At 45.2% G+C, this 70,955-nt stretch overlaps 3 protein-coding genes across 7 annotated transcripts in view; 2 read left to right on the top strand and 1 right to left on the bottom strand.

Moving 5' to 3' along the window:
• The window catches only part of LOC146554832 (chloride anion exchanger-like), a 16,906-nt gene extending 16,424 nt beyond the window's left edge, over positions 1-482 (top strand). The window contains exon 21 of the mRNA XM_085252074.1: positions 146-482. Within this exon, the coding sequence (XP_085108200.1) occupies positions 146-172 (27 nt within the window). The 3' untranslated portion in view covers positions 173-482. The remainder of the gene's footprint in view (positions 1-145) is intronic.
• A 28,852-nt stretch (positions 483-29,334) lies between these two features.
• LOC146554833 (E3 ubiquitin-protein ligase Hakai-like) lies at positions 29,335-41,715 on the bottom strand. Of its 3 annotated transcripts, none has more exons than XM_085252599.1 (7): positions 41,563-41,715; positions 36,439-36,603; positions 34,407-34,439; positions 34,102-34,208; positions 33,847-33,930; positions 33,693-33,766; positions 29,335-30,791 (listed from the first exon to the last, which is right to left on the bottom strand). In XM_085252599.1, exons 3-7 carry the CDS (start codon positions 34,432-34,434, stop codon positions 29,783-29,785), a joined length of 1,302 nt encoding a protein of 433 aa, XP_085108725.1. In that variant the 5' UTR covers positions 34,435-34,439; positions 36,439-36,603; positions 41,563-41,715; the 3' UTR covers positions 29,335-29,782. The 3 variants fall into 3 exon arrangements, with proteins under 3 accessions (XP_085108725.1, XP_085108724.1, XP_085108723.1); XM_085252598.1 differs by lacking the exon at positions 41,563-41,715 and adding an exon at positions 38,002-38,309; XM_085252597.1 differs by lacking the exon at positions 41,563-41,715 and adding an exon at positions 36,980-37,509.
• Positions 40,938-59,908, top strand: ppp6r2a (protein phosphatase 6, regulatory subunit 2a). 3 transcript variants are annotated; one of them, XM_085252594.1, is made up of 24 exons: positions 40,939-41,381; positions 44,675-44,844; positions 45,401-45,655; positions 46,224-46,410; positions 46,728-46,865; positions 46,953-47,018; positions 47,125-47,237; positions 47,595-47,708; positions 47,891-48,017; positions 48,481-48,633; positions 48,928-49,152; positions 49,246-49,310; positions 49,399-49,514; positions 49,594-49,679; positions 51,304-51,384; positions 51,490-51,587; positions 51,858-51,915; positions 52,090-52,217; positions 52,318-52,442; positions 52,523-52,667; positions 52,748-52,836; positions 52,971-53,145; positions 53,874-53,981; positions 58,540-59,908. In XM_085252594.1, exons 3-24 carry the CDS (start codon positions 45,429-45,431, stop codon positions 58,586-58,588), a joined length of 2,673 nt encoding a protein of 890 aa, XP_085108720.1. In that variant the 5' UTR covers positions 40,939-41,381; positions 44,675-44,844; positions 45,401-45,428; the 3' UTR covers positions 58,589-59,908. The 3 variants fall into 3 exon arrangements, with proteins under 3 accessions (XP_085108721.1, XP_085108720.1, XP_085108722.1); XM_085252596.1 differs by having other exon boundaries at positions 40,940-41,381; positions 52,974-53,145; XM_085252595.1 differs by lacking the exon at positions 44,675-44,844 and having other exon boundaries at positions 40,938-41,381.
• The last annotated feature ends 11,047 nt before the right edge of the window (positions 59,909-70,955 follow it).

Consider the following 70,955-nt stretch of genomic DNA (forward strand, 5'->3'; position numbering starts at 1 on the left):
AACTTCGAAAAATTAAAGGACTTAAACATAAAAATAAACTCAAAACACTGGGTCACAATGGCCCAGGACTGTGACAGGAAGTCGCTTTGATGACAGATGAGATTGACTGAACGTGACTGAACGTCAGCTCCTTCTTCTCCCACAGGCTTCACCCACACAAACAAAGTTATAACTTCAGAGTGACGATGATGAGGACGACCAAAGACGAGGAAGATGAACCTATCAACCGTGTGTGTGTGTGTGTGTGTGTGTGTGTGTGGCTTTTAATGCAATGCATGAAACTGCATTGATTGTATTGCTTTTTTATCGTATACATCATATAGATTTGTAGACAATTACTGTATAATTTATTTGACATGTTTATTTTCATTTTCATGATGGTGAGGATGAATGTCTTTGCAATGGTAACATTACTTTCAAGAGTTAAAACTGACTGAAATGCTGGAATAAATTTTTTACTCTCTAAATAATGCTGTTTGTTGCCTTTTTTAATCCATTAACTTTGTTACATGTTAACATCAAAAGATAACATGCATTAAAAGTGCAGTGGGCATGGTTATAAGTATCTTAACTGTTACTGTTAGCTTTACTGTTATCCAGAAATGATTAAAGCCACAGTATTGCTCTGGACAACATGCTACTTTTGTTACCATGACTACTGCATACTTTGCCTCAATAAACAAACTCTATAATTTAGCTGTAAATTCTTCATATTGTAACAAAACACATCACAGAAAATTCAATTATTTATATATATTGTCTCCAATTATTTCTATACTTTATCCTCTAAGGACTATCAAAGGTTCACGTTGGTCCTTTTAGCTGTTTCACGTTGTTGATGTTAAATTGAGTTCTAAAATAGGAAATGTAAGAAATATTTCTCTCATTCATCGTTTCTAGAATAACTGTGAAAAGTGAATTTCAGCACATGCAGCAAAGGTTTGTATGGGTGTGTCGCTGAATGAGCAAACATGTGAGAAATCCTCGTGCCTGTCATCCTGCAATAACTGCAGGTGAATAAAAATCTGTTTGTGTTAATGATTGATTTGAACAAAGATAAAACCAACAGAGTGATGAGACTGATCTCAGATTAGATACAGCAGACAAAGGTTGTTTGAAGAATCTGTTTTGTTTTTCATTTTGTGACTTTGAGTCTCACATCAAAGGTTCTTTTACATTATTTATTTTACAGTATTATGTAATGAAATCATAGCCGCCGTTTTCAATCTGATTATAATTTATGTATGCTCAAAATATTTTAATTATTCCGTTGTTTGACATTTCGAATGCATTTGTCCCAAATTAAAGATTCTGATGGCAAAAAAGACCAATAAAAATATCAGTTTTAAGTATTTGATATATAAAACTAAAATTTCATGGCAGTTATAAATGTTGAAATTTTGCACCATAAAACTTATGCAAACTATTGACAGTCAAGCAGTAATTGTTGTACGAACTGGCTGATTTGAGATGGAATAACCCATGAGAAAAATGTTCAACAAATCAAACAAAAAACAATTAAAATACCTTCCCACATTGAGACAAATCAGCACAGCTAATATCAGATGACATTAAAGTCGTGTAGTATAACAGAGTGTTAAGCTGAGTTGACAGGGGAGCACCTGGGAGTCTCTGTGACACAGACGCACTGAGGTATTGTAAAAAGGTATGAATCTTGTTTTTACTCAACATAATGGAAAGTGTTGTCAATCATAAAAAATGATAATGATAATAATGATGACTCATAAAAGATAATACAGACCGACTCGCTGACCTTCACCTCGCCGGTCTTTTCACAGTTTAACCAGAAAATCCTGGAATGGCTTCTTGCCACATCAAATAAAATCTCTAATTGTCCTGTTGTAATCTGGCACTAGATAAGACTTTTTAAAGTTATTGATCATACATAAGAGTCATAACAACAAGCAACAAGAAAATGTGCGTCAGCATAATAGAACTTACTTTGATAAAGGATGACATAAGCATCTACTAAACAATGTATGGACAATGAGACAGATGTAGGAGAAACCTACACATGCCTCTCAGCTATAGTCTAACCTCTGAGCAGATGCTAGCATGCTAATAGGCTAACATGGCAGTCTTAAAGTTTGGCTCACATTAGCAAGTTCTGGCTAACTTACACACAGCATTCATATCTAAATTAAACTTAGCACTTCACTAGTGCAGTGTGTTTTTCATAATCTCATTCTGAAACCTGCGTCCTTATTTAGGACGTGCCTTCGCTCAGCTGGCAGAGCTTCCTCCAACCTATGAAGCGCCTTGAGGCGATTTTTGTTGTGATTTGGCGCTATATAAATAAAATTGAATTGAATTGAATTGAATGACCTCTACACAGCTTTTCCCCCCATGCTAACGTACCGCTTTCTGGGTGCATGAAGACATATCAGTGTAGGTATGTGGATCTTATCATTTTCACAAGCAGAGATAAGATTGAATGTTATATAGCTTAACAGTTTCTTTCCACCCACTCTCTGCAGGTTTCTTCCTGTCTTGAGCCTGATGGCTGTGGCGATGGGCCTGGTCACAGATCCTGAGGGTCTTAGTGATGACCACAAAAGAGTCCCAGTGGCCTCCTCTGTGACATTCCTCATGGGGACTTTTTTAATAGATTATGAGCTATGTAAGTAATGTTGCAGGTTTATGGAGGTGTCTTCATAGCAAGTTATTTAACTTTAGGTCTATCGGTTTGCATAGAGGTCTGCCCGCCCCTCATTGAGCCTGGTTCTGCTGGAGGTTTCTTCCTGTTTAAAGGGAGTTTTTCCTTCCTGCTGTCGCCAAGGCACTTGTTCATGGGGTGGGGGTCATAAGATTATTGGGCTTTCTCTGTTTCCTTTGTATTATTGTACGGCAATTGTGATTTGCAAGCAAGCAGGCAATTTATTTATATAGCACTTTCAGAACAACTCTCAGCTGAACACAAAGTGCTGGACACTGGACACGCCAGAAATGATACATTAAATAAGTTAAAATAAATAAATAAATAAAATAAAGATAAAGATAAAAATAAATAAGATGCTAATTAAAATGACATTTAAAATAATAAATTAGCACAAATAGCAAAAAATAAAATAGTATAAAATGATAATTAGAATTACATTTAAAACAATAAAATCAGCACATGACATTAAAACAATAAAATGAGGGTCATACTGTGTCAGCTGAGATGGTCTGGACAGGTTCAGAGGGGGAAAGGGGATGTACTGGGGAAAGAGTGTTGAACGTGGAGCTGCCAGGAAGGAGGAAACAGTGCTTAACAAGTTTATTAGAGTACCACCTAATGCAGTGTCTTTACTTCTGCTCCTCTAGTGTTGGACAGACTGGTGGTGGCTACGCTGACTTGCTACCCCATCTTGTGGTACAACATTGTGGCCCAGCCCTCATTTAACTAACTTCATCTCGTCATCACACTTTTCTACAGTTTATTTTAAAGATTTAGTTAAGAGTCGGATTAATAATGCAAACTGTAATTTATTAAATAACATTCAAAAGTTACCCAACAGCACATAGAACATAGTTCAGTAAAGTTCAGTATTCTTGGAAAAGTGGTTGCAGGAGGTGAGCTGGCTTCAAACAAATGACGAACGCACAGAGATGTGGTGCAGAATGTGCCGTTTGCCATTTGTTTGAAGCCAGCTCACCTCCTGCAACCACGTTTCTGAGAACACGTGCTTCTTTTGTGGTTCGGACTCCTCCTGACATTTCTTTGGAGGTGGAGGAACACCAAAGTAAAGGAGCTTCTTCGACATCTTTAAGAGTTCTGAACAAACGTCTGTCCTCCTCCAGAAAATCTTATGTACGCAAACACGCGTTGCAACTTCTTATCTGGTGCGTCTTTTATTTTGACAGCGAATGCGCACCTGCGGACCACTTATGTGCAGCCCTGGCTCTCACACATAAACAACAACAGGGATGAGACCGACTACAGAAGTGAGGTGAGACGCCTGGCCACGTGGTGTGCTGACAACAATCTCTCTCTGAATGTGGAGAAGACGAAGGAGATTGTTGTGGACTTCAGGAGAATGCACACCCAACATGCTCCTCTGACCATTGACGGAGCGTCTGTGGAGAGAGTGAGCAGCACCAAGTTCTTGGGTGTGCACATCACAGAGGATCTCTCCTGGACGTACAACACCACAGCACTGGCCAAGAAATCACAGCAGCGTCTCTTCTTTCTCCGCAAACTAAGAAGAGCAGGAGCACCAGCCCCCATCATGTACACTTTCTACAGAGGCACCATCGAGAGCATCCTGTCGAGCTGCATCACTGTGTGGTTTGGAGCCTGCAATGCGTCCTGTCATAGAACCCTCCAACGCATAGTGAGAGCTGCAGAGAGGATCATTGGTGTCTCTCTCCCCTCCCTCCAGGACATTTACAGCACCCGTCTCACTAAAAAAGCCCTTTGCATAGCGGCTGGTCCCACGCACCCAATGCAAAGCTTCTTCAAGCTGCTGCCGTCAGGGAGGAGACTGCGGAGTCTCCAGGCCAGGACCAGCAGGCTGAAGGACAGCTTCATCCATCAGGCTGTCAGGAAGCTAAACTCCCTCCCGATTCTGCCCCCTCTCCCCTCTCTCCTCCACGGTCTCACTGAACTCTGTCACACACACACAAACACACACACTCTCTGACTCACTCACTGGCCTGCACCAGTTACCAGTCACTTTGTGGAGCATTGGACTGCCATTACCTCATACGACTTTGTTGTTACACTTTCTCTTACCGTACACTACTAAATCTCCATTTGCACTATTTGCTTATTTGCACTACTCTGCCTGGTTTACACTCAATGTCACTTACCCATTATATTGTATATTGTATAGCTTTCTTGTTATATGTAAAATTGTATTTATTTAAATTTTTACTTTTTAATTATTTTACTTGCATTTTTAATCACTTTTATATTTAATTATATTTAAATGTTCATTTGCTATTTATCTAGGGATTGAGAGTAACGCAATTTCTATTCTCTGTATGTCCTGTACATGTGGCAGAATCGACAAATAAAGTTGACTTTGACTTTTAAAGCAGTATAAAGCAGCTGTTGTCTTTCTACACGTCTCCATCTACACATCTCCGTGATTCGGAAAACTCTCATCTTATATCCTGATGGGCAGGGCAGCATTTTCATTCCACTTTTCAGGCTAAGGCCAGAGGTGTTTCTATTCTAATTGACCAAAATGTTCCCTTTGAGAAACATAATGTAATTTCTGATACGAGTGGCTGGTATGTTTTTGTTTCGGGTAAACTTTATCATTTAAAAGTAGTGTTGGCCAACATATATGCCCCAATATTGATAATGTAGATTTCTTTCAGCGTGCTTTCTCATTGCTGCCTGATCTGAGCTCATACTCTCTCATACTTGGTGGTGACCTCAACTGCTGGCTGGACCCTGTGTTCGACCGATCCTCCCTGAATCCCTGCACTGTCAGTAAATCTGCTCGTTTCACTCGATCCTTTTTATCTAACTGTGGTGTCTCTGATGTTTGGCGCTGTTTACGCCCCCACAGAAGAGAGCACTCTTTTTTTCCACAGGTACACCACACTTATTCTAGGATTGATTATTTTCTCGTTGATAATCAGCTGACTCCATGGGTCCAATCCTGTGAATATCAGACCATAGTAATATCAGACCAAAGCCCTGTTGTGCTATCAATGAGTTTCCCAGACGTCCCTCAATCCAGACGACACGGGTGTTTTAATTCGACTCTCCTGGCAGATGTAAACTTCCTGGAATTCATGAAAGAACAAATAACCTTGTTTGTTAAAACAAATACCACAGGAGAAACTTCTAGCTTAATAATTTGGGTTTATACTGAAATTCTATACACTGTATTTATATGTTCTATTTCTATTGTATATATTAATCGGCATCTGTGGGTGGACAGCAAAGAAAGATTTCATTGCACAGAGAAATGCCTTTTCCCTTGTGACACATGACAATAAACACTTCTTGAATCTTGAAAGCCTTTCTCAGGGGGCAAGTTATTTCCTACACTGCTAATATGAAGAAAAAGGCCCGTATAGAACGACTCGATTTAGTCAACCGAATCAAAGAAGTAGACCTGCTCTATGCTAAGGTAAAAAGCCCAGATTTATACAATAAGCGCGTGGAGCTTCAGACTAAATTCGATCTCCTCTCAACGCACTCAACTGAACGTCAGCTCCTGAAGAGTAAGAGTTTGTTTTATATTCATAGTGACAAAGCGGGTAGGATGCTTGCCAGCCAGTTAAGGGGCTTCCAGGCAAAACAACACATCACAAAGGTTAGAATGGCTAATGGTAATATCACTTCGGATCCTTCCAAAATTAATGATACGTTTAGGACTTTTTTACTCTCAACTTTACACCTCTGAATCACCGCAGGAAAGCACCTTAATGGATAACTTTTTAAAGCCTTTGAATGTACCTATGCTTTCCTCTGATAGTAAAAACAGATTAGACAAACCCATCACGCCAGAGGAGCTGGGTGCAGCCATTTCTTCACTGCAGCCTGGAAAATCCCCTGGTCCTGACGGCTTTCCTGTAGAATTTTTCAAAGCATTTTCCCCCTTGCTTTTATCTCAATTACATTTAACCCTCTCCTACTCATGGAAGCGTGGTAAACTTCCGCCATCCTTTTACGGGGCAAGTATCGCTCTTGTCCGAAAGAAAGGTAAGGATCCAGTGGAATGCTCATCCTACAGGCCAATCTCTCTATTAACCTCCTAGGACCTGGCATCCACATATGTGGACATCACATTTTGGGATGTCTAGACCAAAATAGTTAATTTTTCTCTACAAGTGCCTGATATCCACTTACAAGGACATCATGCTGCCACTGTTCTATCAAAATTTAAAACGAATGTCCTCATATGTGGATCTCATTTTTCTCAGAAACAAAAATTAGGTAAAAACAAAACAAATTCATCAGGTCCCAATCAGCCCAAATAGCAAAGAAAATTTCAAAATGCGTGCCATGAAAGAGTTCGGGTCTAAGGAGGGTAAATGTCAATGCTCAAATTTTGGCTCGATGTTTTGGCAATGCAGACTGGAAAATATTTTGCCCTCAATTATATCCGAAGATCAAACAGGCTTCATTAAGAAACGTTACTCTTATTCCAATATCCGCCGACTATTGGATACATTATACACCCCTTCCGGCCAGAGTCCTGAGTGCATTCTCTCCTTAGACGCGGAGAGGGCGTTCGATCGGGTCGAGTGGAAATACTTATTCACAATTCTAGATACATTCAATTTTGGATCGAAATTTATTTCATGGATAAGGTTATTATATACGTGTATATAGCTGTGCAGCTCGGCTGCTATGTGTGTTAACACAGAGGGGATACGGCTTCAGCGTCCCAGGCGTTCGCTGTTGGCCTGCTTAACACTATGGGGAATAAACAGCGGGGAATTATGCTACGGTTCGTGCCAGCTAATCGTTAGCCGGCCTGCGAGTAGCATTCCAGCTGGTTGGCCTGTCTGGCGTGTCGCCCGCAGCTTGCGGGTTAACGCGACCAGCAGGGCGCCGCTCGTAGCTCGGCTACATTGGGGAAATGTGTTCCAAGCATATACTTTTACCTGTCAGAATAAAATGTGAAGGGGAATTCAAGTTGCGGCTAGCGCCGGCTACCTGTTAGCACTTCCTGGTTAGCGTGTGCCCCCGCCCCCTTGCTTGGTAGCAGAAGTATGGCAGCCCACATGTCCCAAACATCTGTGTGTATGGCATTTTTGCCTTTTTATGATAGGCACGAGCAGTGTGGCTGTGCCTGGGTGAAAAAGGAAAGATATATGACTACATAAAAGCAGCCTAGAGCATGCTGTGCTGGCTAAAGTAGCTGATGCTTGCATCCACTGCTTTGTTGCCGGCGTGGACTAGGCAGACCGTGCTTGGTTTCTGAAAGCATTAAATGTAGTGATGTGCGGATCGATCCTGAAATATCGATTCCTCCGATACCAATCATTTATGTTCTAGAATCGATTCTCACATTAAAATATCGATATTTTAGTAATTTAGGGTAAATTTGTAGTTTATCATTAAAAGGGACACAGTGGAAAGAAACTATAACATTCGGATTTTCTACATTCAAAGGAACTACTTCCCCTTCCGCCTTTCATAGTTATGGGCGAAATACGGCTGTATAAATGTCTTGCAGCCGCTGGCGTGCGCACTCACAACAATGGCTGAGCGTAATTGGAGTCATGTGCGAACGTATTTTACCTCCACACACAGCTGAGACATGGTTTGCGATACATGTGGCAAAAAAGTGCTCCAAGAGTGAGGTGTTGTGGCCATACTTGCCAACCTTGAGACCTCAGAATTAGGGAGATATTCAAAAGGGCTGTTAGGGGGGGTGATAAATACATTTTACAGGGTTTATTTATCGGATAAAATATATTAAATGTCACCGTTATTATTGACCGGCCTGGAAACAGTGGGAGTGTCCAAATTCAGAGGCTGCTTCCACCTGAGGACCCGGCCTTCGTGGTCTAAAGAAAGCCGGGGTACGTCATGCGCTTCCTCGGTGGAGTGAAACTCTGCCGTCTGCTCCTTGCTCTCTAAAATATAACCGGGCGCTGACGTAAACTCTCCACCGTCTCTCACTTCTGTTTAATCATTTTCTGTTTGACGTTTATTCAGCTGTGTGGAATAATAAAGTTACATTTAATTTAATCTAAACTTTAATCTCAGCCAAACCGATTTACTCACGAACAAATAAAACACTGAAAAAGCCAAACAAGAAAATTTTTAAGTTATCAAAGTGACTTATATACAGTGTTGGGAAGGTTACTTTTAAAATGTATTCCATTACAGAGTACAGATTACATGCCCCAAAATGTATTCTGTAACGTATTCCGTTACGTTACTCAATGACAGTAACGTATTCTGAATACTTTGGATTACTTAATATATTATCGTGCTTTTTACAACAACGTGAATGTACTATTGCTGTGTGATTTATTACTATTACTGAAGGTCCGCGACTCCGAACTGTAGTAAAGGGACCTCTGACTAATACGGCGGGGTCCCTGTCGGCTCGTAGCCGAAAAATAGCTTTACTTTGTTGTGTGGGTCAACTTTTCTTGCGAGAGACAGAGAGAGGCGTTGAAAGACTGCTCCAACAGAACTTATTGTTTTCGGAGGAAAACAGGAACACGGTGTACAGTCGAGTCTTAATAGCTTACTTACAACTGGGCTCGTCAGGCACTCTTCTTGGCTGCAGTGGTTATTATTATATTTACATGCTTCCAGCTCCCGTTTTTCCTCGATGACAACTCGTACCTTTCCACTCCCCTTTTTCTCCCTCCTCGCGCTCACAGACCCATAACGTGTATGGCAGTCCATTCTCCCTGCAGCACGGACTACACTGCCCATGATGCTACATTCTTTAGAGCTATGCTTGTAGCATTCTGCCTGTTAGCTTAGCACAACAACAACAACAACGAAAAGGCGCTCTCTCACCCAGGAAACACACAGTCGCAGAGAGAGAGAGAGAGCGTCGCCCTGTAACCATGGCAACCGTAACGCTGCCGCCTGGAACAACAGAACGTAGCTGTCAAACAAAACCCAAACAGTCCTGACCCGCGACAAAATGAAACAGGAAAGTACCGCAGTGTAATCCATTTATTTCAACAAAGTAACTGTATTCTGAATACCACCTTTTTAAACGGTAACTGTAACGGAATACAGTTACTCATATTTTGTATTTTAAATACGTAACGGCGGTACATGTATTCCGTTACTCCCCAACACTGCTTATGTTACAGGTACCGGGTGGCAGCACCTGTAGACAGCTATATATGTGTCCTGTAAACAGGAGAGAAATGATCAGACAGGGAGACGTGGCTTGCCGTTTCCTGAATACTCCGCCATTATGAGAAAACAGCGCGGAGCATGCGCTTCAGGCTGCTAACAACAGGCCAAACCATGGTCTCACACTGCCACCTATTGGTATAAAAATGAAGCGTCTGCTACAAATATCCCAGGGTAGTTACCAAGTTTCCTGTTACAATTACTGTAGTTATTTAGGGCATTTCCAAATGGAAATATCACTTACATTGAAAGTGAAATTACTTAAATTAATTCACATAAATGTGATCACACATTAGTGGGTATCACACACTCCCTGACAAAAATAAAATGGCTCCCAACATTCACAAAATCATGACATTTTTAACTTTTGATTCTCAAATTCTTATTAACTCTTATCAGTCCAAGAACTAGTTATGAAACAAGCAGTGGGGGTGGTGTGTATGCAGATGGGGTCAGTGATGCGTGATACTGGTATGGTGAGTATGGTATTGGGGTGCAGTACATTGGTGACTGTGACATACACACGGGCGGCACAATTGCCAATGGTGGGTATGGAAATACAGTGTATGATGGTATGGTTGTGGCAGGTAACTGTGGTGCTGTGCGTTCCCCAACTAGATTAACTGCCGCATGTGACTGCACTGAGGGTTTACCCAGTGATTCATAAGTCAGAAACTGTCGTGGCTTCCTGTGACGGGTAGATCTTCTAATGTCCGTACAAGTATGTCCCGGTGGTTGAACCTGTACGTTAGACTGCAAATGAGTTTCACACTCCTCACCAGACCCTCTGGGTTCAGATAGGTTGTCACTACCCACTTCCATTTCTTCCATCTCCTCTCTCAGAGAACATGGCAGGTGTGAGCATTCTCTCCCAGTTTCCTCTTCGAATTGTTCAATGCTGACGGATGGTGAATGCTCAGGCATAGTCAGTATGTCTTCCATCGTCTGCACAGGTGAATGTCCATTTGTTGTGTTTGTCGTCACTCTAATAGGTTCTTTGGTCTGGTATGACTGAGATGCAGGGTGTTGCTCATGGTCCAGGTTCCTTCTCACAGTCCTTTCAACAGGTGCTCTTAGCCAGTACCCCGAGCAATCACTCTCAGAACCGCTGTCAGAGTTATCCCACATGTCTGTTTGTCTTTGTGCATCTGTAGATCTTTCCATCCTTCGTCTGTTGCATGTTGTCTTTCCAATCGCAGGCTTTGCCAGGGGGGGAGTGACTTGAACAGGTAAGTCATTTACAAGTAACAGCAGATTGCGATGCAATGTTCGGGTTCTTTTTGGGTCTCCAGCTTCAGGATGGACTACGTAAACTGGGCTATCTGCTAACTGCTCTTTTACTATATAAATAGTCCTCTCCCAATATGATCTCAACTTGCCAGGTCCTCCCCGCTCACTGAGGTTTCTGACCAGAACTCTGTCTCCTGGCTGAAGCATGACTCCTTTTGCCTTTTTATCATATGTTATTTTGCCTCTTGCACTAGACTTCTTGCTATTTTCACTAGCAATCCGATAAGCTTCCGACATTCGTTCGGCCCATTTCTTGGCATATCCTGTAGGTGAGTATGTTTCATTCTCCCCCTTCAATCCAAACAGCAGATCAACTGGTAGATGCGGGTGTCGTCCATAGAGGAGATAGAATGGTGAGTAGCCGGTGGACTCATGTCGAGTACAGTTGTACGCATGTACAAGATGTGGGAGGTGGTCTTTCCACTGTACTTTTTCCTTTTCGGTTAATGTTCTCAACATCTGGAGTATTGTCCTGTTGAGACGTTCTGAAGGGTTACTTTGAGGATGGTAAGGTGATGTTCTAGAATGTCCGACACCAGATAATTTCTGTAGTGTTCTGAACAGTTCATTCTCAAATTCACGACCCTGGTCGTGATGTAGTTTGGATGGGTATCCAAATCTGGGTATGAAATCCTGGAAAATCCGTTCAGCAGCTGTTTTCCCACTCTTGTTCCTTGTGGGGTATGCTTGAGCAAATCTAGTGAAATGGTCAATTACCACGAGAATATACTCATACCCTCCACGGCTGGCTTCCAAATGCAAAAAGTCAATACACACCAGTTCTAAAGGGTAGTCCGATCTTATACTACCCATGGGAGCCCTGACGTGTGTTACTGGTTTCTTGGACATGATACAGGGACACTTCTGGGTCACATAGGCTTCAATGTCCTTAGCCATAAAGGGCCAATAGAATCTGTCCCTTGCGAGATGTAGCACTCGGTCTGTCCCAACATGACCCATCGTGTCATGTAAATGTCTTAATGCTAACGTCCTGTACTTGGCAGGAAGCACCAATTGTCTTCTGTCACTGGTACATCTATACAAGAGGTCATTTTCAAGATGTAACTTACCCCACTCGTGGAGGAGTTTATGGGCAGTTCCTCTTACCATCTTGCGTATTTCATCTGTCAGTTTTGCTCCATCTAGTTTCAGCTTGAGGATTTGGCCAATGGCTGGATCCTCTCTTTGAGCTTTAACCAGATCATCATGGCTGATGCTCAGCGAGTTGATATGAGGCTGCTGATGGGGGTCCAGAGAAGAGATATTGAGCATGGCTACCCAAGCAACATCTTTCTGTCTGGCCACCTGGCTTCCATCCCAGACTGCCTGCACTGCCTCATCTGGAAATCCCTCTGTACAAGCAGTTTCATATTTCTCTATATCCAAGGGGAGACGAGAAAGAGTATCTGCATCTACATTTGACTTTCCTGGCCTGTATCTGATGTCGAACCGGAAGTCTGAGAGCTCTCCAACCCACCTATGTCCCACTGCGTTTAACTTTGCGGTACTCATTACATAGGTTAGGGGGTTGTTATCTGTATAAACTGTGAAGTGTGGGGCATAGTACAGGTAGTCACGGAATTTTTCACATACAGCCCATTTCAACGCAAGGAACTCTAATTTTCCACTATGCAGGTGGTAGTTGCGTTCTGCTTGTGTCAGAGTCCTAGATCCATAGCCAATTACTCTCAATGTCCCATGTTGACGCTGATACAGGACAGCTCCTAAGCCCTGGTCAGATGCATCTGTATGCAATGTGAAAGGCAGGCTAAAAACGGGATATGTCAGAACAGGGGGGTTGGTGAGGAGGGTCACCAACTGTTCTAACGCTCTCTGGTGTTTCAGGGTCCACTCAACGTGCTCTCGAGAGGACAGCTGTGGGTGTTTGCTGTTTCTCACAGATTTTGGACACTGAGTTTTGCCTGGCTTGGTCTGAAGGAGTTCATAGATTGGTTTAGCTATCCGGGAAAAATCCTGGATATACGAGCGGTAGTAGCTTAGAAAGCCTGCCAGCTTCCTCACATCACCGACTGTTTGAGGTGTCTTAGATGTCAGGGTTTTGACAGCCTCCAGGTCTGCCGGGTCTATTTTGACTCCTTCAGCGGACACAAGCCGACCCACATATCTGACTTCTTGTTTGAAGAGGTCACATTTCTCCGGCCTCAATTTTACTCCATGTTCTTGGAGTGCCTGGAGAACCTTGCGGAGGGTCTCAACATGGTCGTCAAATGTTTTTGCATAGCAAAGTACATCGTCGAGGTATGGGATGCAACATTCATCTCTAAGAGAGCCAAGCATCTCTTCCATGCTCCGCTGAAAAGCAGCTGGGGCATTTGTGAGACCAAATGGGATGCGAACCCATTCATAAAGACCCCATGGTGTTATGAAGGCAGTGAGGTGGCGAGAGCCCTCAGCTACAAAACCCTGGTGGTAAGCTTTTCCTTGGTCTAAGATGCTAAACCACGAGTACCCACCCAGAGTATCAATCAGATCCTGTATCCTGGGCAGTGGGTGTCGATCAGGAACAGTCTTTTTGTTCAGAAGGCGATAGTCTATGCATAAGCGTAAACTGCCATCTTTCTTTCTGACACAGACGACTGGGGCGGCGTACGGGGACTGAGACTTTACTATCCAGCCTTTTACCAAAAGTTCTTGTATGTACTCTTTAACCTCTTTAAAAAGTGGCTTAGGGATGGATGAGTAGGTTTTCTGAACAGGGATATCATCTTTCAAGTTGATTGCCATTTGCAAACTGGGTATGCAGCCTATATCATTACTGTCACGAGCAAAAGCCCCAGCTTCCTCACAAAGCATTTTGTTAACTTTTGCCTGTTGTTCCTCGACAGGAATTCAATTCAATTCAATTCAATTTTATTTATATAGCGCCAAATCACAACAAAAGTCGCCTCAAGGCGCTTCATAGATACAGAGAAAAACCCAACAATCATATGACCCCCTATGAGCAAGCACTTTGGCGACAGTGGGAAGGAAAAACTCCCTTTTAACAGGAAGAAACCTCCGGCAGAACCAGGCTCAGGGAGGGGCGGCCATCTGCTGCGACCGGTTGGGGTGAGAGAAGGAAGACAGGATAAAGACATGCTGTGGAAGAGAGACAGAGGTTAATAACAGATATGATTCAATGCAGAGAGGTCTATTAATACATAGTGAGTGAGAAAGGTGACTGGAAAGGAAAAACTCAATGCATCATGGGAATCCCCCGGCAGCCTACATCTATTGCAGCATAACAAAGGGAGGATTCAGGGTCACCTGGTCCAGCCCTAACTATATGCTTTAGAAAAAAGGAAAGTTTTAAGCCTAATCTTAAAAGTAGAGATAGTGTCTGTCTCCCGAATCCAAACTGGAAGCTGGTTCCACAGAAGAGGGGCCTGAAAACTGAAGGCTCTCCCTCCCATTCTACTTTTAAATACTCTAGGAACAACAAGTAGGCCTGCAGAGCGAGAGCGGAGCGCTCTAATAGGGTGATATGGTACTACAAGGTCATTAAGATAAGATGGGGCCTGATTATTTAAGACCTTGTATGTGAGGAGCAGGATTTTGAATTCAATTCTGGATTTAACAGGAAGCCAATGAAGGGAAGCCAAAACAGGAGAAATATGCTCTCTCTTTCTAGTCCCTGTCAGGACTCTTGCTGCAGCATTTTGGATTAGCTGAAGGCTTTTCAGTGAGTTTTTTGGACATCCTGATAATAATGAATTACAGTAGTCCAGCCTGGAAGTAATAAATGCATGAACTAGTTTTTCAGCGTCACTCTGAGACAGGATATTTCTAATTTTAGAGATGTTGCGCAAATGGAAGAAAGCAGTCTTACATATTTGTTTAATATGTGCGTTGAAGGACATGTCCTGGTCAAAAATGACTCCAAGGTTCCTCACCGCGTTACTGGAGGCCAAGGTAATGCCATCCAGAGTAAGAATCTGATTAGATACCATATTTCTAAGATTTTCAGGGCCGAGTACAATAACCTCAGTTTTATCTGAATTAAGAAGCAGAAAGTTAGCGGCCATCCAGGTCTTTATGTCTTTAAGACATTCCTGCAGTTTAACTAATTGGTGTGTGTTATCTGGCTTCATGGACAGATAGAGCTGGGTGTCATCTGCATAGCAGTGAAAATGTATGCTATGTCTTCTAATGATACTGCCTAAGGGAAGCATGTATAATGTAAACAGAATTGGTCCTAGCACTGAACCCTGTGGAACTCCATAATTAACCTCAGTGTGTGAAGAGGACTCTCCATTTACATGCACGAATTGGAGTCTATTAGATAGATATGATACAAACCACTGCAGCGCAGTACTTGTAATACCTACAGCATGTTCTAATCGCTCTAATAGGATATTATGATCAACAGTATCGAACGCTGCACTGAGGTCTAGCAGGACAAGCACAGAGATGAGTCCACTGTCAGAGGCCATAAGAAGATCATTTGTAACCTTCACTAAAGCTGTTTCTGTGCTGTGCTGAGCTCTGAAACCTGACTGAAACTCTTCAAATAAACCATTCCTCTGCAGATGATCTGTTAGCTGTTTGACAACTACTCTTTCAAGGATTTTTGATATGAAAGGAAGGTTGGAGATTGGCCTATAATTAGCTAAGACTGCTGGGTCTAGAGATGGCTTTTTGAGTAAAGGTTTAACTACAGCCAGCTTGAAGGCCTGTGGTACATAGCCGATTATTAGAGATAGGTTGATCATATTTAAGATCGAAGAATTAATTAATGGCAGGACTTCTTTGAGCAGTTTTGTAGGAATGGGGTCTAAAAGACACGTTGATGGTTTGGAGGAAGTAATTATTGAAGTTAACTCAGAAAGATCAATTGGAGAAAAAGAGTCTAACTTAATATCAATTAGGAAGCTGCCATAGGGGTAAGTTGGTATGAGTAGATGTAGAGGTGGCACTATTGGCTGTCACTGTGGGCTTAGATTCTCCTAGTGAGTCCATTGTAATCACCTTCTCAACAGAATGAATACTGCCAAGGGCTGTTTTCCTTGGTAGTGTGATGTTATGTTTTGTGTTGTTGCCCACAGGTACCTCTACAAAGTAGGGCTGCCACAAACGATTATTTTGATAGTCGACTAGTCACTGATTATTATTGCGATTAGTCGACTAATCAGATCATCATCCATTGGACGTAAAACGTACAGCTTATTGCACCAGCAGCATCTGGTCTTATATAACTATCATTAGCTTACAGCTTTAAGTGTTTAAGGTCTGTGCTAACTAAAAATAAAGACAAGATGATAGTTTATTACATTTTAATGAAATTTGCAGATTGTTTCGGTGAAGCTTAATAAACTCCTTGCTATCTAAAATATAACAGGACACCGGAGTAAATTCTCCAGCATCTCACACTTCTGATAATCAGCTGTCTGCTTGACGTTTATTCAGCTGTGTAAAAACTATAACTTTAATCTCAGCCAAACCGATTTACTCAGGAACAAATAAAATACTAAAAAAAGCCAAACAATAACATTGTTAAGTTATCTAAGTGACTTATATATCATGTTTAACCTGAGTAGCGAAAGACGGCGGTGGGTTTGAAAACGATTTGCCGGGAGTCCGGTGTTCTCCCGGCTCGCTAATGAGCTAGTGGGTAACAGATGTCTCCGAAAACGTCGGAGCGCTTTTGAAAATATGCGGTGTCCTGATAAACTGAGCAGATATTTGAGGTTTACACAGCTACATTCTCGCCTGAAAATATGTTAAACGTTTATTTTGTGACCCAGAAAGAATAATAAGAGTAATATAAAACTAACTAGCTGCCGCCATTGTTGGAAACTGAGCTGGGCTGCGCTATGAATTCTGGGATACAGTTTCTTCTTCTTCGGGGTTTAACGGCAGCTGGCATCCTTGAACATGCAGTGCTGCCATCTTCTGTTTCAGTCCGTTATTACACTCTTAAATCCTGCTACTTATTCCTGCGTCTTTTGTGATCTTACAAAGCTTCAAACGATGCGTCGACTATTAAATCAGTCGTCGACGATTTTGATAGTCGACGTAATCGTGACTAGTCGACTAATCGTGGCAGCCCTACTACAAAGGGCCTCTTGGTGCTTTGCACTTCAAGCAGTCCTTCACAGACATCTAGCTCAGCAAGCTGTGTGTTGTTATCATCAGGCTCAAAGAGGAAAACAGATTCGGACAGGTTCATGGCAGGTGAGACTGGACACTTAACCCAAATCACCTGACCCGCTGGAATGAGGGTGTCATACCTGCCAGTCCGCAGACGTCCACATTGTGCAGGGGCTTCATCAGCCTTGATGAGGTTTACCAGGAGCTCTGCCTTTTCTGTTGGTATTGACATGGCATTGCAAAGCAGGGTGACGAGAGTTGGCATGAACCGTCCTGGTTGTTCCTGCACAAGTTCCTCCATCACATTGAAACCCAGCAGCGGTCTCTCCAAAACGAAACTGCTTACAAGAAAAGGCACAGTTATTGACAAATTAGGGTCTTCATTCCCTCTCAAATTAACTGTGATTGGCACTCAGCCATCAAATGGGAGAGTGTCACCATTCACAGCACGGACTTTTAACTCTTCTTCATTATCAATGACTTCATCAAGTGACCTTACAGGTGTATCTGGTAGATATTTATTTTTCCACTCTCTGTCAATCATGCTCACTTGAGCTCCCGTGTCCAACAAAGCACTAACTGCTAAACCATTTAGATGGCACTGGGTGAGAGCTTTTTTTCCAATTAGTTTGGCTAATTTTTCACTTTTACTGTTGGGTGAACTGCCAAGAAGTATAGCAGATTTATTTTCTTGGTTATTCTGTCTCTGGGTTGGCACTACATTATGTTTGGTGTCAGCGTCACATTTTGCCAAACTTACAGCAACAGTCTCACTAGTACTACATAGGTCAGATTGGGACGGAGAGTGGGGCACGGTCACTGTTTGTCCCGTGACAGGGACCGGCTCCCGTTTCCCTGACGTATTGTTTTCTTCATGCAGCCAACTGCGCGGTGGCCTTCCTCACCACAGTGAAAACAGTGGGGACAGTCGGGGCGGTCTTGTTCTATGCACTTTTCACAGCCATACTTTCTTTCTCTGTGGTGATCGGTTTTGATTTTCTTGTACTGGCTGCTCTGTTCAGCTGTTATTTGTAGTGACTGTGTCATTTGTTCAACAATGCTTGCAAGTTTTTCGACTTTCTCTGACAGCTGCTGGATCATATCCACCTTAGGTCTTTTTCCTGCATTTTCCTCTTTCAATACAGGACACTGCATACCGTTAATCTCAACTTGTGTGCTGTGCACATTGGTGTTTCTCTGACGGGTGACTGATCCTAGACGACGCTGTCTTTCACTTTCATCACTCATTACTTTCTTCATTTGTTTAAGGATAGTCTCATCTGTGACATTGGCATCTGCAAGGAGTGGCTTTAACTCTCTACGAATGTCACTATGTTTGTGGCCCAGTCCTTGATACACAGTATGAAGAAATACATCCTGAACTGTACTGGCTGAGTACTTTACATCTGAGTTGGTATGCTTCGAGGTGAGCAAAATCTTTTGTTTGAGACCTATGACTCGATACAGAAACTGTTGTGGTGTCTCACTGTCACTTTGTTTGGTGCACATGAGTTCCTGGAAGAGTTCTGTGTTGTTTTGCTCACCAAGGTGAGAATGGAGGAAGTCTTTAAGCTCCTCTACTGTCAGTTCATCCTTGTTCATTAGCATGTCTTTGAAATTACCAGGTTTGATAACTCTCATGACAGCCCTCACAATTTCGGCATCATTAAACTGTTCTTTGAGACCCTCTTCAATCTGGCGGCAGATGCTATTATAACTGATGTCTGATCCCTGGTCTCCAATCTGGCCCCCGTGAATCTTAAACTCCCTGCGATGGAGGTAAGACAAGTCTCTTAGGGACACCACCTTGTCATGTCTCATGGGTGCTTGAGTTTCAACTAAGCTGTCATTGTGTGGTGTGCTTCTACAATGAGCCTGTGATGGTGTCTGAGAGGTGAGTTGAGAACCTGATGTGGGCATGTACTGCTTAATTTTCTTAGAGAGCTCTTCGTAACTGAAGAGTATTTTTTGTAGTTCTATATCACGTTGGGAAACAGCAGTAGAGCTGGTATTCTGGGTCACACTGTCAGTTACTTCTGTACCACTATTATGACCATCTTCTAAAAACATTGCATTAGTTGGACTCATTTCAACACTGACATCATGAGGCTGAGCATTTGGACATAGATCACATGAATCATTACCAGTGGCAGCCTGAATCTCCAAATCAGAAACATGACCCTGGGTAACAGCATCAACAACATCTTTCAGTGACAATAAGTGTGACATGCCCTGATCTTCTGACTCTAATAAAGCCTTACTGCACATGAAACCACTGATGTACTCGAAGCAGCTGTCTTCATCCCCTGACTTAAGGCAAGACTGATCCACTCCTGGCACTGGACCCAGAGACTTGGCAATCTGGAACAGTTCATCAGCAGAGAGGGTGAGAAGGTCTTTCTTGATGGCCCACACCAAGTTCCTCCTCTCACCTTCCGCCATGGTTGCTTCCCTATCCCTTGCAGTGGGTCACACAATGTCAGCTTTCGTACAGTTTTTGCCTTGATGGGCGATGGTCCGAGCACCAAGCAGCACCAAGCAGCACCAAGCAGTCCTTATTTGTCTTTTTTTCCTTACTTCTTGTCCATTGCGCTAGTTGTGACACATGGCCAATGCATTTCCTGCACAATCAGTAGCATCTATTCTCCATCAGGCAGCAGCAGGAGGTGTAGGTAACAACCAGCAGACTGGAGTTGTTGGTGTTTTCTTGCCACTCTTGGCCCAAAGTACCGGTATTACTGGATCAGCTCCCAGCCTCAAAGGCAGGACTGATCCCGGACGAGCCCCCAGAAAACTGTTACAGGTACTGGGTGGCAGCACCTGTAGACAGCTATATATGTGTCCTGTAAACAGGAGAGAAATGATCAGACAGGGAGACGTGGCTTGCCGTTTCCTGAATACTCCGCCATTATGAGAAAACAGCGCGGAGCATGCGCTTCAGGCTGCTAACAACAGGCCAAACCATGGTCTCACACTGCCACCTATTGGTATAAAAATGAAGCGTCTGCTACAAATATCCCAGGGTAGTTACCAAGTTTCCTGTTACAATTACTGTAGTTATTTAGGGCATTTCCAAATGGAAATATCACTTACATTGAAAGTGAAATTACTTAAATTAATTCACATAAATGTGATCACACATTAGTGGGTATCACACTTATATATCATGTTTAACCCGAGTAGTGAAAGACCGCGGGGGTTTGAAGACGATGTGTCGGCTCAGATGTTTGAAGTTCACACAGCTACATTCTCACCTGAAAATATGTTAAAAGTTTTTTTGCGACCCAGGAAGAGAAATAAGAGTAATATTAAAACTAAGTCGCTGCCGCCGTTGTTGGAAACTGGAATTGGCTGGGCCGCGCTATGAATTCTGCAACATGGTTTTTCAATTTTGTTGTCTGGCTGGAAAATCAACAGAAATTCGGGAGAATGGTGGCTCCGGGAGATTTTCAGGAGGGGCACTGAAATTCGGGATTCTCCCGGAAAAATCGGGAGGGTTGGCATGTATGGTTGTGGCAACATCACTAACCTTGTCAAACACCTCAGAGTAAATCATATCACAGAATATGACGAACGTATGTTGAGGCGAACTGAAGAGGAGGAGAGGGACAGGTGCTGCTAGGGCGAGACAGACGTCTCTCACGGAGTCCTTTAGTGCTGCAGGCAGGCAACGTGTTCAAATAGCCACAACTTCAGTTTTTTTATTTCTATATGATGAACTCTGCATTATTAAGTGATAAGAACAAGTAATCTGATGTCCTGTAATCATTATGACGCTATAATTTGAAATACAATAAATAAAATAAGTTTTTGTGCAAAGTATTGGTATCGGATCAGTATCGTCGATACCACCCTGAATATTACTTGGTATTGGATCGGAAAGGAAATCAGTGGTATCGCACATCACTAATTAAATGGCCCGCCCCTCCACCTTCTCCTGCCTCCAAAAATAGGAGAGCAGGCTACTATGAGGTACATGGCTGCCACTGCTGTGACTCCAGTTGGGCAGGCCATGGGCTGGGTCCCCTCCCACACCTGTTGCTGATTTACTGCTGGCCCCTCCCACAGTATCCCTCCCATGGCTCCACCTCTGTGAGGCCTGGGCTTGTGGAGGTTGACTGTCAGGTGGCAGATGTTGAAGAAGCTTCCATCCTCTCCTCCAGTGTTGCCCACCTGTCCCTGGACTGCCCCCTGCTGGTCCCCGGGCACAGTGTCGGGCGAGATGGGTCCCTTCAGCTCTTGATTGGAGCATTCCGGGTGTGGGAATTAGCCCTTCCTGAGGTCCCATCTAGCAGAGTGGACCTCAAGGTTGTTGCTATCACGCAGCCTCAGCACCTACTGCCTAAGGTGCCGTTGCTGCCTGGTTGGACTGGTTGCAGGCAGTGAGTGCCCTGCCTCCCAGCATTTATGGTCCCCTGCCCGCAGTTGGTTGCTGCCGTGCATGGCGGGAGTAGTTGCCTTTGGCCCCTCCCCCGTTAGCCCCCCGGTCCCTAGTTGCCTCTTCAGGCCTTCCCTTTGCAGGGCGGCATGCCCTGACAGGGGCGTGAGGGTTACTTATGCCCTGCTGGTGGCCATTTTGTCACTCCCTCTATGGATGGAGCTTGACACGACAGCTGCAGGCGGGCTGGGCATGGAGAGCCTACCCAATCCTGTGCCTCTCAGGCTAAATGAGGATGATGGCTGCAGCGTTCCCTCCCAGGGCCCCGCCTCTGCAAGGCCTGGGCCGGTGGAGGTTGATTATCGTGAGGTGGATGTTGAAGAAGCTTCCATCCCCTCTGGCTGTCACTGGGGTAGGGTCCGAACGGGTGAACCCATGTCTGGGTTCCCTGGTTCTGGGACCCTCCCACAGCATTCCCTCCCATGGCCCTGCCTCTGTGAGGCCCGGGCCGGTGGATGTTGCTTATCGTGCGGTGGATGTTGAAGAACTTCCATCCCCTCTGGCTACCACTGGAGTGGGGCCCGGACGGGTGAACCCATGTCTGGTTCACCTGATTCCGGGCCCCTCCCACAGCATTCCCTCCCATGGCCCCGCCTCCTTGAGGCCTGGGCTGGTGGAGGTTTGATTGTCAGGAGGTTGATATTTATGATGCTTGGCTCCGGACAGACGACCAGGGTTGCCTGATGGAACTGCCTGTCTACCCTGAGAAGAACTGAGGGATCTATGCCGGCGTGCGGAGACGGCCGTGTTCAGTTGAGGTTGGGAGGACTCGGAGCCTAGGCTCAGCTGTCCTCCAGCCGCCCTCCTCCCTCCTGACACTCTTGAGTTGGGCCTGGTGGCCAGCTCTGCTGCAGGCTGTGTTCCCCTGGCCTGTTGCCCGCGCTTCGCCTGTTTCATACGCCAGTCGGACCTCGCTGCATCTGACCGCTCGGTCAGCGGTTGACAGTTCTCCGGTCTGCGGCGCTGGCTCTCTGTCTGGCACATTGCCCAAATGTTGCGGGTGGCCGGCTGCTGCTGCTGCTGCTGCTACTGCTGCAGCTGCAGGCTGTTTCCCTGGCGTATTGCCCGCGCTTTGCCGGTTTACGCGCCAGCTGGACCTTGCTGTGTCTGATGCTCAGCCAGCGAGTGAGTGTTCTCCAGTCTAGTGTAGCCTGTTTTGTCTGGCGTGTTGCCCGCAGTGCGTGGTTCACACGGCCAGCAGGGCTCCTGTCATTGCTCGAGTAGGGCGGCTTCTCGGCTCTGACTGCGGCTTAAGCCCCCGCCGCTGCTGCTGCTGCAGCTGCAGACTGTGTTCCCCTGGCGTATTGCCCGCGTTTCGCCGGTTTACGCACCAGCTGGACCTCGCTGTGTCTGATGCTCAGCCAGCGAGTGATGTTCTCCAGCCTGCAGCGCCAGGCTCCCTGCAGGTGGTTCACCCATTACACATTAGCCGGGCCTCGCTGTGTCTGATAAGCCAGCCAGCGAGTGTGTTGTGCCGCTTGGCCCTGGGACGACCTGTGGGTCGCATCCCTGGCTTGGAGCTCCTCTCCAGCGGCTTCACTACAGCTGCTTGCTGTGTTCCCCTGGCGTGTTGCCCGCATTCGCCGGCTTACGCCAGTTGGTCCTCGCTGTGTCTGATGCCTCAACCAGCGAGTGAGTTTTCCCCAGCCTGCAGCGATGGGTCCGTCTGGCGTTGCCCGCTTCTTGCAGATAACGAGTAGGGTCTCCTCTCAGCGGCTCAGTGAGCTACGCTTCCTCTCCTCTCTCTGTTCCTGGGATTTCAGGTTCGGGTCCTGAAACCGGAGGCTCCAGCTGGAGATCCTTGGGGAGCGTACGCACGGGCTCGTCCTAGCCGACCGCCCGTGCTTCTGGCATTCCGTTGCTCCAACCGCATGAGCTTATCAGACCTTGCTGTGTCTGACAATTCGGCCAATGAGTGAGAGGTCCCCAGCCTGCGATGCTGGCTCCCTGTTGGTGCTTTGCCTGTGTGTCACAGACTTACACGGCCAGCATGGGGACGCCCAGTAGCCGGGACTTTGTGTCTCACCTCGAGTGTCTTGTTGCGAGTTCACTCTTGAGGCTCCTCTGTCTATGTACAGGCACGTGATGACGGTGCTGGGGGTGGACCTTTGGGTCATCGCCTTGCTTTGCCCTCCACTTACGCAGGCTAGGCTGCTCGCTTAAAAGCAGTACAAAAGAACAGCTATGTCTGCAGTGTCGGTGTCTTCAGTGAGAGCCAAAACAACAACTTTTCAGTGTGAAAAAACTCAGCTCGTGTAACCTGAGGAAACGGTCTTTAAATATCTTTTAGCTGTGGTTAGCTGGATGTCAGTCTTATGTTACAGACGCTGTGTCGAGGTCGAGCTGCAAGTCATATTTTCGGCACTACGTTGTAGTGAGATAAGTTTGTGGGTGTTTTGTGCAGCTTCGGCTGTCCTGTTAACTGCTCTCTGGTTAGCCTATAAGCTAACAGCTAGCCTGGTTAATGACGCTAGAGTTCCACGCACATGCAAACAGCTCGTCTCTACTGCTTTAACTGTTAAAACAGAGGCAATACTGCGGCTGGCAGGGTTTATTATGTGAAGCTTGTTCAGTTTAAACAGTCTGCATTAAGCTGGGCAAACACTGTGCGATTTTTTTCAGTCACGTTATTCAGCTCCTGCTCAAACTGTACAGGGTCTCACACTATACGGCCTGATGCTCTGATGCGACCTGATGCTCAAACTGTGCGTTTATAACATGAAGCTTATCATACAAAATCTGTCCCTCGCTCTCCCTCTCTCTGTCTTACAGACACACACACACACACCACCATCAACTTTGCTAAATTGCTAATGACAAACATTGACCAGGCAGCTGTGATTGAGCAGGAATGTCCATCCAACTCTTTTCATGGTTGCTGTAGTCGTGATAATTTTGTGAGGCCACACTGAAAAGCCTCGGATACGGAAGTGTAGAGCTGCCACCCAGGCAAAAGAAAAATAGAGCTGAAAAGTTTATTGTTCTAACAATATACCTTTCATGTTGGTACAATATACCTTTCACGTTTGAACAATATAATATCACGTTCGTACAATATAAATATTATATTGTACGAACGTGATATTATATTGTTCAAACATGAAAGGTATATTGTTAGAACAATAAACGTTTCACGTTATAACGTGACATAGCTCTATTTTTCTTTTGCCTGGGTGGCAGCTCTACACTTACGTACTCAGATGAGCTTGCTTCATCCTACAAGTTGTGCCTCCATCTCTTCTGTGCAGATCACACGCTGCACTGCTGTGCTGCTCCTCCTTTTCTTTCATTTCTGTGTTTGTGCGTGCGCAGTGTGAGAGGCTGCGTTGAGGGGCGACAGGATTTCAAACAGGTTTGATTATCATGCGACCAAACGATTGATGATTGGGAGCTGGTCGTTAACTGCTTTTCGTTACCCCATGTATACGACACGATGCACACACGATTAAGGCAAAACACGGCCGATCCCCAAAACGGTTGCGCGACTGAAAAATCGGCTCAAAATGGGCCAAAAATCACACAGTGTATGGGCAGCTTTTGGAGGCTAGCTCCAAGCAAACATCCACAGCTTGGCAGTGTATACAGCACTATAATGATCAGACCTGATTCTTTTGAAAACCTTACATCTTTCCACAGGTCTCCACTTCATCAGACATCACATAGACACAGAGCTGGATGAGACCAGCACAAACAGCAGCCTAACCGACGAAGATGATGGATCCATGGGGTCAGGAAAGCCAGAAGCAGGGCTGGAGAGGTACCTTTCATGTCCATTCACTGGAGGTGTGGCTCTATTGCATGGCGTTCCTCACATCAAGAAGCTGTCGATCAAAGTCAGTACAGCTCTTCCTGCATCTGGAGCTTGTGAAGGACTTCTCAGTCATGCAGGACTCCTGTTCACTGCTGAACAGTCACAGCTTCACAGAAAGAACCTTGAGAGCAAACTGCTGCTGAAGCTTAACCATCACCTCACTGAGTGAAGAAATGGCACATTTTTGCTGAATATGCAGAAATAGATGCACACCCATACAACTTATGGTAAACTGAGCTGCCTTGTATGAACATACGTTGAAGCTGCCTCGTTCTGTTTTCTCTGAGGCTGCTGTGCCATTTGGAGCAAAGATGAATATAAAGTTTGCAGCATATCTTGTCACTGGAAATTGTTTGCACTGTTTATATATTTATATTATTTACTGCAGGTATTGGTGAAAAAAGCTTTATGTTGTGAAAAACTGAAACCTGGAAATTAGAATTGTTGTGCCTTATTTTGTTGTTTTTACATATATTCCTGTTGAAAATACTAAAATTTGTGTATTTATTTATTTTTGTTTGTCTGATAGCATTTATTTAAAAAATAAATTGGACATTTCAAACAGTTACTCGCTACTTGAGTAGTAGTACTTTTTTACTCTTACTTGAGTAACTTTTTTGACGACTACTTTTCACTTTTACTTGAGTAATAATGTTTTAAAGTAATGCTACTCTTACTTGAGTACAATTTTTGGATACTCGACCCACCTCTGGTTCTCTTAGTGAGAGACTGTCTCTCCACCATCAGGCCGCTCAGCGACGCGTTCCGATCAAACGATCACCGGTGTCCCGTCTGCACAGCTGTTTTATACGTGAGCTGTGGGGCGTAGCCGGGCGTGCCGGAGTGTCTTAAAGAAATCTCCACACGCCATGACCAAAGGGGGTCGTACCGCGTACATATGGAATATGTAACGGTGTGGAGAGATAGTCTCTCACGAAGAGAACCAAGGTTTCACCGTAACCGTACGATCTTCAATAGATTTGATTAAAACAGGCTGGGAACAAGATTTAAATCAGTCATTGTCTATGGATACATGGTAAATGGCCTGTATTTATATAGCGCTTTACTCGTCCCTAAGGACCCCAAAGCGCTTTACATATCCAGTCATCCACCCATACATTCACACACTGGTGATGGCAGCTACATTGTAGCCACAGCCACCCTGGGGCGCACTGACAGAGGCGAGGCTGCCGAACACTGGCGCCACCACCAGTAGGCAACGGGTGAAGTGTCTTGCCCAAGGACACAACGACCGAGACTGTCCAAGCCGGGGCTCGAACCGGCAACCTTCCGATTACAAGGCGAACTCCCAACTCTTGAGCCACGATCGCCCACATGGTACAGTTAACTGCACATCCCTATGTTCCTGCCACTGTCTTTTACAATTTAAGGTTGTGCACAGGGTCCATCTCTCCAAAGTCAAACTATCTCGTATGTATCTGAATGTGGACCCCACTTGTGATAAGTGTGGGAGTGCGGAGGCTTCCCTATCCATATGTTCTGGACGCGCCCTAGCCTTGAAGGATTCTGGAGAGATATATTTCAAACCTTGTCCCTAATTCTTGGATATTATATGGATCCTAATCCATTATTTGTGCTTTTTGGCACCACTGGGGAGGCTGATGCACGCCTGACCGTTGCACACTCTCTTTCGCCTCCCTTGTAGGGGGCAATTCCTGAAATACTTTTCCAGCCTTCAGGTTGCAAGCCTAACTTCCAGCATTACTCAGTAAATCCTCCCCCTTCTTTTTTTCTTCTTTCTTTAGTTCTTTGTGTTTGTTTTATTTTGTTCTGCTTTGTCCTGTTGTATTTGCAATGGGATTTTTTTGTTGGGTTTTTTCTGTTTTTTGTTTGTTTATTTCTCTACCTGGCCTGAGGGAAAGGGCTACTATGTGGTATGGGTAGGGGGTAAACTGATAAACTGATGTTGTTGAACAATTCTGTGTGTATCTGTTTTTCTTTGTTTTAATTTAATAAAAGTATCTTTGAGAGAAAATATGCTGTCCACAGACAAGCCAATGACCTTTCAAAGTCATGCATCCAAAATATGAAATTAATAATGTAATTTTCACAGTTCTTAAATAGGAAATTCTTCTAACTAGTCCTTTTGATCATTTCAGCATTTCTTGCTTTATCCATCTATCCATTCGCTTCTGCTTCTCCTTTTCAGGGTCGCAGGGGGCGTGGAGCCTATCCCAGCTGTCTTAGGGCGAGAGGCGGGGTCCACCCTGGACAGGTCGCCCGTCTGTCACAGGGCCAACACACAGACACAGACAACCATTCACAACTATGGGCAAGTTAGTGTTTCCAATTATCCAGCCCCACTAGTCAGCTAACCTTTTACATGAAGAACTTTTACTTCTTTCTACACTGTGATATTGATCATGTCCATCAGTGGGAGGAGTCACTAAATAACCAAAAGCTTATGGCTGAGAATATATATCCATGCACTCATTAACCTATTGTTTACTGCTGCTTGTGTCCACAAGTACTCAAAGAGTTTATTCATATTGACAAATAGCATATACAGCATCCTTTTAAAAAGCACGTCATGGAGGTGGACAACGGTGTCCGCATCTTCAAGTAAACTGTAAATTTGAGCTAGAAACTAAAGGCCAGTAATTGTACACAGGTTATTGAGAAGCACAAATACAAATATATATACATCATGCTGTTTACAGCTTACATGTTGGAAAAGCTGCACAGCTGTATGTTCGCAGGGGACAGGTGCACAGGCCCAACCCTCCATGATGCCACGCTACACGTACTTGAAAAGCACAGACAATACAAGCAGAGGTTGGAAAATAGTCATAAAAAATGTACATCCTGTACAATCAGTAGGTGTCAAAAGATGACTATAACTCAACTAGCCACTCTAATTTGACCACCAGTATAGCCCCAGAGAGGGTCTGTGACAATAAGCTTGGTGATGATGCTTTAATGCTTCGGTTATTTGTTTAGCAAATACAGGAAACTTGGCTCTAGAAGACCGTCTCCTGGATCATCCAATCAAATTACATGAAACCCCGTTTATCACGTTTGTTGTTACAGGCCTTGTTGCGCTGCTGCGGTATCCCCTTGCAAATGCAGCATAGTGAAGGACGCCTTCAAAACTGTAACGACCAGACACTGCAAGAGCTTTTCCCCCCAAGCAGTCAGAGCCCTCAACTCACTACCACCAGACTGATAAACACAAACACCTTACAGTACTCACCAAAAGACTCAAACACAACACAAACTTCCACAAATGCACTACAAACCGGACCTGGGAACAATCTGCTTATTTGCACACTCAGTCACATAGTTACTGAACACATCTCAAATATATTTGCACATTTTGTCTCTTGCACGTCTTCGTCCGTTCTCGTCTAAAATATCCTGACTCATAACTTGAACCTGGTATTTAGTACCTGCTGCACAATCCACTCCATATTGTCTCTGTCCTGTCTGTTTATTCTACATGGATAAAGTTAGTAATAGTACCTTTTTATCAATCATTTGTAATTCCTAGTTTTTATCTCTTGGAGATATATCATTTATACTCTTATAAATGCACCAGGGGGACTCGGGGAGAAACAGCATCTCGATACGCTGTATACTGTGTATATTGTTGTATTGACAATAAAGTTCTTGAATCTGAAAAACTGCAATAAATCACACTGACATCAAAGAGACAACAGCCAATTCTTCACCTTCACCAGCATGCATGGAAATAGATTTATAGAACCTCCAACTAAAAGTGCAACTCCTGCTCTTAATCACAGCCTTCAGGGGAAATGACAGCGCTTTGCTTAAAGTAGCTTGCTGTATGGTCTTTTCATGACGTGACACTGCAGGTACATCGTTCTTCCTAAAAGGGGCCAAACCCAAACAGATCACCAGACAAAGCATAGCTTCATTTTTCCACAATATATTTTTAATGAGAAATACTGAAGACCTCGTCAGTCAGACCAAGTGATAAATGTAGTTTTCAGTAACTTCTGTTAAAGAAACCAGCTGACATTGTACTACATCACATCATGTCAAACAAAAGGATAGAAATGTGCTGTTAAAAATTTATTGACTCAACATCTTTAAATGTACATGTGTGGCATCAGCTAACATATATACAGACATGTTTACCATATGTTGTTTCAAAAACAGGACACTCCTGCTCTCTTCCAAGTCAAAAGTATGTTCAGTGGAAGGTTTAGCACAGTTAACTTGAGTGTGCACCACATACACATTTGCTTTGGGCAGTTTTATGGAAATCAATGTCTACAACCTGGAACCCTGAGGTTTACTATCACATTACTCAGACAAGCAGTATGGAACAGAATGACAGACCCATTTCGGTGGTAGTTTACTGATAATAGGGCCGATACCGGCCCTGATCCGGATGGTGCGGACCAGGCATTTGGCCCTGGGGAGGGGGTCCCTGCATTCGTGGAGGTGGGGGTCCTCTTGGGGCGGGCCACATCCCAGGACTGAGCCCTCCTGGCTGGGTGAAGGGGGGACTGAGGGTACCCTGGTCTTCAGGGAACTGCTGCATGGAGTTCGGGTTATAATGATGAGGTGGTGGGGCATTAACAGGAGGGCCGCTATGCTGTGGTGGAGGTCCTGGGGGTGGGTGATTCATGTAAGGGGGTATCATGTGCGTTGGTGGAGGAGTAATAGGTGGGGGCGCTGTGGACATTGGGGGAGGAGGGGCCTGGTTGTACACCATGTGTGGTGTCCCAGAGGCCTGGGGAGGATGCTGCATTGGGTGGGTAATGGGAGGCGGCGGGGGAGGTGGGGGACCAAAATGCTGTTGAGGTGGTGCCATCATATGGTGAGAGTGCGACACTACGGGAGGCTGGCCAGGATAGTCCCCGGGGTGGTGGTGGGGTGGCTGGCCAGGGCCTGGCCCAGCAGAGAGGGGCTCGCGAGAGGAAGAGGAGTCGTCTTGAATGGGCACAGTGATGAGATTACTGTGCTTACGAGTTGTTACCGTGGCAATGCGGAATGTCTCAGGACCCAGAGAAGGAGTCGGGGGCGGGCCTTCGTGAGCGGAGGGAGGTGGCGGCTGACTGTAAGGATCGTGGCTCCCGTGCTGGAGCGGGTTGGTGAGATGGACATGGTTCTTGGGTAAGTGAGGTGGAGGCAGGCGGAAACGCTCAGATACATCAGAAGCAGGGGGCAGGTGCACGGGCTCCTGGCGGCCTGCAGAAGACTTGGCAGCCCTCATGTGGCGGTGGTTGACGTGGGCCTGGAGGTCACGCTGAGACAGGTAGGTGCGCTTGCATCCTGCTACAATGCTGCACATGTAGAGGGAACCACGTTGGCACTGTTCAATGCGCTGAACCGGGTCTGTGCAGTTATAGAGGGTCAGGCTGAAGAAACACAGACAAAGTCAAACAGCTCAGTTATTTAGTTGGACAAGTTCGCTGTTGATCTAATCAACCTATTTTTGGACTGGGGGACTTCACAGTACTCACAGACAATATGCAAACTCCACACAGCCTGTTCGTGGCTTAAACCGCAGGACCTTTTTTCATGAGACCACAGCTCCAACACCATACCGCCCCAACTGGTCAATGTGGCCCTTTCCACTGGTACCTACTCACCTCGACTCGGTTTTCCATTAGGTGGTTGTACCGGGTGCTTTTTTAGTCCCTGCTCAGCCGGGGTTGCAGTGAGCGGGGTCAATGCAAAAACCTCTGTGACCTCAGCAGATTGCATGCCACTGACTGTCCAGTCTACGGCGTCACTCGCTGAGTTAGAGGAGCAACTCCATCAGAAAAATCAAAGCTGCCATTTTTGAAACCTGCCAACATTATGAAGGCTCGTGAAAACCGACTTCATGGCCCTTAAGCCTGACAAGAAGCCACAGGCTGAGGTATACCATTGCAATTACTGAGCTGTATTTGTGTCTCAAACAAACAAAGTCAGAGTTTCGGACACATTGCTACAACAACCCTATGTACACTGAGGTGCGACTCGGTTGTAATAGAAAAAGACCAAAACACAGTCGAGTTGAGTGGAGCTGAGTAGATACCATCTCTATTAGCCCTGTCCAGGGTGTACTCTGTTCAGCCTATCACAGCCTGCATGGGCTCCAGCCTCCCTACAATCCTGAAGTGGATGCTGTAAGTGCTGCCTTTAGTTTTCCTTGCTATCAGAATGCTCAGTAGGCAGTATTTCTACGAGCTCAGCAAGTAAAATATTGGCCTAACACAAAGAACTGTCTTCAATCTGGTTGAGGAGGTAGGTGGAAAGACTTTAACTGTCAGAGAGAATGATTCAGAGTGCTTCGTGCACCTGGCAGCGTGGGTGTCAATCTACACGACTGCAGGTTTTAACAGATTATTCAGGTTCCCGTTTCACTTTTACAGGACAAAAGACTTCAGATGTTGGCTTCAGATTTTCTTGAGGTCCCATTCCTCACGTCACTAAGGCTACGTCCACACTAGCCTGGATAGATTTGAAAACGCTCCGCGTCCACACTAGTGTTTTCAGTCGTTCTCACAGAGTTGTGCGTCCACATTGAAACGTCTGAAAACGCTTACGTTCCAGTCCTGCGCATGCGTGAAGATTCGACCTGCCTCATTTCCGTCTGCCGCTTATTTACTCTCCGGCTCTTTGAAACGTGGCGGCAGAATGTCGATGAAAAGCAGCGAGTTCTTTAAATAGACTAACGATGACGCGGAGTCGTTGCTGTGAGTAACACAAAAGTACAACGTTGCAAAAGCGAGTGAGAGTTAAAGAATTTGAAGAAAAGCTCTCTGAAGCATCTACAGACTGATATTCATCTTTAACAGGGCTGTCAAACAGAACAGCTGCTGTATAATACCCTCCGCTATCTGTGTTTAATTGGTCACATGACTGCATCACATGACTAACACTACAGCTGGGAAATATAACGATAACGATATGTGTTGCGAAATAACTTTTTCTCGATAGAAAAGTTAAACTATTGCGATAGGCCTCGCCGCTCTGGTCCTCTTAAAAAAAAAAAAAAAAAAAAAAAGAACAGCCAATCCAAATTACGTAGCGCAGAGCCGAACCAATCACAGCCGCAGCGTCACGTGACTTGTTACGTACAGCACAAGTGCCAAGCCGCACATGTGTATTTGTTTGGGAAGCAGCCAGCCGCCGTGCCGCCCGGGTAACGGAGGAAATGAGTGCGCCGACTAGAAACATCAACCGAGCGTGACCGAAGGTTACCGAAGAGAAAACAGATGATGGTTCCAACGCCGGAGAGATTGTCGAACGGAAGAGCCAAAGAAGCTCCGTAGTGTGAAGGTATTTCTGCTATTTCAAGTCTGACAAAAAACAGAGTAGCTGCACTGTAAATGTGCCGAAAGCAAGTCTGGAAATACAATAAAGCGGTGCAGCTCAGTCTCTGACTGGAAGCGCTGATTCGTCATTTGGCTTTTGTCAGACTGAAGTAACTGTTACAACTGTTTGAAAAGCTCAGCTATACAACAAGGAGAGATTGAGAATTTCCTTTTAGTTCTCAGTTTATTTGATACTGACAAAAGTTAGTCAGTTTTGTCTGTTCTTCTGTAACACAAACTAAGATTTATTTTTAGAATTAATATTTTGTTTCTAAGTGGAATTGACAGTTTAGTCTGTTTCGTTTGTTCTACTTTGAAACTTAAACGCTTTAGCGGCTGCCTTTTGTGTAGTTTGCAATATTTGCCTTTATTTATCTGAAAAAGTCTCATGTTCCTTAAGTACATCTACCCTGTTGAACTTATTATGGGAAATAAATATTTAAATAAAAACAAGCTGCTGATTATTTCACATTTTACTTGTGAGCAACGGCACATTTAAATCTTACAAATATAGTTATTTGGCTGATATCGTGATAGATATCGTTATTGCCTGAAATGAAAAAAACATATCGTGATATGAAAAAATCTCATATCGCCCAGCTCTAACACGCATCATCCGTTTTTGAAAGTCTGTTTTCGCTGTCCACACTGTGACGCAAAAGCACCGTTTTCAAATGTGTGCGTTTTCGAAAGCGTTTTCAATACGCTGCGTTTTCCTTGAGCAAAACCGCCGTTTCAGTGTTGACGGGAGGCCAAAACGGAAAGAAAACGATGCGTTTTCAAACAAAAACACATTAGTGTGGCCGGAGCCTAAATCAGGGACATCTTAGTGGCTTTATACTGTAGTGATTTTATGCCCCTGCTGCTCAAAGTACTTGCAGGAGTCGACTTTTCTGGCATCCAGCCATCCTTATTTTACCCTCATTGCCATGTACCAAAGTTAAATAGTCTCACCCTGGGCACATCTTCTCTCCTTTCTTCTCATGAAGTAGAGCACAGTCATAACAGAAAACATGTTTGCAGGGAATCTGAGGAGTCAAATTGGCAAGAGTTAGACAGTAACATGACTCTGAGATGTTGTGCAGAGACACAGCAATAAAACATGTACCATCCGTCCATACAGCTGAATAGGGAGACCGCATTTGTCACAGAAGTGAATCGGAACGTCATCCTTTTCTCCAATCAAGTTTAACTGTTGAAATAAGAGGACACAAAAATATGACACGCATGTAATGACCACTAAAACCAGATCATTGTATACTTTTTCTTTAATTCCAATACTACACGTCTTACTGGTGTGCCAGATGCTGGTAATGATGCTACTTAATCATTAATATTGTTTCCCCTCACACAGCAGACGTACCTTATAGTCCCAGAACAACGGTTGTGGAAATCTCCTCTGACTTGCAAACACATCACCAGCTTTAGTTCCACAGTCAAACCTGTCCTCTTGCTTAAAGCCAAAGTTATCTGTAGTAGAAAGAAAAAAACAAGAGTAGCATTAATAAAACAGTATTTAAAAAAACCTGACACTTTTCCCAAAGAGGAGGGCAAGAACATAGCACAGTGTCACTATCCAAAGGAGCTTAAAATATTCTGTGTGTATAAGACAATTACATGTACATGGAAACTAAAATGAAAGGTACAAATAAAATCTAAAACGCTTACTTGATGCTGTCCTCATCATCGACTTCATGATTACTTTGTTAAAAAAAGAAAAAAGAATCAGCATCGGTATGGCAACAACAGAAACTTCACATAAATAACATTTAATAACATCTAAACTGAATTTATGAGGAAAATAATAAAAAGGACATCCATCTTCTGTACTGTGTGCAAGTGCCGCAGTTAATCCTTAAACAGCATGATGACATATGGCAGTAGGCTGTCACAGTGCTACTGTGTGCCAACGTATTATGATTCCAGACTGGATGACTGTAAAAGCATCAATAATACAAGTGTTACACTTTCTGTTAAACTGATACTGTTATGATGTATTGTAATTGATACGCCACGACAGGTCAGGCCAAGAATAAATGACGGCTGTGAGCGACAGAGACAGCTGTACAAAAGTACAACAACATACAAAAATGCTTGGGATCCTTTTTTTGAGTATTTTGGATCAAGTCCAAATAACAAAGATGAGCCAGCAAATATGGATGAACTGTGAGCTCTATCTGCCCAAAGAAACGTTCAAACTACCACTGCAAGTGTCACTGCACAACAACTGGTAAAGAAAGATGCCCACATGTCAACCTGTAAGTCTGTTGCTACCACTGGCACATCATCTCTGTTCAGCCCACGAGTACGTCGCTGATACCTGTGTAACACGTCATCGAGTCTACAATGACTCCTACCACCAGAAGAAAAAATGAACGTTTTTTCTCCCTCCACAGAGATACTTAATATACTGCATGGTGGCTCCGTTGTGTAATGTTTTTTACATTTGCCTAACTTGTGAAACATTCGTGGTTCAGGGCAGGAGGAGAGACAAAGCACACTGTGGGCAGCCAAATCAAGTGTGCAGCCCAACCCACTGGAGTGGGGATGAAAGAAACGTCTACTCCATATCCTGCACATATATCCCAGTGAAATGTGACAATGATATGAAAAAGGAACATCTCAAAATAGGGCTGTGCGATATGACCAAAATCTCATCTCCCGATATCAGACATCTATCGTCCGATAACGATATAAATCACAAAAATGTTACATTTTCTGTAAAGTCTGTGAATCTCGGGCAGCTCGACTTGGTGAAGTGTTTCCTGCCTGTTCTAACGTTTGAGTCTAAGGTTTATTTTTTAGCACTTTGGCGGCTCTTTTTTTTTTACTTCTCATCCGTAAATACTCTGCATCTTTCACGTGATTCAGTTTATTTTGAAAAGTCTCAACAGGATCTTGAGCTTTATTGTGAAAGGTTTATGTGGAACATAAACAAGCGGACACGCATATAAAAACAGGCGCTTGTCCATCCGTAGTGTGGTTATATTAAATATAAGAGAAATAGAGAACTTTAAGAAATTAATAATAACTACAGCGACCATCAGAACCATGAAAAAATATTGCTGTAAACAGTTTATTTTGCGACACCACGAAACAAACGACAGCGTAAAATGAAACAATAGATGTTTATATATCGTCATATATATCGTTATATCAAACAGCCCTATCTCAAAACTTATATTGCAGAAAAGGAACTCCATTATTTTGAAAAGAGGAAAGGTTGACCTTTACAAACACCAGCTGAAAGACACCAACAACAATGCATTAGCTACTTTAAAAACTAACCAACAAAGAGTTGAATATCATTAAGCATGCTATGTTTATATACTTTACAGGCAAACGTACTAGGCTACCTACATATTATAGCTGCTCAGCTGGTGTGAATGGAACTCTGCATTGGCAATTTTTACAAACCATGCACCTTGGCACTGCTTTGTAGCTTTATGTGGGCTGCAAATGTAAGAAACATTTCATGAATTGACTTATTTCAACTGCCACAATATTTTACAGCTCCACTCTTGAATTCAGTGAATGACCCATGTTTGTAAAGGCAGCCAGCTATTCAAATTTATATACAGTGGCAATAGGATTGAAAAAGTTTTGATTAAGAGGTGTGGCCCAATACTTTTGCCTATACAGTGTGACATCATAAAAACATTAGTGCTAATGAGCATTTTGTACCACATAGTGTGCCTACCATCTTCTCCAGGCTCACTTTTACAAGTTCTGCTGACAGGTCTCTGGGGGCGCTGCTGAGGTTTGCTCCTTATTGGCTGCTTGGACAGAAGTTTGATGGGGATTCGTCTGCGAACATCCGGGCCTCCCAAACTCCCAGAGCCATCGCTTCCTTGAAGATCATTGTCTGTGGAAGAAAAAGAGTATATCAACTGAAACAGACTGCTATATGTTCTGCGCTGTACATTGGACAGTTACAGAGTTAGTGAGGGATACCTCATGTGGTGGACTCAAGAGCCACACCAAAATTTAACAGTTACACATATCCATCTACAAAGAGTTGTTTTTAAAGCCTTTAGGACGTCACTGGATTGTGACAGTGCTTGTAACAGAGTCCCTTGCCTGTTTACATTGGTTACATAGATTACAAATAATTTCATTCTGGAATTAGACTTTATGGTGAAACTCAGTGACTCATAGGTTAAACAGGATGCTTCTTTTTGGGTTCCACAGTAGATCATCTGCCTCCGTCTCATCCAATCCCCATCTTCTATCACACCAACCTCTGCCTGGCAGCTCCATCTTCTGTCCCAGCCTTGCCTTTGTCTCCAAACTGCTCAATATGAGACATCTAATGCTGTACGTGTTGGTCACTCCCAATGAAAATGTTAACATCTTTAGTGGACTACCATCTTGTAACTCTTCCTTTCACTCGCGCCATTATTATTCAGTAACAAATCATCTTTGACACTCATCTCTACCCTGCATGGACTCTTTGCCATTCTTGTGTATTGCCCGTTGCTTTGGATGGCTGACCCCAAATATACAACTCATCCACCTTCATTACGTATACTCATCTTCACCTTTCCACACGCTTCATTCACACACAACCTTTCCAGGCGTGATACCTTCCACCTGCACCCACTCTCACAATGTCGCCTACGACACAGAAACTTGTACCTGTCCCTTAGCAAAGCCACAACAAGCGAGGAGGAGCTCAGAGCCGCAGATATTTATAGTTGGCAATGGTTTATCACTTTAGTGACACTGCAGTAATATAAACAATTGGAAATTAGATTAACAACGTTAGCGTTTCGCCCTTAATACTATCAGCAAAAAAGGGCTCGTGTATGTGGGTTAACAGTCAAGAGACTCGTTATAAGATAGTTTCTTTATACAGCTAAGTGGTTAGCATATGCTAACAATCAAGCCGCATTCGCGCCCCAACTAAATCGCAGCTAGCCGTAAACCCACTAACATGTGAGAATATATAGTTTGCAGTTGAGTTTAATAATTGCATAAACTCTGGTGGAACATTTCGTGTAACCCTCCAGACCAACTTAGGGCGTAACGTTAACTTTTGGCGAGAAGTACTCAAGCCTTTTTTGGCTAGCCCGCACCATTCAAGCTTTAATGTTCCCCTGGGAGATTACGGGTTAGCTTAGCAAAACCACTTTCCACGAGGGGGCTTTGTAGTCACGTTAGCTCTTAGAGCTGGTATGAAAACGGCTACGCAGGTTAAAAAATATATAGCATGAATAACAAGTTTTGCTAACGTCTCGGCCCTACTTTGCATTTTGCTTACCGCTTTGGTCCATGATCCAACGAGTGATCGCAATGCATTGTGGGATACGAGAAACTGACGAGGAGAGGAGGTGAAGTGAAAGGGAAGGAATGAGGATAGGAAAGAAGGAAGCGAAAGAAGGACGACGCAAACAGGGTTAAAAAAATTAAGAGCTAAAAATAAACTGTAGTTAGTTCACGTTAAAACCAACAAAGAAAAACAGCCGCGCGTTTATTATGCCCGTGTACAGTTGGCCTAAATGGCTGGGTAACAATACTGAAAGTAAAGACAGGACGTCGTTGTGATATTTAACAGAAACGATCGTCCATTTGTTTTCTGTATCGACGCAGTTCCTCCTTTACGTTTTACGCTACTACCTGCCACAGGTCACATCCTGTCAGTCATGAGAGTGACTGGAAAATCTGAAGGCTTGGACTTTCTATCATATTTCATAAACATGTTGCTGTAAAGTTCAGGTTATTATTTATCCACTATTTACATTGTTTTAGCAGAAAAAAAGCTAATTGTATCCTTTGCTTAGGCTGCTGCCCCCGCGACCCGGCCCCGGACAAAGCGGATGAAGATGGATGGATGGATGGATGTATGTATGTATCCTTAATAAAAAAATATCTGCTGCCATAGTTTAAACACTTGTTAGATCATCCAACATGTGCTATCCATGCATATTTACTTAGAATGAAGCTTGTTTCACAGCTGAACTAATTCACATTGTTTCATAGAGTTTCTAATACATACTTTGTCTAAAATGAATGTCATCAAACACAGAAAGAAGGTTGCATTTTGACTTTCATTGTAAACTGCTGCACACTCAGGCAAAAGTCCTGAGTCTGCCCATATGGGTTTTATTTTGCTAGTAAGTAAAATAAAAGTAAGTAAAATTGTATTTGTATAGCACCTTTCAAGATAAAATCACAAAGTGTTTCACAGAAGCTAGAACATAAAACAACATCAACCAAAGGCAAGTTTAAAAAGAAGGGTTTTAACTGTTTTTTAAAAGAACTGACAGAGTCTACAGATCTGAGTGGAAGAGAGTCCCAGAGTCTGGGAGCCACAGAAACAAAATCTCTGTCACCTTTTGTTTTTAATCTAGTGTGCTGGACAACCAGCAAGCCCTCAGGGACCTGCTGGGAATATCAGGATGAGGAAGATCACTGCTGTAAATTGGAGCCAGTCCATGCAGTCCTGAGGGTCAGGATTATATTATGGGGAAACTGGAAGCCTTGGTCAACAGCCTTGCAGCAGCATTTTGAACACCCTGCACACGTTCCAAGGAGGCATGAATCTGCTTAACATGAATATCCAAGGACAGAGCTGTAACACCAATCTTCCTAATAGAAGATTAAACAAAAGCGAGGGGGCCTAAATGTTTTAATACCAAAGGTACAAATTTATCAGGAGCAAAGACAAGGACTTCAGATTTCTCAGCATTAAGTTGAAGATAATCTTCTGCATTCCAACCTCTGATAGAATCTAAGCATCTCTGCAAGATTAGAAGTTTAGAAACATCATGTGGCTTAAAGCAGATATATAGCTGAAAATCATCTGCATAGCAATGATACGAAATGTCCTTAAAAGTGCTGAGAAGTTCCTGAAGAGGGAGTAAATATAACAAAAACAGTACAGGTCCCAGGACAGAACCTGTGGCACACCAAGAGAGGTGAGAGAGGACCTGAGCTTGGAGGAAGCCACAGAGAAGGATCACATAGATTTAAACCACTCCAAGGCCGTTCCTGATATACCCACCCAGTGTTTTAGTCTATCTAACAGAATATAATGGTCGACAGTATCGAAGGCAGAGGTCGGGTCCAACAACAGTAGAGCAGTGCACTCAGCATCATAATTCATCAGTATATCACTGGACACTCTAAGAAGTGCAGTTTCAGTGGAATGAGCTCTACGTAAACCAGATTGGAAATGATCAAGAATGTTATGTTGATCAAGAACCGCTGTGAGTTGCTTGGCCACAACATTCTCTAAAATCTTGGCGATAAATGGTAATTTTGAGATAGGTCTATAGTTGATAAACAGAGAAGCATCAAGTTTTACAAAAAACAGGCACCTGACCAGAAAGCAGAGAGGCGTTGATGATTGTAAGCACACTAGGACCAGTGGACTGAAAGACCTTTCTAAACAAAGGTCCAGATAAAACATCAAGAGGGCAGGAGGACGGGTTCATTGAATCAACTAATTTGACCAGCTCAGGTAAGGACACTCAGATAAAGTCAATGGTTAAGCCTAAAGAAAAAACGAGGTGTGTGTCCTTGGGCATGTGTGGGGCCAGACACATGCTGTGTAAAATTAAAGTAGTAGAGAGTACAGATTGTACAATTCTGAAAACCTTGCAAGTCAGTATCAGGTATGAGCACCTTCTTCAGCACAGGCTGTTGCTCTTTTAAGCAGTTTTCTTGTCCAGGAAGATCATGGATCTTATTTTATTTCAGACATAATTAGTCCATGTCATTAAAATAAAGGAAAAGCACTCTTCTGTGAATGTTGGCCACTTTTTGTTCCATTCTCTAACAAGATAGTCTCAGGCTGCTTCGATAATGTTGATTTCTTGGGAGGTAAATCTAACAGTGCCATTGTGCATGTCTCAGGTGCACTGGAAGCAAAACGTAAATAAACGAAGTGAGACTCCGAACTGCAGCCATGGTACACTACAAAGCAGAAAACCCGACTGGTGTCAAGTCTTTATTGTGCATTTTCCACCGATTGTTTTAAAATTACAGAATGATCTTGCCTGTAAATGTTTATTAGTTAAAATGCAATTAAATATAAACGGCACTCTTCAGACAGCAGGTTTATAGCTGCAGGTTTTGAAATAATACGTATCTCATGTGAAAACGAGGACAGTTTGATGTGTGATAGCAGCGTTGCATCACTCAGCGCTTTAAGATGTTTTGGAGAGCTCGGTGCACGGTCTCAAGTCGAGGCACGTCCCCGACGCGCGTGCCCGCAACCATGTCGCCATTTTGATTCGAAAAATATGACTGAGTTTTTCCTGCTTTGCGTGCTAAACTTAGCCCCGCGTTTGAATTACTTTGTGTGCGAGTACGTATCATACACTTTGCATTTGAAATAACTCGGATTGTTATTAACACCACGTAGTCATTCACGCGGGGGAACAGTTTATTTTGTAGTCTTCTTAGCCACATTTGACTATCGTTAGCTAAGTTGAGCTAGCTAACGGCGGTCTGTGCTGTCGCAGACTGACCCCTTCTTCAAAACAAATCACTATTCGCTCACAGGCTAACGTATGTTAGCTCATACGGCTAGCTAACAGTAGCTGGACAGCTAGTGATTTAGTAGCTGGCTGCTTAACGAAAAACAGCAACAACTCGGATCACACGGAATTACTCGCAGCGGACATTCAACCAAAGGTACGTTTTAACCGGGAATTCTTATCGTGAGTTTGAGCGTAGAGCTAATCTTAACCCTGCTGCTGCAGCAGCGACAAAGTTAAACCCAAGTTAGAGAGCTATTTAAGTTGGCCGCTCAGTACACGTTAACCGTTGGTAGCTAATTAGCTTATGTGCTAATCAGAGAAAAGGAGGAACTAACCTTAGCTGAGTTGTTCCCCAACTTTAGAAGTTGGTGTCTAAATATCGTGAATTAACACTGATCGAGATATCAGTGCTGGTCTATCGGCTAACTTCGCACAAGGACTCAGTAATGGCTGTTGGATTACTTAATCGATGTTAATGTAACATAGTCGTTAACTGTTAATGTTTAGTCCCGTCGACGTTAACAGAACTCATTTTCTGACCGATACGTCTCTTTAAATGCTGCATGTGTTTTTTATAGCTCGGTAACTAAAGAGCCAACGTTACTTTAGGGGTGTTCGGAGTCGGCTGAGGCCAGCGACGCAGACTTACTGAGCTGGAAGTAACTACACACTCTGTAGGTGAAGTGGTAGTTTTATCTTTCATGTTGGAGTTACTGGTGACTTCAGCAGTGTATGTGCTGTAGCATCGATCCCATGTTAGTCTGGTATCATTTGGGCATTTGTGCCCTCCTCTGGAGTTAAAGTAAACAGAAATCTGAGCCCCCACCGTCAGTCAGTTGATGTGCATGTTGATCATGCCAGTGCTGTGGAAGCTCAGCTTACATGTCTTCAGTTACACACCAGTGTCTCTTATTGTCAAACAAGCTTAAGAAATCACTTCAGTTACAACAGTTTATAAAGTGTGACGCGTTACCAAATCCCCATCATGTGATCAAAGTCTGAAGCCATATCATGGTTGATGGCTGACAAAGGTACTCCATAATGTTAACTTAAAATATTTTGGGACCATCGCCTGTCTTAGATATGTCTGGTCAACGTAAAACATTTTTTACAGCTTCAGTGCTTTAAAATGCAATTAAGCAGCAAACTGCAAAAACTGCAGCTTCTGTTTGCCCTCTGAAGTGTGCGGATTGGTTAATCATTTGGTAGCTGGTGTCACAAGGTTTCTAGTACAACCCAGTGAACACTGGTTCGCTATCAGCTGGACTGTTATTTACATTCACAGTGAGTAAAAGGAGAGTTCATGGCAACAGACAGGTGGGATTCCCTTTCGCTTGATTGTACAGCTTTTTTTAACTCTCCTAATTACAGGCTGCTGTTGGCTCGCATTATCCACATGTGTGCCCTTTGTGTGCCATTGTTCCTTTTTTTTCCATCATCTCTTACATGTGCCAGAAGACTGTTTTTGTTGAGGTTGCCTCTGGTTTGTTCTATTTTGGATGTAAAGTCAAGCATTTGCTTTCCTGCTCGGTGTCCACAGGGAGCATTCAGCGGGTTATTATTGCGCTTGTGTACTCTGTAAATGCATGCCAGATGGACGCTGCTGCTGCATGTGCAAAGATCCTCCTCAGGAAAATGGGAAAAGAAAAAAGGGGAAGCACTTTGATTTCCTCCTGTAGTTTTACTTCCATGGTCAACAGTTAGATCTGTTGCACTGCCCGCTGAGACACTTTGGCTTTGACAAAGTCAGCAGATGTAGCTGTTTCGTGTCTCTGCTGGTGTGTTAGGTTGTCTAGATTAGCTACCACAGTAACTGCATGGGGGAAAAACAAAACAAACAGCCTGGTCACAAAAGCATTTTGTACTTTATTATTACTTTTCTCTTTTTTAACGGATTCTAACAATATGTTACATTGAGCTGTTACACCAGAGAAGAGGGGGAAGTTGACCTAAGCAGTCAATGTGTAGAGTAATGAGCTTGCACATAGCATTTGTACAAGGTGTTACCCTGTCATATATAGAAAGTCAAAGTGGTGGATTGCCAGATAGCCATGGAGAAGTCTTCAAATAACGAGGTCAACTGTGGTACAAGTAGAGCTGGGCGAGATGGAAAATAATCTTATAACAATATCTCACGCTGTTCCCTGTCAGTTGGTATTGATATAAATCACTATTTATGCTCAACGTAAAGCTTAAAGCCTTCTTTTTACTCTTGGTGATAATATAGGATTCATTTTAGTTTAAATATTAGTCATTTTCTCTCAGAAGTTGAACGTAATAACAACTTTATACAGCAATATTTTAGCTAACATAAGTATCTAATAAACTTAATTGTAATTCTCACTGGTCAAAAGCAAAAGAGATACGGTAACTCACTTCTTCAGTTCAAATAAAGAATGTCTCGTGTTTATATTGAGAAACGTCTTTACTTGGAAAAAGTCAGTTTTGAGTGAAAAAACACTTTCAGGAAGCTCCAACGTGAAGAAAGGCTAACTTTGTAGCTGCTGCCAGACGCCACAATTTGTTTTACGCAGTCAAAATAAAATATGCAGATGAACCGTTAAATTAGTCTGATATGATGTTTAATTCAGGCAGCTTGTTACCAACCGCCCTGCTTTATATGGCAGTGATACCTGTAACAAGAAGGAGTGAGTATAAAGGGGGGCAAGGGGTGTACTAGACCATATTTATGTCAAGGCTTCAGTGAAACATATTGTATTACATATATATTTGTTTTTTTCTAAGACAGTAAAAGTACACATGGGTGACTGACTTGGGTCTTTTAGGCAGGACACTGAAGTTAATATGTTCTATGATGTGTTAACATCAGTCATTAACATTTTTACCGTTCAGTTGTATTTTATTTATATAGAGCCAACAACAGTTGCTCAAGGTGCGAAAACGCCATCAGAACGTCTGTTTTTTTAGAGCAGGAAATGTTGCATCCAACGTCGGGGCAAACCTCAGAGAATCCTGATATTCTTGCTTTTCTTCATTGCATGTGTTTCTTTCACACATGCACACTCATTCACTAGCCCACTTACACAAAATGCCCTCCAAGAAGGGTAGAGGCAGTTTTACTTCGTGCCTTAGGTTTCAGTAGTTTGTGTGACTTACTTACTGTACTTTTGATTATTTATTCTTTAAAGAGAATAAGTTTTTTATGGCAGGTGCGTGCAGTGCGAGCGCTTACCTGCCTGCGCAGACGTTGTGTGCAGTCAGAATATTAAAAACTTTGGTTTCCATTATAAAAAACTACAGTGGGGTTTTTTGTCTTTTGAACACGATACATGATGTAAATTATTATTATGTATTATTTCTCATTAATAAGACAAAAGTATTTCTTATCCAATTAATGGATGTAATAAGCAATAGGTTACCTGATTACTAAAAGAATTGACTCCTGGTACCTTTTGTCAGTTAATAATCAACCTTCATGTTGTGCAGGGTATGGTGAGCCTCTCAGCGACCCGTCTCCTAAAGAGGCCCGCGTTTTAAAAGGAGACCCATGCTGATAAATGCCAGGCCTCGCCACACTCTCTGTCGTCTGCACAAACACAAATGCCTGCCTGCCCGTGGGGGAGGTCTGATTAAAGATATCCACATTTCATCCACTGGTATGTGTGAACACTTTACTGTCAGGCATTTGTGTCTTTTTCTAGTTACACTATGACTGTGTTTACTTGGACCAATGTGCGTTTAAATCATGACAACGTTTTCTGTCTTAACTGATATCACCTCCATGTTACGTTAGAGCGTCAGTTACGGTCCAGGTTTGAACTTCTGCAGCCATCGACACTGCCTGATGTCTCGCAGCTTAGCACGAACACTGACAAGACCATATGTTTCTGTCTCATAAACCTATGAAAAATTCAGTGCAGGCTGTATGATGTGCTCTACATTATTGCAACATTGTGACTACAGTTGGCCAGATCTTACTTTGATCACCCGAGTCACATTAGGCCCGTGAGAGAATGCTGTTTACAGGACAGATTAAAGTTAATCCCAGAATATTACCGTTGCTGTGAACATTGTCTTTGGTATAAAAGGATAGAAGTACTAGTGCTGTACTAATCCTCTTGTTTGTTTACGTCAGCTTGGAGCCCCTGCTTCCTCATCCCAACCTTTCACTCTTAACTGTCCTACTCCTCTCTCCTCGCTCTGTCGGCCCAGGGCTGTGTCCCCCCTCCCAGCGGCCACCATGTTTTGGAAGTTTGACCTGCACACCACCTCCCACATTGACCAGCTGCTGGACAGGGAGGACGTGACGCTGAGAGAGCTGATGGAGGAGGATGACGTCCTGCAGGAGTGCAAGGCCCAAAACCGTCGGCTGCTCCTCTTCCTTTCCCAGGACCACTGCATGCAGGAGCTGGTCAGCCTCATCACCACAGAGCCACCTGCTGATCTGGAGGAGCGAAGCCGCTTTAAGTGAGAGCCCACACTGACTCTTAGAGACTGCTGGGAGAGTGGAGACATTACTTAAGAGTTAGATTAGAAGACTGGGAGCAAGACGAACACGAAGTGGAACATGCACCTATTTCCAAAGACAGATGTTGAGCCTGAGTTGAATTGATTTGCCTTGATGTCAATTAGATACAAGCACCACAGTTAACTCACTTGTTCAGTTAATAATTCAGCTCATGGGTCACATAATAAAGAAATCTAACTCTCTCCACATACACAGGATTTATTCAGGATTTATGAACTTTACCAGGAAAATGCTGTTGTTGTTTGATATGCACGCGCTGGTATTTTTAGATTAAATGCTGAAGTTTATATGCACTGTTGTTTGAAAGGAACGCAGCAAAAAGAAACTTCCAGCTTTTTGCATATATCCACGTTTTGCTGCTGTGATTAAATCCTCACACACGTTGAACCTGTAACCCCATCACCTTCATTTTTCCTTCACTCATACTTGCAGTGATACTTTGAAATCTTTAGTTTGACACAGAGATCTGATCTTAACGTCAGTCTGTTGTGTTTTTCCCTCTGCAAGGTTTCCCAATGTTGCTTGTGAGCTTCTGACCTCAGATGTTTCCATTATAAACGATAAGCTGGGTGGAGACGAGTCTCTCCTCGAGATGCTCTACCACTTCCTGGAACAGGACCCACCTCTCAATCCTCTACTAGCCAGCTTCTTCAGCAAAACCATCGGCAATCTCATTGCCAGGAAAACCGAACAGGTAACTAGTAAACAAGATATGAATTCCTCTCAGATTAAGCGAATCATTTAGGAACATTTCCACACACCAAAGTTTCAGAGAGTAATAGCAACTGGAGCAGGGCGTTTTGTGGGGTCTGCTGAGTTTCCTGGGACTCAATAGAAATGCTCGTCCCCACTTTGGAAAGTCAGTCTGTTCCTCCAAAGGTTCCTAGTCCCGGAGGAAGAGTCCAGTGAAAACATGCCTAGAGAGCATAAAAACCCTCAAATGTGAAAATCTAAGATTGACATTAGCTGTCTGTTAAAATCCACAGTCTTTCACATTGTGTCATTTTCCAGGTTATTACCTTTTTAAAGAAAAAAGAAGGCTTTATTGGTCTGGTGCTGAAACACATTGACGCCTCTGCCATGATGGACCTGCTGCTTCGCCTCATCAGTTGTGTGGAGCCTGCCCCTTTGAGACAGGATGTTCTGCATGTAAGCGACCGAAATGGCTCGTATGTCCTGTGAGTAAGCTCGAACCTGTCGCATGCTTTTAAGTGATCTGTTTCTTTTGAATCCTAGTGGTTAAACGAGGAAACGTTGGTTCAGAGACTCACAGAGCTCATCCATGCTGGCAAAGATGAGGAGGTGAGTGGGTGCAGCGCTCGCTGTGCTGGCCGAGTGTCGTCTCGATGTTTCCTAATCATTTTTATTGATGGGTTCCAATAATTTAATTGGATTATTTATTTTTCAGAGACAATCAAATGCGTCCCAAACGCTGTGTGACATCATCCGCCTTAGCCGAGATCAGGCCAGTCAGATGCAGGAGAACGTAGAAGCCGACCCACTATTGGCTGTGCTAGAATCGTAAGTCTGCGGAGCGCTTGTATGTTTGTAGTAACGTACAACTCTCTGTAGGAACTGTGGGGATAGCTTTCCCACATCACTCATGCCTGCTCTTCCTGCTCTGTCCACACCACACACCAGCGTCATTGTTGACTGTTGTTTGCTTAGTTCTTGACCTGAAATGGAGAGGCATTAAAAACCTCAGGTTGTAGCATGTGTACACACAGACCTGCTGGCAGAGCCTGTTTGACTGCAGCTTTGATTTTGTGTGGGTGTGTGTGAGGTTGACTTTGTGCCTTTTGAAAATGCTTCCTTTTGCATCAGAAGCTAAAACATTGTTGCTAGCTGGCCTGTTAATGGTGCATAAATGTGTTCCAGGCAGGAGAGCGTGGCGGGGCTTCTCAAGAACATGTTTGAGGGGGAGAGGAGCGAGGCCTCCATCGTTAATGGAACTCAAGTGCTACTTACCTTACTGGAGACCAGGAGGTCTGGGTGAGTCCCTCCAGTTCTTAATCATTCAGGATGTAAATTGTGCTAATTTTGGTGTCTTCCTGACTCTTAAGTGACGTCATGTAGTAAATTTGTATTTTACTCGCCTCTCAGTCGAGACAGTAGAAAAAACCCGTCACAGTCACTGAGCTGATATGCTGATTGTCTCTGCTTGTGTCTGTCAGGTTGGAAGGGCTGATGGATCTGTATTCTCAGGGTTATGAAAGGTCTTACACTGTCAACAGCAGTATTTTAAATGCCATTGAGCCCCATTTAAAGGACTTCCAGCAGCTTCTTCAGGATCCCCCCAAGGTAAAGACTGCAGTGTAGTCGGAGTGTAAGCATGAGCATGGTGCAGCCTTTGAACACTGGAGTCACTCAGCTGCATGTTTGTAATGGTACTGCACTTTTCAGCGCTGGTCTCATTTTCCAGTATTGTACAGCTGACGCTGCTGTTAAATGTCATGTTATAGTTTTGACTTGATTTGGGGCAGGGATAGCTCAGTAGGTAGAGTGGTTGCCCCGTGATCGGAAGGTTGGGGGTTCGAATCTACCGAACGGCTACCCCCTGGTACGCCTGAGCGAGGTACCGTCCCTACACACTGCTCCCCGGTGCGCCTGCTTAGTGGCTGCCCACTGCTTCACTGAGTGAATGGGTCAAATGCAGAGAGTAATTTCCCCACGGGGATCAATAAAGTATACATCATTATTATTATTATTATTATTATTATTATTAAAAAACAATGTCCATATGCTACTTTCACTCTTTCCTCAGAAAAGTGCAATATTGACGACCTTTGGCCTTCTAGATCAGCCACTGGGGAATGCTCGCCTTCATGTGGCCCGGCTGGTGGCTGCCCTGCTCCAGACCAATGCACCCAATATCTGCCAGGAGCTCTGTAACCTGGCCACCATGGACCTGCTACTGGTAAGGCTAACCTTTCTAGAAGATGCCGTTTGTATATTGTACAGTGTTTTGGGAAATTGCATGGGATTTGTACGACGTTAGTCAAAAGGTTGGGAAGCACTCTTTACCCATCCGTGAAAGCAGGTTCAAATAACCCTGCCCTGCTGTACTGGTTCACGGTCACTGGTAAGGCTCCAATATTACCAGCACGTGTTAAAGGGCACAGAATCAGCTGTTCATGTTTTTTCTCAGTAACTTGCTAAAATGTTTAAAATGAAATGCACGTACTGGAAATCCTGTGTCTGCCTCCTGTAGGATCTGTTCTTCAAATACTCCTGGAATAACTTTTTGCACTTCCAAGTGGAGCTGTGTGTGGCCTCTATCCTGAACCATCCTTCCTCAGAGGAGCGGCCAGGCCTAGGCCTGCAGAACCACGAAGAGAGCGCTACAGCGTCCAGCCCTCAGGCGCAAGAGGAGGACGCGACAACGGATGGGACGAGCGACCCACAGACCTGCATCCACGGTGCGCTCGTGGCACATGTAAGTGGTTATGCACGTCCCGCCCTCATCACACGACATTGAAACATTTCCACAGAATCACAGCGCTCACATGTTGCTGTTTTAAACTCTTAGCTCTTCCAGAAGTGTCGACTGCTTCAAAGGATCCTTGATGCCTGGGAGGAGAACGATAGAATACAGTAAGTCTTCCTTCTGTAGGTTCCTGTGTTTTTTTTCTTACAATCAGTGCTTTGAGTTGAAGGTAATAACTGTGTCTGTGACTGTCAGGGCTGATGGTGGTACCAGGAGAGGCAACATGGGTCACCTGACTAGAATAGCCAACATGGTGGTCCAGAACCTGGAGAAAGGACCAGTACAGACCCAGATCTCTGACCTCATCAGAGGTATTTATACAGTTGTCCAGTGTGACTATTAAATCTTCCATTTTAACTGAAAATCACTGACCAGTGTTTGCTTTTGCAGAGCTGCCAGAAGACTGCAGAGGTCGCTGGGAGAGCTTTGTGGACGAGACCCTGAGAGAAACTAACAGGAGGAATACCGTAGAACTGGTGAGTCCCTCCCACCAAATACCTGGCAGGTACAGCACTGTGCAGAAATCTGAGGCAGGTGAGAAAATGCTGTAAACAAGGGATGCTTTCAAAACTGGGAGTGTTAACCATTTATTCTCATCAGTCAACAAAATGCAGTGAGTGAACAAAAGAGAAATCTAAATCACATCAACGTTTGGTGTGAGTAGGGATGGGTATCGTTTAGGTTTTATCCGATACCAGTACCAAACTGGTGCTTAAACGGTGCTCGAACCAGTGCTTAAAGAACGGAAAACACAAACTTTGTCCTAAACCTCTCATGTTTAACTGTTTTCCACTTTTTCTTTGGTCATTTTAGCCTTTTTGGCCAGGGTGAAGGGAGTATCTGCCATCAAACAAGAAGACAGCCGCATGTAGCTATGATGATGTTTGCTAGTTCACCTTACATGCATTAATGTAATAACGTGGTTAGCCTACTCAACGTAAATTACACACGAACAACATTAAGCTCCTCACGCAGAGAAGAACGGCTGCTGCTGCATCATCATCCTCATCATTTCTGCTACACTGGCAGGGCTAGGGGCCAGGACGCTCCTCTTCGGGTTCTTGGGGGATGTTGCTCCGGGTCCGATAACAGGCACCACACCCGCAGTAGATGTGCTCGGTGTGAGGTCTCGCAGCAAGCTATCAAATACGGCGCATTTTTCGGCTTTAAAAAACCCCGCTATGCGTCGCCAGGTGTTTCATCAGATTCGAGGTGTTACCTCCTTTGACAGTATCACAGTATCAGCTTAAAGCACTTGTTGCTGCTGAGTTTGCATCTTTTGCTGTGAAGAATTTGACCGGTCCTCCTTGGGCATTTTAATCTGTAGCTCTGCTCTAAAAGAACTTACGTACCTGGCCCCGCCTACTACGCTCGCAAAGGTAAAATGATTGGCTAGAATCCAAAGTGTCTGACATCTCAGGAAAATAAAGCTACCGTTACTACCGTTTATGTCAGAACCGATACCGGTGCCCATCGCTAGGTGTGAGCAGCCGTTGCCTTCTGCTACGTACACGTGCACACAGTTGTTGAAGGAACTCGGCTGGTAGCTCGTTCCAAACATCTCAGTGAACTAAGCACATCCTTCTGTCTCTTCATGTAATCTCAGACACACTCGATGTTGATCAGGGCTCTGTGGGGGCCGGACCATCACTTCAGTACTTGTTCTTCTTTATGCTGAGGATAGTTCTTCATCACTTTGGCTGTCTGGTCTGGTTGTCCTGCTGCAGAATACATTAGGGGCCAATAAACAGTCATTTATATTTCTGCAACTTTCTTTGTTTGCAGCATTTTTTCCACACCCGCCTAAAACTTTTGCACAGTGCTGTAAGTCTCATTTCCTCTTCTTCCTCTTCTTCCCCCACGTTAAGTCCAGCTCTGCGTCCTGCAGCAGCAGTTAATCAGGACAGGAGCGTGCAGCCCACAGCAGAGCAGACAACCTTTTCAGCAAATTTGGGCTTTGAGATGATTTATCGAATAAATAAAAAATATCAGCAGCAACAACTCCGAAGTGTCTTGACCTACATGACCTATGTACATTCAATACACTGACACACCTCATAGCGCTGTTACACTGAGCTTGTTCTGCACTCTGTCCTGCAGGTAAGCACTCACAATATGCACTCGTCCAGTGAGGACGATGACATGGAGAGCCCCTTCCCCAACGACCTGTCGCTCCAACAGGTATCGCAGCCGCGCTCAGAAGCAAATCTTAACACGCTGCCGCAACACTCACGATGACACCAGGAACAAAAGTATGAGCTCACCAGTTGTGCTTGAACTTCACAGGCTTTCTCAGACTATCAGATCCAACAGATGACTGCCAGCTTTGTGGATCAGTTTGGCTTCAACGACGAGGAGTTTAGCGAACATGATGAAAATATCAAGTAAGTCTTCTAAGGAAAGGAGTTCAGAGTTTTCATCCTGATCTGTAGTTCCCAGGGATTCTTTTGGCATCATGTGTGTAGTGCAACAGCGGCCAGCATGTTTGACTGCTGGCTTACAGCGACATAGGATAGCTTTGGTGTCTTTGTTCAGATAGTTTGGCCCTCCAGGTGTCACAGGAGGAGGCGGCTCGAGCTGTCGCAGAGTTTATCGAAATGTCCCAAACATGTAATGTGTGTGTTGTTGCTTCTGTGTGTGTTCTCCCTCCTCAGCGCTACGTTTGACAGAATCGCCGAAATAAACTTCAATCTAGATGCTGATGATAACAGTGTAAGTGTGTGTGATTCTTTAAAACTCGTCCAGTGATGGGCGTGAGCTGCGTGTTTCTGCTGTGCAGTGAAAGGACCGCATCACTGCTAATTAGTCACAACACGCTCCTTCATAAATATGTCCACGATGTTACGATGTTTAACCCACTGAAAGCTCTCCTTTCATTGTTCACAGGCCAACGCAGCTGCATTTGAAGCCTGCTGCAAAGAGAGGATACGCCAGTTTGATGATGCTGAAGAGGAGGAGGATATCTGGGACGATAAGGAGATCAACTATGCAACTCAAGCTAAATCCAGAACAAGGTCAAGCTGATGCCGTGTTTCATCCTCACTGCACTTTGTTGCATGCCGTGGATTTGTTTCATTAAACCTTTAACTTAATGAGCTTCTCCCTTTCTTCCAGGTTCGGGGTCTCTCAAACCTCAGAGGGAAGCTCCAGGAGCAGCATGGAAAACGGAGGTCGGGAGCGGGACCGTGCATCTGAATCGGATGAGGACGAAGACTCTGAGCAGAACACGTCAGATTCGGGTAGATGGGAATGCAGCCAAATGTCGCACTGACCTGTGAACAGCCTCTCAGGTCTTAAAAGTGTTTGGTGTCATCTCCAGGTCCTGGCTGGACAGCAAATTTCAGGGATTCTGGAGAGAACGCAGCATCCCAAACCTCCCCCGGGTGGGAGAGCTCAGCAGGGAGCGCGACCGAGACACAGCAGACTGGCTGGGCTAACTTCACTGAGTTCCAGCCTTTCTCTGGGTGAGCAGTCACACAGACCGCACTGGTGACGGTTTTCATAGGAACGCAATGCTCAATGCTCTCTTCCTGGTTTCCCACAGTACAAAGACAGATCCCAGGTGCAGCTCTCCTGTGGAAACGGGCAGCAGTGATGTCGATAAACAAGCCAAACAAAACCACGAGAAGAGCGGTGAGTCGCACGTCACCGCTCCGGCCGGCAGATCCTCTCCTAAACTCATGTCCAACTCAGGAACACCGGTTCTTAATTGGAGCAATAAATGAAGAAAAGTGTAATAACAGTATTTTTCTGCACGTGTCTGTCAGCAGATGTTAGTACCTCCCCTGGTCCAGCAGGAGAAGGGAGAAAGGCTCCACTTGTGGCCTCAGACAGCAGCTCCTCCGGAGGCTCTGACAGCGAGGAGGATGACAAAAATGCTGGTGCTCCTCCCACCTTAGAAACAGCCAGTGCCCCGGGCAACAAGACGGCGGACCTCAAAAGGTGTGCGTCGTCACGTCTTTCAGAATGTGTCATATCAGTGAAAGCAGTTGGGCGTTTAAAGCTCAGTGAAACGTATCCGGCGAGTAAAGCATGAGCGCCGAAAAACAAACGTCACTTTGGGGTAACGTCCTGAGACTGTCCACGCTGCACACACACAACCTCTGTGTGTGTGCAAACATCTATATTTGAAACATAATTACCACATTGATGTAATTATAGAGCGCGCTGGAATTTGAAATTGCTGCATGCATTCAGTTGAGCTTCGCCTTTCTAAGTACAGTTCACCCCGGAGCTAAAGTTTGTCATGTTAACACGGAGCCAGCTGAGCTCCACACAGATCATGAGCATTTTGTATGCCACTAGTGGATCTGACCACTCAGCCTTCATTTCCACATGCTCCAAACTAAATGGACAGCTGGCCGTCTTCACGTTCAAAAATGATGCATTCTGCACGAGTGTCCATGAGCGTAGCTGTTCTGAGCTTGTTTCCCTCTGCTGGTCTCCCAGGTTGGTTTTACAACTAAAAGCATGTGTGTTGTTGCTGCCTGTGTTTGAGTAATTTCTGTAACTGTGAGACATCTGCTGCTGCCTATCTTGGCCAGGTCTCCCTTGAAAAAGAGGTTTTTAATCTCAATGGGATCTTCCTGGTTAAATAAAGGTTAATAAATAATAAATAAATAAAAAAGCATAATAAATGTTACATTTATACATGTGTGTGTGTTCTGCAGTGAGGAGTGTCCGGTGTCTCTGGAGAAGCTCTCCCTGTCAGATCCTCCTACAGCTTCAGAGCAGCAGCCTGCTGAGGATCTACCTGTAAACACGCAGACTGACAGGAAGTAAGTAGCCAGGAAGTAAAGCACCTCGAGGTGCTTTATGTTGTAAGGTAGACCCTACAATAATGCATGCAGACAACAATCATATGACCCCCTGTGAGCAGCACTTTGGTGACAGTGGGAAGGAAAAACTCCCTTTTAACAGGAAGAAACCTCCAGCAGAACCAGGCTCAGGGAGGGGCGGGGCCATCTGCTGTGATTGGTTGGGGTGAGAGAAGGAAGACAGGATAAAGACATGCTGTTGAAGAGAGACAGATTAATAAGCATGTCAGCTCAGCTGGAGAGACATGAGTATTTCCATCCTTCCTGCTGCCTCGAGCATCAGCCTCTCGTCACACTTCCTTCTGCACAGTGTTAGCAGATGTAGTTTGGTAGAAAGATGAAACGGCTCCTAGTGCATTTCTTTGCATGTAAAACTGCACAATTATCCTGCATTTGCAGTGCAATGCATCATGGGTTTGCTAAGAAAATGTGACGCTGCACAACAGTAGTCACGAAGTAAAGCAGGTCAGTAAATATGGTCCATCCATCCATCTTCATCCGCTTTGTCCGGGGCCGGGTCGCCGGGGCAGCAGCCTAAGCAAAGAGGCCCAGACCTCCCTCTCCCCAGCCACCTCCTCCAGCTTATCCGGGGGAATACCAAGGCGTTCCCAGGCCAGCCGAGAGATATAATCTCTCCAGCGTGTCCTGGGTCTGCCCCGGGGCCTCCTCCCGGTGGGACATGCCTGGAACACCTCACCCAGGAGGCGCCCAGGGGGCATCCTTGTCAGATGCCCGAACCACCTCAGCTGGCTCCTTTCAATGTGGAGCAGCAGCTGCTCTACTCTGAGCCCCTCCCGGATAGCCGAACTTCTCACCCTATCTCTAAGGGAGAGGCCAGCCACCCTTTGGAGGAAGCTCATTTCTGCCGCTTGTATCCGCGATCTCGTTCTTTCGGTCACTACCCACAGCTCGTGGCCATAGGTGAGGGTAGGGACGTAGATCGACCGGTAAATTGAGAGCTTCGCTTTTACACTCAGCTCCCTCTTCACCACGACGGACCGGTGCAGCGTCCGCATTACTGCAGCTGCAGCCCCAATCCGTCTGTCGATCTCCGGCTCCCTTCTCCCATCACTCGCGAACAAGACCCCGAGATACTTGAACTCCTCCACTTGGGGCAGGAACTCATCCCCGACCCAGAGTGGGCACTCCACCCTTTTCCGGCTGAGAACCATGGCCTCAGATTTGGAGGTGCTGATCCTCATTCCCGCTGCTTCACACTCGCCTGCGAACCGTTCCAGTGCGAGCTGGAGGCCCTCACCCGATGAAGCCAACAGAACCACATCATCTGCAAAAAGCAGAGATGAGATTCTGAGGCCACCAAAGCGAAAGCCCTCCGCCACTTGGCTGCACCTAGAAATCCTGTCCATAAAAATTATGAACAGAACCGGAGACAAAGGGCAGCCCTGGCGGAGCCCATCACCCACCGGGAACGAGTCCGACTTATTGCCGGCAATGCGAACCAAGCTCTTGCAACGGTTATATAGGGATCGAATGGCCCGTAGCAATGGGCCAGACACCCCATATTCCCGCAACACCTCCCACAGGACACCCCGAGGGACACGGTCGAATGCCTTCTCCAAGTCCACAAAACACATGTAGACTGGTTGGGCAAACTCCCATGCACCCTCAAGTATCCTGGAGAGGATAAAGAGCTGGTCCAGTGTTCCGCGACCAGGACGAAAACCGCATTGTTCCTCCTGTATCCGAGGTTCGACTAACGGACGAACTCTCCTTTCCAGCACCCTGGCATAGACTTTCCCAGGGAGGCTGAGGAGTGTGATCCCCCTGTAGTTGGAACACACCCTCCGGTCCCCCTTCTTAAAGATGGGGACCACCACCCCGGTCTGCCAGGCCACAGGTACTGCCCCTGATCTCCACGCAACATTGCAGAGGCGTGTCAACCAGGACAGCCCTACAACGTCCAGAGCCTTCAGGAACTCGGGGCGGACCTCATCAACACCAGGGGCTCTGCCACCAAGGAGTTGTTTAACTGCCTCAGTGACCTCCCCCCCGGAAATTGGCGGGTCATTCCCCTCATCCCCAGACTCTGCTTCCTCCTCGGAAGACGTGTCAGTGGGATTAAGGAGGTCCTCGAAGTATTCCTTCCACCGCCCGACAATTTTCTCAGTCGACGTCAGCAGCGCTCTGCCAGCACTATACACAGTGCAGGTAGAGCACCGCTTTCTCCTCCTGAGACGTCTGACGGTTTGCTAGAATCTCTTCGAGGCAGTCCGAAAGTCTTTTTCCATGGCCTCTCCGAACTCCTCCCACACCCGAGTTTTTGCTTCAGCCACTGCCCGAGCCGCATTCCGCTTGGCCTGTCGATACCTGTCGGCTGCCTCCGGAGTCCCACAGGCTAACCAAGCCCGATAGGACTCCTTCTTCAGCCTGGTGGCTCCCTTCACCTCTGGTGTCCACCATTTGGTTCGGGGATTACCACCACGGCAGGCACCCACCACCTTGCGGCCGCAGCTCAATGCAGCAGCTTCGGCAATGGAGACGCTGAACATGGTCCATTCGGACTCAATGTCCCCAGTCTCCCTCGGAATGCTGTTGAAGCTCTGCCGGAGGTGTGCGTTGAAGATCTCGCGGACTGGGGCCTCTGCTAGACGTTCCCAGCACACCCTCACTACGCGTTTAGGTGCACCAGGTCTGTCCAGCGTCCTCCCCCGCCACCTGATCCAACTCACCACCAGGTGGTGATCAGTTGACAGCTCAGCCCCTCTCTTTACCCGAGTGTCCAGAACATATGGTCGCAGGTCTGGTGATACGATTACAAAATCGATCATCGACCTACGGCCTAGAGCATCCTGGTGCTACGTGCACTTATGGACACTCTTATGTTCGAACAGGGTGTTCGTTATGGCCAAACTGTGATTAGCACAGAAGTCCAATAACAAAGCACCGCTTGGGTTCAGATCAGGGAGGCCGTTCCTCCCAATCACGCCCCTCCAGGTCTCGCTGTCATTACCCACGTGAGCATTGAAGTCTCCCAGCAGGACAACAGAGTCTCCAGGTGGAGCACCCTCCAGCACCCCCCCCCCCCCCCCCCCCCCCCCAGGGACTCTAAGAAGGCTGGGTACTCTGAACTGCCACTCGGCGCATAAGCGCAGATGACAGTCAGGACCCGTTCAGGGAACAAACCCTCTCGTCCACCGGGAAAAACCCCAACGTACCGGCAGCAAGCCGAGGGGATATTAGAATACCCACCCCAGCCCGCCGCCTCTCACCAGGGGCAACTCCAGACTGAGACAGGTTCCAGAGCCCAAGCCATGTGTAGAGGTGAGCCCGACTATATCTAGCCGGTACCTCTCAACCTCACGCACTAACTCAGGCTCCTTCCCCACCAGAGAGGTGACATTCCATGTCCCTATTGCCAGTCTTGGTCAGTCCGCCAGGGCCTCCGCTCCTGGCCGCCACCCGGCACACAATGCACCCGACCCCTATGGCGCCTCCTGTGGGTGGTGGGCCTGCGGGAGGATGGGCCCATGTCTCCTCTTCGGGCTGTGCCCGGCCGGGCCCCATGGACTAAGGCCCGGCCACCAGACGCTCGCCCTCGGGCACCCTCCCCGGGCCTGGCTCCAGGGCGGAGCCCCGGTAACCCTATCCCGGGCAGGGTAAACTGTTCCCTCGATGTCCTTTTCATAAGGGTCTTATGAATCGCTCTTTGTCTGGTCCCTCACCCAGGGCCAATTTGCCATGGGAGACCCTACCAGGGGGCAAAAGCCCCCAGACAACATAGCCCCTGGGATCCCTGTGACACACAAACCCCTCCACCACGATAAGGTAGCGATTCAAGGAGGGGTAGAAAGATGAAACGGCTCCTAGTGCATTTCTTTGCATGTAATGCAAAGAAATGCAGTAAATATGGTGCTATATGCAATAGTAAATAATGCTTTAGCACACAGCATGATTGTATATGTGAAAGCCAAGTCGCTCATACACGCTCACAGACAAGCTGACGCTGTTCAGCAGTGGGCTGCACACTTTGAATCATGTAGACTCCAGCGGGGGGGAGGAGTCTGCTGAGTGCCTGCAGAGGCCACTGCTGCTGCTTGTAACATGTTGTTGTCTAAAGCAGACACATAGCCTTCATAGAATCATGAAATCAGTTAACTCGGGTTACACTTTCTGATTTAAAAACACATCTTTGTTAAGTACGTTTAGTTGTTAAAGTATGTTTGTATACCAGGAGAATATTTAGTTGCTGCATTCACACTAAATGTAAAGCACTGCATTCATGTTAGTGGAGGTGAATGTGTCAAAGTTTGTGCATTTGGGGGAATAATGGGAGACGCCACTCTCAGAAGTGGAGCTCGGGGTTATCGGTTCAGCTTTGTGGTTGAAATGGGAAACGAGGAAATGCTACTCACACAATGAGGCAAAACTTTGTACTTGGAGCAGCAGCAGCCTGTTCCATACGGAGGCAGCAGACAGACTGCAGTCTAACAGCATGTAGTGCTGGACGTGCATCGTGTCTCCTGCACGCAGCTGACTGTTTCCTTTGTCGTCCCAACAGAGAGGAAACGCCACCACCCCAGGAAGTGTCGGTCAACGGGCCCGTGTGAGCGCGATGGGCGCCGCAGCCCCTGAGAGACGCAGACTGTCAGCCTCCTCCAGAGTGACTCCCCTAAATAACCTCACTGCAACTACGGTGTTTTTACTGAATCACTCTGCCATGTTATTGGACCTGGACACTGCCAATCGACACCAATAACGAGGCGGCAGGACATGTAAAAAAACAACCCCCCCACACAAAAAAAGAAAAAGCGAGACGGAGCAGAGTGCAGAGGAATCTTCTTCAAAGCCTTTTCCTGATGTTGCACATGATCCCGTGCAGTTTTAATGTAGCAGCGATCTTTGAAACGACAGAGTCCGAGGGGTAACATCGTCACCGCTATTTTTTTATGTCCTCAAACATTACTCTCCCGCTTCCCACCCTTTGGGATTTTACATGGGCACCCCGAATGGATAGCACAGGCCAACTTTAAATGATGCCTCAACAATAAATATGTTGTTTTTCCTTCAAGCTTAAGAAAAAGCACTTATGCAGCCATTTACTGTACATTATAGCACAATGATGTAAGTGTTGTACCTTCATCTCTGCTGGTTGTCTCCTCTGTCCTCACATCAAGGTTTTATCCAGTGTTTGGGTTTTTTTGGTTTTGGTCGCTGTTGATGAAACATCCTCACCATCGTACGTCACCAGGTTTCTGAATGTTTTGAAGTGCTTCAGGACGCTCTGTTGAAGAGGAGGAGAAGCGGGTCAATGAACAGAGCTCTAATAGTATTACTGTCTTTTGCTCATGTGCAATAATGTCAATTAGCCATTTTATTTAAAAAGAAAAAATCTGGCATCAGAGACTCATTGGGTAGTTTCAGATTTGGATATGATCTCAATTTTCTCTTCTTTTACTTTAGTGCATGTATAACCGGTTCTCTGTTGACCTAGCTAGTGAGCTAAGACCTTCTGATTGTATTGACCTTTACGTTCTTGCTATCCCCCTTAAATCAACCAAACTTTATCTACCTATATACAAATATTATCTACATTTATAAGTAATTTTACAAGCAACCTTGAGATTACTATTTTTGTCTGTTCCTTTTCTCTCTTTCCACCAAGCACTTACTCACAGGGGGAGAGTGACATTTGGTAAGAGTGACGCTGTATGCCCCCCACCCCCCTATTATTATTATTATTATTAATTTTTTTTTAAGGTTAATTTTATTTTGTTTCTGAGCAGCAGAATTGGAGGGAGAGCAGGTGTGAGTTCTGCAGAGCTACAGGCCTCTTTGGTGTACTTAAATCATTTGACAGCGATCAGGTTCTATGATTATTGTTAAAAAATTCAAATTAAAAGTGTCTGGCTGACCACATTAATACCAAAGGCTCTGCTTTGCTGGTCTGGTGTCATCTTTGCACTGGTGCAGTACGTTTTGTTTTCAGAGACCTCGTCCACACGCAGTTCCACACGACACCTCATGATGTTTTATAGTGCAGGGTTAAGACCCCACAAAAAGACCAACCTCTATGAGCAAGCGACAGTGGGACGGAAAAACTCTTTTACCAGGAAGTAACCTCCGGCAGAACCAGGCTCAGGGAGGGGCGGGGCCATCTGCTGCGACCGGTTGGGTTTGAAGGGAAGGACGCGGGACAAAAGACACGCTGTGGGAGAGAGCCAGAGATGAATAATAACTAATACAGAGTGGTGTAGAAACACCAGCGTGACTTTATGGGGGGAGCACAAACTCCCTCCAATGAGGGGATGTTCAGAAATCATGTGATCAGCTCATCAATGTGGCCAAAATTGCTTCGGAGTCCGCAGCCACTCAGGGCCTGAACACGTTCGGTTTCAGTTTTCCCTCCGACATGTCTGTGCAAACACCACTGCTGCACATGTGGCGTGCACACTTTGCTCCTCCCCCTCTGCTTGGTTTTGTTGGTCTTTTCCTTCCTAAATAACCTGGTCATGAGAGGTGTGTTGGTTTAAGATTTTCATTCATTCTTTTCAGCATGTAAAGTGCAGTGTTGCCCCACTGGGACAGATCCACTCTGAGGGTTCTAATGTGCAGCTGTGATGTTAGAAATCAACAGCAGCACTGAGGTTACTCTGCATGAAAATGATTTTCCAAACAATGCATTTTATCTTTTTTTTTCGTCATCTCTGTTTGGAGTAGGCAACGTTCATCTGTGTTGTTCGGGCCAGAATAGTTTGGTTGGTGAGCAGAGAGGGCGTCTCTGAGGGCTGCAGGTTTAGTCCAACCAGCTAATGCTTAGAAAGCCCGGCTGTGCTTTCAAAATGTCAGGAACTCTCCATCCGTCCATCTTCTTCAGCTTCAGCAGCCCAAGCAGAGAAGCCCAGACCCCCCTCACCCAGGGGGCGCCTCCTGGGTGAGGCTCCTTTCGAACTTCTCACCCTATCTCTAAGGGAGAGGCCAGCCACCCTTTGGAGGAAGTTAATTTCCGCCGCTTGTATCCACGATCTCGTTCTTTCGGTCACTACCCACAGCTCGTGGCCATAGGTGAGGGCAGGGATGTAGATCGTCTGTTGATCTCCGGCTCCCTCCTCCCATCACTCGCGAACAAGACCCCGAGATACTTAAACTCCTCCACTTGGGACATGGTCTCGTCCCTGACCCGGAGTGGGCACTCCACCCTTTTCCGGCTGAGAACCATGGCCTCAGATTTGGAGGTGCTGATCCTCATTCCCGCTGCTTCACACTCGGCTGCGAACCGTTCCAGTGCGAGCTGGAGGCCTTCACCCGATGAAGCCAACAGAACCACATCATCTGCAAAAATCAGAGATGAGATTCTGAGGCCACCAAAGTGAAAGCCCTCCGCCACTTGGCTGCACCTAGAAATCCTGTCCATAAAAATTATGAACAGAACCGGAGACATAGGGCAGCCCTGGCGAAGCCCATCACCCACCGGGAACGAGTCCGACTTATTGCCGGCAATGCGAACCAAGCTCTTGCAACGGTTGTATAGGGATCGAATGGCCCGTAGCAATGGGCCAGACACCCCATATTCCCGCAACACCTCCCACAGGACACCCCGAGGGACACGGTCGAATGCCTTCTCCAAGTCCACAAAACACATGTAGACTGGTTGGGCAAACTCCCATGCACCCTCAAGTATCCTGGAGAGGATAAAGAGCTGGTCCAGTGTTCCGCGACCAGGACGAAAACCGCATTGTTCCTCCTGTATCCGAGGTTCGACTAACGGACGAACTCTCCTTTCCAGCACCCTGGCATAGACTTTCCCAGGGAGGCTGAGGAGTGTGATCCCCCTGTAGTTGGAACACACCCTCCGGTCCCCCTTCTTAAAGATGGGGACCACCACCCCGGTCTGCCAGGCCACAGGTACTGCCCCTGATCTCCACGCAACATTGCAGAGGCGTGTCAACCAGGACAGCCCTGTCAAGAAATGTTCGTTATGTTCGGTTAACCTTCAGTGGAAATCAACCATCACAGGTGGTCATGAAGATGGATTGTGATTCAGTGAATCCACGATCACCTCAGACCGCGGCACACGGCCCTGTATTTGCTCAGTAATAGTTCACAGCCTCGTTCAGGCTTCTGATGTGTGCAGAGTTCTGCTGCGACTCTTCATCAATCCAGTGTTACACCACGTTTACTTGAGACTAGCATATTACCACAAAATCTACCTTTCACCAGCCCTTGTTTACATAAAGTACACTCTGTTTTTGAGCGGAAATAAAATGAGACAATAAAATATTTAAATGTTTATGTAACCCAGATCATTGGTTGAGTATGGGATTTCTGATTATTTGTGGTCACTGAACGCACCACTGTGCCGTGCGCATAGCCACTCTCTAGTCCAGCTACAGAGTTTTTCCTTCCATTCATCCGATGAGGCGCATGCTGCTCTCGTGCCCTCTACGAGCTGGAAATTCGGGAAAAAGTCTTGTAGCGGTTACAAACGTGAAGCGGAGCTGAGTCCGACAGCATTCGCCATTACACGAACTCCTCTGGCTGGTTTGTTTGCCCTTTTGGTGCCCTGGATCCTACTGGATGAACTGCCTTGTGGAAGTCCTCATCTGATGACTCTGCCGAACCGTCCTGGCAAATAGATGGTCGTTGCTGGATGCTATTATTGGATGCTACACCGTTCCAACAGAGCGGTAGGAACAATTCAAAGGGCCCCAACGATGCGCTTTATTTTTTCCCTGAGCTCAGGTGATTTTCTTTTGGCCATAGGACCTTAAAGGATACATATTTGTTTTTATTTATTTATTTTATTTTTCTTATGACACTGAGTGGAAAGACACTACAAAAAAAAAGGGGGGTTATTATTTAAAATTGTGTCTAATAAATGTGTTTATGTTAAGTAAGTGTGGTGTCCATTGTGTGCTGGAAGCCTTATTGTTCCTGTGGTGGAGCAGCTACTACCAATCTCCTTTACGAAACTAGCCTCTGACAGGATACAGGTATTTGGGATACATTTGATTTCTTGTAACCTATTTTTAGAGAAACTGTGATTCTGGGTTAAACATCGGGGTGAAATTGATGACACTGACACCTAGTGAACTGCCCAAGGTCAACAGTCCTGATTTCCACGCATTAAAGGTTTGGCGTAAGTACAGATTGCGTTACAAGTGGCGAGCCAGCCAGGAGATTGGTGAAAAGTAGCACCTTGACTTTCCAGCTCACAACACCTACCTCTTTTCCTTGACCCTATTGTGTTGGACATGGATCTTTGCAGACGTTTTGATGTAGATGGCCAGTGCTCACTTTTTGTGACCGGCGTTGAAGGGATTTACACAGATGATGACATTGCTAGTGTTTTTTCAGTAAATGGTAAAGTTTCTCGGATAGTTCGAATTCCAGATGAATCAAACCAGCCAGAGGGTAGAGTCCTGATACAATATTTGTCCGATCAAGCCATTTCCAAGATCAACCCCCAGATCTTAGGCGACTTGCCGAGCCCCAAGGATCCTGCTATCGGTTGGTCTGTCAAAACCATTCGAGATGTTGCTCAGGAAGAGGTAGGCAAGGAGTTAGCTCGTAGATATTTAGAAGAACTGAAGGCTGTTGGAGATAGTGGTAAAGCAGGTTTCTTGAGTGTTATTCAGAGTGAGGTCAAAGAAGTTCGACATAACTCTGAGATTCCTGACACACAGCCACACACAGCTCAGGATGGTGACACATCCCTCCATGACATTGTAGCTAGTGATCATGATGAACCTAATCACTACACACAGACCCACAATGCACCTGATAGTGCTGTGGTGAACCCTGTTAATATCGACCGCAGTCTCCTTAACCCACCTCAGATTCAAAAAGTTGTCGTTGAGCACGTTATCAGAAATGACTCAACAGCCCCGTGGTCTACACAAACCAGACTGCGCACCTTTTCTGGCCGTGCTCCTAGGCCCAATGGTGAGGTAGACTATGAAACATGGCGCACACAAGTGGACCTTCTTGTCAGTGATTGCTCTCTTAGTGATGTGCAAAAGGTTAGGAAAATACTTGAAAGTTTGCTAAGTCCAGCAGCCGATGTTGTTAAGTTGCTTGGTGTGAGTTCACCACCCAGGGCTTATGTTAGGCAGCTCGATTCCGCTTTCAGTGTTGTAGAGGACGGAGAAGAGTTATTTGCAACCTTTCTCAGCTCCAACCAGAATAGCGGAGAAAAGCCCTCAGCATATTTGAACAGACTCCATAGCCTCCTTACTCGAGCTATTTCTAGAGGGGGAGTCTCTGTCGAAACTTTGAGCGAACACCTACTCAGACAGTTTATTAGAGGCTGCTGGGACCAGAGTCTCATTATAGCTCTCCAACTAGAAAACAAAAAGAACAGTCCACCAACATTCCCAGATCTACTCCTTATGTTGAGGACCGAGGAAGGTCGTAGATCTGCAAAGCTAGACAGGATGAAAAAACATCTGGGTGCTACAAAAGCAGCTGTACATGCCCACTCCATTTTTGATGTACCCTCCTATGATGATGAGCCCGTTCCAACACAGACTGCAAAGCAGAGCGAAGCATCTAAGCTTGAGAGGAGAATGGATGAGCTTTCAAAGCAGGTAGAGAAACTGAGTCAAAGGTCCAAGAATTCTCCTTTTGACAGTGAGCTTAGTGCAGCGTTAAAACGGAGACAAGAAGAAACTGTTAAACTTGAAAGCAAAATAGATGAGTTGTCTAAACAACTCAGAGAGCTCACTCAGAACCAAAAATGTCCTAAAGAGAATAATAGTGGCAAAGACTTCCTTACGGCAAGAAATAGCAGCGCCAGGAGACCAGTTAAGGTTCCCTCTATGCCAAAAGCATGGTTCTGCTTTAGATGTGGTGAAGATAACCACATTGCCGCTCGATGCCCAAATGAACCCAACCAGGCACTAGTCCGCCAGAAGAATGCTGAGTTAAAGGAAAAGCAAGGAAGGTTCCAAGCCCAACAGGTTACTGAGCCTTTTGCTTTAAACTTGTAGCGGCTCCTGCTGTGGGACGTCCAGGAGCTGAGACCAGCATTAGTCCCGCCTCAAGTGACCAAAGAATTGATGTTCAGAGCAAAATAAAGACCCAGACAACGGTTCAAGATTTCAGTTCCCAATCCCGCTTGCCACCCGGTCTGATAGGTCCTCGTTGTTCAGCTTCTGTTTTGGTTGAGGGTGTGCAATGCAACTCTATCATGGATAGTGGTTCACAAGTCACTACAATCTCCGAATCATTTCACAAGGATAAGCTGGCACATCTCCCCATTCAGCCCATTCAAGCATTGCTTGAGATTGAGGGTGCAGGTGGACAGCACGTTCCCTACCTTGGTTATGTTGAGACCCACATCACTTTTCCTCACAACATTACAGGCAAAGAGGAAGAGTTGGTTGTTTTGGCTCTTGTTGTGCCTGAGTGCCATTTTAACAGCAGAATACCAGTTTTGATTGGTACCAATGCACTGTTAAGACTCCATGATAAGTTATCTGAACGTGACGGTCCAGATTTCCTTCACAGACTGTGTTCCAGAGATGTAGCACTGGTTCTCCAGCACTTGGCTAAACAAATGGATGATTGCCACATACACCCAGTGAGGTTGAACGGGAAAGTACCAGTCACCATCCCTGCCAACCACAAGTGCTGTTTAATGGGCGATGTTAGGCTGAGAAAGAACACTCCTAACGTAAGTTTCGTCCTTGAACCAAATGAACACGACAAGTTACCTGGTGGTTTATTTCTTGAAACTGCTTTGATAGACATCCCTTACAAAGCTAAGAGTAAGGTTCCAGTCGTCTTGCAGAACTTGAGTGGGCATAGTATTGTATTGCAACCAGGAAGTACAGTTGCCCAGGTATGTGTAGCCCAGCACATTTCACCCCTGGTGCCTGTTTCAAATGCTTCTTCTCATGACAAGTTTGATGGAGAGAAGCTTAAGTTTAATCTTGATGAGTCACCCATCTCTGAAGAATGGAAAGAGCGCATCACCACCAAGCTCAAGTCTATTTCAGAAGTGTTTGCGGTTGATGATCTGTCTTATGGTCACACCACTGTGGTAAAACACCACATTCGGCTGAACGATGACACGCCGTTTAAGGAACGGTCGAGGCCCATCCACCCAAGTGACAGAGAAGCTGTCAAGCAACACCTCAAAGAACTGCTTAATGCAGGGGTTATTAGGGAGTCAGAGAGCCCCTACGCATCTCCAATAGTAGTTGTGCGTAAAAAGGATGGTTCAATCAGGTTGTGCGTTGATTACCGCAAGTTGAACGCACGGACCATTAGGGATGCTTATGCCCTCCCAAACATTGAGGAGACCTTCACGGCCCTTAGTGGTGCCAAGTGGTTCTCGGTCATGGACCTCAAATCAGGCTATTATCAGGTTGAGATGGCCGAGGAAGATAAAGCTAAAACTGCTTTTGTCTGTCCTCTTGGGTTTTATGAGTTTAATCGCCTGCCTCAGGGCGTTACAAATGCCCCAAGTACGTTTCAACGACTGATGGAGAAGTGTGTTGGGGATTTGAACTTGAGTGAGGTACTTGTGTTTTTGGATGATCTGATTGTGTTTTCAGACACCCTGGAGGAACATGAGGTGAGACTCATGAGGGTGCTGAACCGGTTGAGGGACTTTGGGTTGAAGCTGTCCCCAGAAAAATGTCATTTCTTTAGGCCCTCGGTGAAGTACCTTGGCCATGTGGTTGATGCCCAAGGAGTTCACACAGATCCTGATAAGATCTCAGCTTTGAAAACATGGCCTCGTCCTACAAACAAGAGAGAGTTAAAATGTTTCCTAGGCTTTGCCGGTTATTACCGGAGATTCATTGATGGATACTCAAAGATCGCAAAGCCTTTAAATAGTCTCACGGCTGGTTACTACTCACCCAAAAAGAGGGGTAAAGTGTTTCTTGGAGAACATTTCAGACAACCATCAAACATTAACTTACCTTTTGGAGAGGAGTGGACACCTGAATGTGAAAATGCGTTTAAGACTTTGATTGAGAGATTGACATCGGCACCTGTCCTTGCTTTTGCCAACCCACAGCTACCATATGTCCTGCACACTGATGCCAGTCGTGAAGGCTTGGGTGCAGCGCTCTACCAAGAGCAGGACGGGAAGCTGAGAGCTGTGGCTTATGCAAGCAGGGGACTTTCCAAAAGTGAGAGAAACTATCCCACTCACAAGCTTGAATTTCTAGCTTTGAAGTGGGCAGTTTGTGAGAAGTTTAACAGCTACCTTTATGGCGCTAACTTCACCATTGTGACGGATAACAATCCTCTCACGTATGTACTGACATCTGCAAAGTTAGATGCTGCTGGTCATCGCTGGTTAGCTGCGCTGTCTACTTATCAGTTCACCGTTAAGTACAGGGCCGGTCATGCCAATCGCGATGCAGATGGGCTGTCCCGACGACCACAAGCGCCTCCTTTTGAAGATGAGGATTTCATCAAAGAAAGGGAGAGAGTTGATGACATGAAAAACCGTCTTCTAGAGGTGAGCAACGAGATGAGTCACGAGGTGGTATCTGCCTTATGTCAACGCCATCTTGTGGTGTCAAAGATCGAGCACTGTTCAAATCTAGAACAACCCTTGGCTGTAGAGTCTCTTGCTGTTGATCCCTCAACAGTTGCGGATGTATTTGGAGAAGACACATTACCATCTATGACAAGCTCTGACTGGTATAAAGCTCAGAGGGATGACCCGGTTGTCTCACGTGTCATTACCTTCGTTGAAAGAGCTCAAAAGCCCAGCTTCAGAGAAACAAACCTTGAAGTTCCTGATGTTAGGCTCCTTCTCAAGGAGTGGAGAAGACTCGAAATGAGAGATGGAGTATTGTACAGGAAATGGACAAATAGAGACAACACTGTATGGCAGTTAGTCCTACCTGAACAGTTCAGAGGGAAAGCGTTGCGTGGAGTGCATGATGAAGTTGGTCATCTTGGTTTTGAACGAGCACTGCATCTTGCCCGTTCCAGATTCTATTGGCCAATGATGACAAAGTCTGTAGAAGAGAAGTGCAGACAGTGTCCACGCTGTGTCAGGAGGAAAGCAGTGCCTCAGAAGGCAGCGCCTCTTGAAAATATTATAGCAACTTACCCGCTTGAACTCGTCTGTATGGACTATTTGTCAGTTGAGCCAGACAACAGAGACACCCGGAACATATTAGTTATCACTGACCATTTTACAAAGTTTGCTGTGGCAGTGCCAACTAAAGATCAGAAGTCCAGGACCATTGCAAAAGCTCTGTGGGAGAACTTCATAGTTCATTATGGGTTTCCCAGTCGTCTACTCAGTGATCAGGGTAGAGACTTTGAATCTCACACAATCAAAGAGCTATGTGCGTTGATAGGAGCAGACAAAATCCGCACTACACCTTATCATCCTCGCGGAAACCCGGTGGAAAGGTTTAACCGGACGCTTCTTGATATGTTGGGTACGTTGGAAGAGGAAGACAAATCTCACTGGAGGGACTTTGTTAAACCCTTAGTTCATGCGTATAACTGCACGAGGAACGACACAACTGGTTTCTCTCCTTATGAACTGATGTTTGGCAGACAACCCCGACTACCCATTGATTTAGTCTTAGGTATCCAACCTGAAAATGCCAACCATAAGTCTCATTCAGAGTATGTGAACAACCTTCGTCAACGTCTGGAGGAGAGCTACACTCTAGCTGCAAAAAACTCCCAGAAGATCGGAGAAAGGAATAAAGTTAGGTTTGACAAGAGGATTAGAGTGGCCGAGCTCTGTGCAGGTGACAGGGTTTTGGTTAGGAACATGAGTATCAGAGGTAAACACAAAATCTCAGACAGGTGGGAACAGAAAGTACATGTTGTGGTTAAACGAATCAATGATGGCCCTGTCTATGTTGTGGAACCCGAGTTGGGAGACGGACCAAAACGCACCTTACACAGGGATCTCCTTCTACCGTGTGGGTTCTTACCTGTGGAAGAAATGGCAGGGAGCAGATCTCATGGGCCCTCTAAAGGGAAGAAACCAAGGAACAAAGCCGAAAGAGAAGTACAATCTTCTGATAACCCTGATGGTCAGGAAGATGAGGTATACAGTGATGAGGACGAAGTGTATCCAGCTTTTGTGGTTCCAGAAATAATAACCAGAGGTCCTTTTATCCAGACTGAAAGGCAGGTTATCACACCTCAGCTGTCCACTGGGGATGTGCATTCTAGTTTGCCCCGTGCAGAGCCACAAGACGAGTCACACGCACGAGAAACACCCAGTCATGTTTCTGAACCTGAGCCTTTGTTACACTCAGAAAGCAATGAGGTGACCACATCTCCCATTCCATCTGATGAAGGTCCAGGTTGGGTTGTTATTGACATTCCTGAACAAACAGAACCTGTTGAAATGAATCAAGAAAGCAGCGACACTGCTGAGCAGAGTTCAGAGCCAGAGACAGTAGAGTTGCGGCGTTCTGGGAGAGAGAGACGCCAACCTCGTAAACTAACTTATGATGAGTTAGGTGAGCCTTTAATTTTGGCTCTCAGTTCCTTTTTGTCAGAGTTTCGCAATTGTATTCTCTCAGAGCACTTTCCTTCACACACCTGTTAAGTCAAGTGTGCATGCAGAGACTCATGCACTTTAGAGGGGGAGAGTGTAACCCAGATCATTGGTTGAGTATGGGATTTCTGATTATTTGTGGTCACTGAACGCACCACTGTGCCGTGCGCATAGCCACTCTCTAGTCCAGCTACAGAGTTTTTCCTTCCATTCATCCGATGAGGCGCATGCTGCTCTCGTGCCCTCTACGAGCTGGAAATTCGGGAAAAAGTCTTGTAGCGGTTACAAACGTGAAGCGGAGCTGAGTCCGACAGCATTCGCCATTACACGAACTCCTCTGGCTGGTTTGTTTGCCCTTTTGGTGCCCTGGATCCTACTGGATGAACTGCCTTGTGGAAGTCCTCATCTGATGACTCTGCCGAACCGTCCTGGCAAATAGATGGTCGTTGCTGGATGCTATTATTGGATGCTACACCGTTCCAACAGAGCGGTAGGAACAATTCAAAGGGCCCCAACGATGCGCTTTATTTTTTCCCTGAGCTCAGGTGATTTTCTTTTGGCCATAGGACCTTAAAGGATACATATTTGTTTTTATTTATTTATTTTATTTTTCTTATGACACTGAGTGGAAAGACACTACAAAAAAAAAGGGGGTTTATTATTTAAAATTGTGTCTAATAAATGTGTTTATGTTAAGTAAGTGTGGTGTCCATTGTGTGCTGGAAGCCTTATTGTTCCTGTGGTGGAGCAGCTACTACCAATCTCCTTTACGAAACTAGCCTCTGACAGGATACAGGTATTTGGGATACATTTGATTTCTTGTAACCTATTTTTAGAGAAACTGTGATTCTGGGTTAAACATCGGGGTGAAATTGATGACACTGACACCTAGTGAACTGCCCAAGGTCAACAGTCCTGATTTCCACGCATTAAAGGTTTGGCGTAAGTACAGATTGCGTTACATTTAGATTATTTTGACTATCTGACTGCAGAGTGCTGTATGTTGAACTTTAGTGAGAATTTTTTTTGTTTTGTTTGTTTTCAAGCGTTTATAAATTTTAAATGGCAGCACATAATCACACCCGTGGTCCTCAGGGGTCAAAAATGTCCCCATCTGGTTTGATTGATAATTAATATGAAGTGGATTTTTCCCCACTTTTAATTAAAACTTAATTCAAACATTTTGACACAATTTCTTTTTTCCATTTCAAATTTAAGTCTGATAAAACCTCATAAAAATGAATTTTTTCTTTGTTTTCGGGTAAAAAATAAATTAAATCATCAGTTATCGTGAGGATCGTTTCTCAACCAGAGTCGGCTGCTTTAACAGATGATCACGGACGGGTTTATGTCAACGTTAATTTAGAAAGCTGTTTTTAAACTACTTCAAGTTTTTTACTGGCAGCACATAATCACACCTGTTGTCCTCAGGGGTCCAAAATGACCCCGTCTCGTTTGAGTGTTTATAT

Source organism: Mchenga conophoros, linkage group LG17, assembly GCF_057382185.1.
Source record: "Mchenga conophoros isolate Kocher_MC1m ecotype Shallow Benthic linkage group LG17, M_conophoros_male_GT1.1, whole genome shotgun sequence".
Taxonomy (NCBI): Eukaryota; Metazoa; Chordata; class Actinopteri; order Cichliformes; family Cichlidae; genus Mchenga; species Mchenga conophoros.

Excerpts from the sequence above, each read along its gene's own strand:
- LOC146554833 (XM_085252597.1), bottom strand. The coding sequence starts at position 37,091 with ATGTTAACATTTTCATTGGGAGTGACCAACACGTACAGCATTAGATGT. Across the intron at positions 36,604-36,979 it reads GATGGAGCTGCCAGGCAGAG|ACAATGATCTTCAAGGAAGC; the intron begins GTTGGTGTGATA and ends TTTCTTCCACAG. Across the intron at positions 33,931-34,101 it reads CGTTGTTCTGGGACTATAAG|TTAAACTTGATTGGAGAAAA; the intron begins GTACGTCTGCTG and ends TTATTTCAACAG.
- ppp6r2a (XM_085252595.1), top strand. The coding sequence starts at position 45,429 with ATGTTTTGGAAGTTTGACCTGCACACCACCTCCCACATTGACCAGCTG. Across the intron at positions 47,709-47,890 it reads CTGGAGACCAGGAGGTCTGG|GTTGGAAGGGCTGATGGATC; the intron begins GTGAGTCCCTCC and ends TGTGTCTGTCAG. Across the intron at positions 52,443-52,522 it reads GCAGAACACGTCAGATTCGG|GTCCTGGCTGGACAGCAAAT; the intron begins GTAGATGGGAAT and ends TGTCATCTCCAG.